This window comes from Pongo pygmaeus, chromosome X (assembly GCF_028885625.2).
Source record: "Pongo pygmaeus isolate AG05252 chromosome X, NHGRI_mPonPyg2-v2.0_pri, whole genome shotgun sequence".
In the NCBI taxonomy this organism is placed as follows: Eukaryota; Metazoa; Chordata; class Mammalia; order Primates; family Hominidae; genus Pongo; species Pongo pygmaeus.
Genome location: NC_072396.2, coordinates 139,916,140 through 139,988,228, shown reverse-complemented (window position 1 = coordinate 139,988,228; position 72,089 = coordinate 139,916,140). Strand labels below are relative to the sequence as shown.

Genomic DNA, 72,089 nt, shown 5'->3' with positions numbered 1-72,089 from the left:
GATAACAATTATTAATGGAAGGACATTTGGACTTTTTACATTTTGGCTTTTTTTTTTTGTGGAGGAGGAATCCTTTTTCAGCCTGATGGTTTTCACAGCCATGATTTTGAGGCTGCTGGATTTTAAGGCTTCTGTGAAGCTGGGGAGAAAGGAATGGGGATAGTTCAAGTTAAAAAGTCATAAGCCTTGCTGCTCTTACTGAGACTCAGCAGCTTTTGTTTAATAAAAGCTTCTCAGATTCTTGCAAACCTTTGTTTAATTTCCAGAGTTCTAAAAAAGTTGATTGTGACAATTTTTGCCAGTATTTGCATTTTTTTTAAGGAGGAACAAGTTTATGGAGAGTTTCACCGTGCCATTCCAGACTTTCCACCACTATCCAAGCTTTGTATTTCTCTCTTTCAAAAAATACATTTGCTTTCATCTTCTGCCAATTTCTGGCCCCTCTGCCATGAAAAGAAAGGGAAAGTTTGTGAAACTGAGATACAAGGAAATTATAGCTTTGGAGTCAGATTGACCCAGATGTGGATCCTATCTCCACCACTCACTCAGATTGTGATCATGGGCGGGTAGATGATATTCCTGAGTCTCCATCTCCCAATTGGTAAATAGTAGTAATAACACTCACCACAACCTGTTTGTCAAAATCAAAGGAAAGCTTTTGGTACAAGTCCTAGCAGATAACAAATGTCTAAAATATGGTTTAAGTATCTTAGTTGCATGTACCGAGCATCTTTTGGGATTGAATTGCAATATATGTATATATTATCCATATATTATCTATATACTATTATATATATTATGTATATATACATTTCACATGTCAGTGTCAGCTTTGAGCACCCAAACTTTTAATACTTCTTTCATAGGAATTTAAAGAATTACATGTGACCTCTGCTTCTTAAACTAAGTACCCTGAAAATAATGTACCCTTTCCTGATGACTGAAGATCATCCTTATATAAATGTTAATTATTATTCATACTAGTACTATTGCTAATTTATACGAATTCAATATGTAATATTAATTGTTATCAATTATTACTTTTATGTCATTAATTTCAACTTATTATGCTTTTAGAGTAATGAATGTGATGGTCACACTTTATTCCTTCACTATATGGTTCCAGCCTATGGTTTTGATAACTTTTCTGCTCCCTTATTTTATCTACAGTCATTCTGGGAAGAATTTCAGTTGTTCATATTCTTTCCTTTCCCCACTGCCAGTGTCTGCCTGACATTAATGACTAGCTCATTTCCTGAGTTTGCTTAGTATGCCCTTCTTCATCTGCCTTTGTGACCATATCTACAATCCAGCCAAGTTGGAGGTGTAGCAAACACTAACATCAGAGGGATAAAGGAGTTTGAACTTCATCCTGAAGACAGCAGGTGAAATAAGGATATGTTCATGGTGGGAAGAAGGACTGAAAGAGGAAGGATAAGGTTAGATTGTGTGGAGAGTACATCACTCTGTCAGCAGTGGAGGATATATCAGGTTGTGAGATCCTCAGGTGGAAGAGAGGGAGAACAAGTGGTGTAAGGGCGGCAATTAGATTTTAATGGGTCTTAGAATTCAAACTTTATCATAAGTTGATATTCTTTGTTGAAGTATATTGGAGAGGGGAGTGGCATGGTCATATTTATGTTTTCTATGGATCACCTTACCTAGGATGAGGAGGATAAATTTAGCATTGGTGGAGATGTGGGTGAAAACCTGGAAACAGGGACAGTAACAAAAAACTTGCAGTGACATAGGGGAACATAAAGTGTATCCAAACCAAGTTAAGGCTGATGAAGATGAAGTGTGGGATGCATTTTTGAAACTATAAGAAGTGAAGTCTGTCTTAACTGTTTTTCCTGGGGAAGTGGGATGCAGCTGACTCAGAGATGTCTTCTGACTTTCTAGGTAGATGATGGTGACACCACTCAAGAGAGGGAACCAAGAAAGAAGAGAGGGATTTTTTTTTTTAAGAAAAGACAAGTTCAACTTGGGACATTTTGAGTTTTTATATTTGAGTGTGCCATAGGCAGTTAGAGATATGATCAGAATCTGCTCGGTTACCATGTCTAAGGGCTGGTCTCCAGCTTTTCAGAGTCATGAACACATTTTGCAAGAGCCAAGAGTTAAGCCAAACTTACCAAGGATTGATTTACAAAGTAGAATGCCAGTCAACTTTCAATGAGAACTATAATGGTCAGGTTAAGTTAGCAATATGGATTAGAAAGCAGGAAGTACTGTTAAAGGAAAGGGATCCCAAGACAGGTCTATTTTAATAGTAGTGGGGACATAAAGGCCTCAGGAGCCCCAGGTGAGGCACAATTGATTTAATGTCTTTGTCTAGTAAGAAGCACATTCAGACTTCCTCAGGGACAGTATCCGTTCTTTTTCTTCCTGTGCTTGAGTCACAGTTTTTAATTTCTTTGCAGGCATCACATATTTTTGATGAAAATCGGACGTCTAAAACATTATAATGCAGTAACTCAGGGAATCAGATTATCTCTTTCTCCAGGGCTCGTTGTTACTGCTTATCGTGGGTTGTAGGTTTGTTTGTTCTTTTGTTTGGTGACTTTTAGAAACATTTTTAAAGACTCTATTCTTTGTTATGTGTGTTCACTAAAGCCTTTGTTTTGTTAGCTTAGTGGTCTACTAATAACAGGACCAAGATTTCCTTGCATGCTAGGAGACAAAAATAAAAATAGTAGATTGACTCTGTGTTACATTTCTGACCTAGCCTACGCTATATGCTTGTGCAGAGCTTAAATGTCAGCCATAGGTGAAAGATCAAGGTCTTCTCAGGTCTTCTTTGAGTATCCATCCATTCCCGGGCAAGTGCATGAGCTTATAGAGTCCTTAATGTACTCAGAAGCTTTACAAAGCCCTCGTTCTCCTTTCTATCTTTTCCCCTAGCCTCTTATTTCCCAGGCTTTTTTGATTTGTCTACTGCTTGCCTCATCTGTTATCCGTTGCACTAGATAGCTAAGAGTAATATATTTGCTTTGAAATTAATTCATCAAACTCTTCTCAGAAGGCTGCTGCAGCCCTGAAAAGTTTCCAAGACAGATAAAACAGAGGCATGTCTCTGCACTGATCCCTTAGGGGGCCATGCTTGGGTTTTCTTACTTACAGTTAAATGATGCGTTTAGTCTATTCTGCAACTGGCCATGGCTTTAAACAAGTCTTTAACGTAGGCTGGTTGCCATTCCAGTATAATTCACTTGAAAAGCAGTAGCAGTCAGGAATTGGAGCATCCTGGATGGGAGACGAGGAATTCAGAGCCTGGATTGGCATGAACTTTTTATGCTCTTCACTGAATCCCCCCAAGACATCTATAGAAGCTTGTTTGACAGTTCACCGAATGAGAGTGGTCAGCTATGCCTAATAGGGCCATCAAGGAAGGGCTCATGGAGGTAGGACCGTTAAGTTCAGCCCTGAAACATGCTGGAGAATTTTCTAGTTGGGTCTGCGAAGGTTGAGGCCAGATGTGGGAATGTCCTCCTACCGTGTAGAAGGAACAGCCAGAAAAGACATGGAAGCCTGAAATACCTTATATACTTCATGAAATGTAAGCAGCTGGCTGAAGCACTTTGCATACATCCTCTCATGAGGCCATTACAACATTCCTAGGAAACAGATTATTGTTATCTCCATTTTACTGAGGAGAAAAGAGGCTGGAGGAGGTAAAGTAACTCCAACAGCTAACAGATGATTGTGGGAGATGGTCAAGGGCTGTTTATAGAAAGTGTTGGACAATTATAGTCACTGCTATCCACCATCCAATACTGCAAAACACAGCCTTCATTCTATCTTGGCTTGCATGTTGCCCACGGCGGTACATGAAGTCAGCCTACCCTTTGTTAAGCCTATCCTTCTCAGGGCCAAGTTTCCTCACTACAGAAGGTTTTGTGGCCTTTTTCTGACGTGCCTCTATTCCCAGTAGCTTTCTACATGCTCGCAGGTGGTTTTCCCAGTGGCCACAGCTGACCTACTTGTCTCCACATTCCCTTCCTTGGGAGCAACACAACGGTATTTCCCTAGGTCCTGGGTGTTTGCCCTAAATGTTTCTGCTCATGATATAAGACTTAGTCACCTTTACTACTGCAAGCCTTTCATGCTGCTTCCTTTCTATCCTCCTCACAAACTAATTCTGATAAAAGTGAGAATCTGTGGAGGCCTTCAGGATTCCAGTGTCATTCATGTTTCCATGGAAGTATTCTATTTCGGACAGTTCCTACTCTCACTTGATCTAAACAAATCTGATTTGCTCATCTCCATTCCTTTGCCAAAGCCTTGTCTCCAACCTCTGCAACATCAGTATATTTGCTGAGGCTTTCTTTTCTCCTGCTTTCCAGCAGTTTAAGAATTCTACAAGTTACTAAATCCCTGCTAGCTTTCATTTTACAAACATATGTTCAACTGCCTTGAAGTGGTCAACTTCAATCAAGGAGATGATGCACCACCTATGGTTTGTATAGACACAATTCCAAACCCTCCTTTGGGGCCCTAGCATCTTACCGGTAGAAACACCCTAGTTCAATTGCCTTTGCAGAGTGTATTAGTAAGAACTCAATTACAGAAGCAGTATTGGTAGGATATCTGTATCTATATCTATATCTTACCTATCTCTCTCTCTCTCTCCATATATCTATCTATCTATCTATTATCTATCTATCATCTATCTATCTGTTTATTGCATGGAATTGGCAATTGTGAGGTCTGGCTAAACAAGTTTGTATGGCAGGCAGTCAGGAAGGAAAAATCTTGGACAACCTGGAATTCATAGGCACAGGCTGAAGCTGAAATCCATAGGTGGAATTTCTTCTCTCTCGGGGAAACCTCAATCCTGCTTTTAAGGCCTTCCAACAGATTGAATCAGCCCAACCCAAATTAACCAGGATAATCTCCCTCACCTAGATTCAGCTGATTATAGCCTTTAATTATATTTAAAAACTCTCTTTACAGCAGCATTTAGTGTTTGATTAAATAACTGGAAACTGTAGCCTACCCAAGGTGACACATCAGAAAAATCATCACAAATAACATGACCCCAATTCTGAGAGAATTGTGCCCGAGTAGCTGGGACCAAGCCAAAATTCTTAATTTACCCACACAGTTTACCATAGACTTACCTTCCAGCTCAAGGGAAGGGCCTCATTTTCTCCCTCAAAATTCAGAGTTTCTGCATTCTACCTTACAGACTAGCTTCTAAGATACTTCCTCTCCTGATGACTCCCAAGAGATAATGCAGTCACACCGTAGGCAAATCACACAAAGTTGGGTAGTTAGTATTCATCAACTATATCTATATCTATACAAAAATCCATATAACTACCTACATATTGTCTCTAAAAAATGTTTAATTTTTTTATTTTTAAATTTTTTGGGTACATAGTGGGTGTATATATTTATAGGTTACATGAGATATTTTGATACATTAGGCATACAATGCATAATAGCCACATCAGGGTAAATGGGGTAACCATCAGCTCAAGCACTCACCATTTCTTTGTGTTACAGACAATCCAATGACACTCTTTTAGTGATTTTGAAATGTACAATAAATTGTGTTGACTGTAGTCACCCTGCTGTGTTATCAAATACTAGATCTTATTCATTCTATCTAACTATATTTTTGTACCCATTAACCATCCCCACTCCCCTGTGACTACCCTTCCCAGACTCAGGAACCATCCTTCTACTCTCCATCTCCATGAGTTCAATTATTTTTAATTTTCAGCTCCCACAAATGAGTGAAAACATGCAAAGTTTGTCTTTTCTGTGCCTGGCTTATTTCACTTAACATAATGATTTCCAGTTCCATCCGTGTTGTTGCAAATGAAAGAATGTCATTCTTTTTATGGCTGAATAGTACTCCATTGTGTATATACACCACATTTTCTTTTTCCATTCATCTGTTGATGGACACATAGGTTGCTTCCAAATCCTGGCTATTGTGAATAGTGCTGCAATAAACACGAGAGTGCAGATATCTCTTCAACATACTGATTTCCTTTCATTTGAGTATACATCTAGGGGTTGGATTGGTGAATCCTATGGTAGTCCTACTTTAGTTTCTTTAAGGAAACTCCAAGCTATTCTCTATAGTGGTTGTACTAATTTACATTTCCACTAACAGTGTACAAGGGGTTTCCTTTTCTCCACATCCTCTCCAGCATTTGTTATTATTGCCTGTCTTTTGGATAAAACCCATTCTAACTGGAGTGAGATGATATCTCATTGTAGTTTTGATCTGCACCTCTCAATGATCAATGATGTTGAGCATCTTTTCATATACCTGTCTGCCATTTGTATATCTTCTTTTGAAAAATATGTATTCATCTTTTGCCCATTTAAAATCAGATTATTAGATTTTTTCCTATTGAGTTGTATGAGCTCCTTATATATTCTGGTTATTAATCCCCTGTCAGATGGGTAGTTTGCAAATATTATCTCTTATTCTGTGGGTTGTCTCTTCACTTTGTTGGTTGTTTCCTTTTCTGTGCAGAAGCTTTTAAACTTGGTGTGATCTCATTTGTCCATATTTGCTTTGGTTGTCTGTGCTTGCAGGGTATTACTCAAGAAATCTTTGCCCAGTCTCATGTCCTGGAGAGTTTCCCTGATGTTTTCTTGTGGTAGTTTCATAATTTGAGGTCTTAGATTTAAGTCTTTAATCCACTCGATTTGATTTTTAATGTGGTCAGAGATGGGGATCTAGTTTCATCCTTCTGCATATGAATATCCGGTTTTTCCAGCACCATTTTTTGAAGAGACTGTCTTTTCCCCAGTGTATGTTCTTGGCACCTTTGTTGAAAACGAGTTCACTGTAGGGGTGTGGATTTGTTTCTGGGTTCTCTATTCTGTTCCATTGGTCTATACGTCTGTTTTTATGGCAGTATTATGCTGTTTTGGTTACTACACTCTGTAATATAATTTGAGGTCAGGTAATGTGATGCCTCCAGTTTTGTTCTTTTTGCCCAGGATACTTTTGGCTATTCTGGATCTTTTGTGATTCCATATAAATGTTAGGATTTTTTTTTCTATTTCTGTGAAGAATGGCATTAGTATTTTGATAGGGATTGCATTGAATCTGTAGATTGCTTTGGTTAATATGGACATTTTAACCATATTGATTCTTCTAATCCATGAACATGGAATATCTTTCTATTATTTTGTGTCCTCTTCAATTTCTTGCATCAATGTTTTACAGTTTTCATTGTAGAGATCTTTCACTTTGGTTAAATTTAACCCTACGTATTTTATTTTATTTCTGGCAATTGTAAATGGGATTATTTTCTTGATTTTTTATTCAGATTGTTTGTTGTTGGCATATAGAAGTGATACTGAATTTTTTATGTTGATTTTGTGTTCTGCAAATTTACTGAATTTGTTTATCAGTTCTAACCGTTTTCTTGTGTAGTCTCTGGGTTTTTCCTGGCCACCTCTGCTGCAAACAATGATGACAACAACCTCTTCATCTATGACTGCAGTGCTGCAGAATAGTCACAAGAAAATAAAGGGGAGGATGGGCTACCCTTGGTCTGGGGGAGTGGCATGATTCTGGCATCCACCTCCAAGTCTGGCAGCTATTTTGCTTTAACAGATGACCACAAGCGTCTGATTCTTTTCCATACAAAACCATGGCAATGTCTGAGTGTCAGGACCATGGCAAGGAGGTGTATGGCCCTGACCTTACAGCCTCTGTGGAGAAGGTCTTGGTGGCCGACAAATCTGGAGATGTGTACTCCTTTTTGGTTTCAGAGCCACACAGATGCGGCAGACTTGACCTGGCACACCTGTCAATGTTGTTAGAGGTGACTGTGAGTGCTGATAACTGCTTCATCCTCATTGCCAACCAGGATGAGAAGATCCAGGTCAGCTAGGCCACAGCACCTCACAGTATCGAGTCCTTCTGCCTCGGGCACAGAGAATTTGTGAGCCGCATCTCTGTGGTGCCCACTCAGCCCGAACTGTTTCTTGTCCTCCTCCAGGGACTGCACTCTTAGGCTCTAGGAGTACAGAAGTGGCCATCAACTGCACTTCTGTCACCTGGCCAGTCTGCAAGGGCTGATGGGCCTCTGGGACACCAGAAGTTTGTCACATCCGGGATCACGTTCTGGTGCTAGGAGAACTGCATGACGCTTCTGTGCAACTGTATTCCCGTAATCTACATCTTCCAGCTTGATGCTCTCAGACTGCTAACTTAGTGTACAGGCAGCATCTGTCAATCTAGCACCATGTGTGGGATGTGGCTTTCGAGGAGACCCAGGGGCTGCGGGTGCTGCCGGACTGCCATGAAATCCCCCTGGTGCTCTGCAGGCCTGTAGGTGGCCAGTGGCATTCTGTTCCTGAATGCACTGTGTTTAAAAAAAAAAAAAAGTCTCCAGTGTTATTCGTGGGAACTGGGCCATGCTGGAAGGCTCTAACGTCACAGATGCCAGCTTCAGCAGTCTCTACAAGGCCGTCTTCGATAACATGACCTTCTATCTGAAGAAGAAAGAGGAGAGACTGCAGTAGCAGCTGGAGAATTCCCCCACCTGGGCCCCAAACCAAGAAGTTGAGGCCGGGTGAGGTGGCTTTGAGTTGCTGACCTTGGTGGTTGGTAGTGCCTCTCACAACCTTGAAACAGCAAAAGCAGTTTTAACTTGTTCCCTCCTCATCCTGGCATCTCCCTTTAAGAAGGAAAAGGTGACATTAGTTACATCTGACCAGCTCAGCTCAGTGGATGGAACCGTCTCCTGGGCTCTAGAACATTCTGTATCACTGAGCATAGGCTCTTGCCTGGTGTCTGTGCCCCCTTCTGGTGGAAGAGAAGCTGTGCAGGGCGTTAGCTCAACTAAGAGACTATGGGGCAGAGTGGAAGTGCTGGAAGCATTTTATCTTCATGTTGAAGGCAATCTATTAACCTGTAGCAGTGGCAGCTGTTGATTTTTCTACCATACTCGTGATGATGTTCGTGCTGGACATGTCTTCCTCTAAGATATATAGGCAGACATTTTTGCAGTGGCATGGAGGATGTTTTCATGTTGTTCCTGCCATCTCAGGTGGTGTGCTGCTTTCCAAGTAGGCACTTGCCTCATAGGGCTATTGAAACTCAAATAGAACTAACTCTTCAGCCATTCCCAGCTCCAGCCACACTTCCTGTGCTCAGGAGCCACATATGGTGAGTGGCTCCTGCGTGGGAAGTGCAGAAACATGATTCCCGTGTCACAGGGAGCTCTCTCTGGCAGCACTGGTGCAGAAGGTGAACTTGTTTCAGCAAGTGTGAAGGCATGAGCCCTGGCTAGAAACCCAGTTTTACAGAGAAATGATCGAGAATATCGTATTTATTACTTTGATTTGACCTTTGCACACACTACAGAGCAGCAGCAGTGTCACTGAATTCCAATCACCTATCAATAAGGATGAACTTTTGCAACTTTCTGGAAATCTTTAGCAGCAATATATGGAATTAGACTCAAAACATATTGAGCAAAACATTTGGGTGCATGCACTGTTTGTGACTGAAGTGTTCAGTCACAAATTGAACACTTCTGGGAAGTGATTTGGGAAGAAAGATTCTGCGATGGTTTGGCTTCTAGATATATCAGGTAATTTGTTCATTTTAGCTTCTACCCACTCTCCAATGATTAAGTTTCAAACACAGGAATGACTGTACATGTTGGTGATAACTTGGGTGTGGGGCTTTTCTGGGGCCTTAGAAACAAAAGCTGTATCAAAAGCTGGAGTGCTTCAAGTTTTTCATAAGTGCCTTGTTTTGCTTAAAAAAAGACACTCTTATTTTAATTTATTTTTTCCATAAGTTATTGCAGTACAGGTGGTATTTGGTTACATGAGTAAGTTCTTTAGTGGTGATTTGTGAGATTTTGGTGCACCCATCACCTGAGCAGTATACACTCTGACATGTCCAGCATGAATAGCATTATGAGTATGGTAGAAAAATCAACAGCTGCCACTGCTATTGGTAGTCTTTTATCCTTCTCCCCCCCCCCCAAGTCCCCAAAGTCCATTGTATCCTTCTTATGCCTTTGTGTCCTCATAGTGTAGCTCCCACATATCAGTGAGAACATACAGTGTTTGGCTTTTCATTCCTGAGTTACTTCACTTAGAGTAATAGTCTCGAATCTCATCCATATTGCTACAAATGCCTTTAATTCATTCTTTTCTATGGCTGAGTAATATTCCATTGTATATATGCGCCACAGTTTCATTATCCACTCATTAATTGATGGGCATTTGGGTTGGTTCCACGAATTTGGGATTGCAAATTGTACTGCTATAAACATACATGTGCAAGTATCTTTTTTATATAACGACTTCTTTTCCTCTGGGTAGATACCCAGTAGTGGGAATTCCGGATCAAATGGTAGTTCTACTTTTAGTTCTTTAAGAAATCTCCACACTGTTTTCCATAGAGGCTGTACTAGTTTACATTCCCACCAGCAGTGTAGAAGTGTTCCCTGATCACCACATCCAAGCCAACATCTACTGTTTTTTGATTTTTTGATTATAGCCATTCTTTCAGGAGTAAGGTGGTATTGCATTGTGGTTTTGATTTGCATTTCCCTGATCATTAGTGATGTTGAGCATTTTTTCATATGTTTGTTGGCCATTTGTATATCTTCTTTTGAGAATTGTCTATTCATGTCCTTAGTCTACTTTTTATGGGATTGTTTGTTTCTTTCTTACTGACTTGTTTGAATTTGATGTAGATTCTTTATATTAGATTCCTTTGTCAGATGTATAGATTGTGAAGGTTTTCTATAAAAATTCTAGAAGATAACATTGGAAAAATCCTTCTAGACGTTGGCTTAGACAAGAATTTCATGACCAAGAACCTCAAAGCAAATGCAATAAAAACAAAGATAAATAGTTGGGACTTAGTTAAACTAAAGAGCTTTTGCATCACAAAAGGAACAGTCAGCAGAGTAAATAGACAACCCACAGAGTGGGAAAAAAGGCATTCGTAATGGTGCCTCAAAGACCTTCACAGCCTGTGAGAGGTAAATCTGTTTCCAAAGGCACCCTTCTGGTACTTTAGCAGCTGAGCAGATATGGAAAGAAACATGACTTCCTTAAAATATTTCAATTCAATCAGGCTCCTAAAATGTAACCTGTGGATATAGTTTGAATATATGTCCCCGTCAAATCTCATGTTGAATTGTAATCCCCAATGTTGGAGGTAGAGCCTGGAAGGAGGTGTTTTGTCATGGGGGTAGATCCCTCATGGCTTGGCGCTGTCCTTGCAATAATGAATGAGTTCCATGAGATCTGGCTGTTTACAAGTGTGTGGCACCTACCCCTCCCCACAAATCTCTCTCTTGCTCCTGCCCTGGCCATGTGATGTGCCTGCTCCCACTTTGCCTTCCACCATGAAAAAGCTCTCTGAGGCCTTCCCAGGATCCAAGTAGATGCCAGAACCATGCTTCGTGTACAGCTTGCAGAACTGTGAGCCAATTAAACTGCTTTCCTTTATAAATTACTCAGTCTCAGATATTTCTTTATAGCAATGCAAGAACCACCTGTTCCTCAGGACACCAGCATAGAGATAAAAATAGGGTCATAGTAACGATGAACTCCAATCAGTACTTTTCTGACTGAACCTGCTTTGATGAAGCCCCAGATCCCCTCCCTAATGCCTCCTAAGTACTTTTTGGTGTATCTCACGGATTTCTCATGTGTGCTCTGAAGAACAGTTCTCTTCAGCTCCAGCTTCCCCTCACTGTGGTCATCCACGTCTCTTGGTGCTGACAACAACTGCTGCTGTACCAAAGACTGTGTCAAGGGCACACTCTCCCATGACTACAGTGGTCATTAGCACCTTGCCCCATAGCCGAAGAAACAAATATCTGTCATTGATCCCATAATTTTGAGTACAAACATAGAAGATGGGTATTTAGGATTGAAAGGTTTTGTTGTCCATCTTTCTAAATGTCTTAGGAATTTGCTGGTCTGGGGCAGAAGGGGAGAAGACAGTGTTGGGCAGGCACAGCCAGCAAAGCTGTGGTGAGAATTTTCAGGCAGTCACAGTATTCACAGATGAATTATAGAGATATACAATCCTCCAGAGCCAATGGAATGACAACAGGAGCAATTCTGAAGGCCAGGGAAGATCAAGAACTTAATGTTTAGGCCTGAGAAAGCATGTGAATGTGGAATGGATTCAAGTTTGTTATTTTAAGAAACTCAGCCATGAAAAGGTTATAACACAGAATTCGGTAGTTTGGAAAGAAGCACTAATGTCTGGGACTCAAAAATTTAGTTCTGACTTTGCTTAAGTTCTTCTGTGCCTGAAATTTTACATAGTGTCTGTTCCAAGACTCCCCAGTACCAGACTTGATAGCAATGCCTCTCCACAAGTTACCCGTGGCAAAGAACCAGGCTTTTAGATTTTCAATCCAGTATAAACAAATAGTTTTGTAAAGTAGTTCAAAAATGAATTACGAGAGTAACAACCATTTAGATGGCCACTTTTTTTTTTTCTTTGGCAGAGCCAGTGCCTCAGCCTCCCAAGAAGCTGGGATTACAGACGTGCGCCACCATGCCCGGCTAATTTTCATAATTTTAGTAGAGACGAGGTTTTGCCATGTTGCCCTGGCTGGTCTCGAACTCCTGGTCTCTAGTGATCTGCCCGTGTCGGCCTCCCAGAGTACTGGGATTACAGGCATGAACCACCATGCTTGGCCTAGATGGCTACTATTTTTTAAAACCCAGAAAATAACAAGTGTTGATAAAGAGAAATTCAAACCCTGTGCTCTGCTGGTGGGATTGAAAAATGGGGAAACTGCTGTGGAAAACAGTATGAAGTTTTCTCAAAAAATTAAAAATAGAATGACCATGCCATCCAGCAATCCCAATTCTGGATATATAGCCAAAAGAATTGAAAGTAGCATGTCTTAGTCTGTTTGCACTGCTGTAACAAAATGCCTGAGACTGGGTAATCTATAAATAACAGAACTTTATTTCTCACAATTCTGGAGGCTAAGTTCAAGATCAAGGTATCAGGATTTGATGTCTGGTACAAAGGGCCTACTCTCCACTTCTACCATGGCACCTTGTTGGTGCATCCTCTGGAAGGACAAATGCTGTGTCCTCACATGGCAGAAGGAATAGTAGGCAGTGAATCAACTCTCCAAACTCTTTTACAAGGGCCCTAATCTCATTCATGAGGGTTCTACACTTATGACTTAATCACCTCTTAAAGGCTCCACTCTTTTTTTTTTTTTTTTTTGAGATACTATCACATTGGTGATTAAGTTTTAACATACGAATTGGGAGGGGGCACATTCAGACAATAGCACAGGGTCTTCAAGAAATATTTACACGCCCATGTTCATAGCAGCACTAGTCACAGGAGCCAAGAGGTGTAAGCAACCCACATTTGCATGGACAGATGAATAGATAAACAAAATGCTGTGTATATATAACAATGGATTATTATGCAGCCTTAAAAAGGAAGAAACTCTTTTTATATGATACATTATGGATAAACCTTAAGGACGTTATGCTAAGTAAAATATGCCAGTCACAAAAAGACAAATACTGTATGATTCTATGTATATGAAGTATCTAAACTAGTTAAATTCGTAGAAACAGAAAGTAGAATGGTGGCTACCAGGGGCTTGAGAGGGGGGGAAAAGGAGAGTTATTGTTTAATGGGTATGAAGTTTCAGATCTTCAAGATGAAAAAGTTCTGGAGATCTGCTTCACAGCAATGTGAATATACTGAACATTACTGAATTATACACTTAAAATGATTAAGATGGTAAATTTTGTTATGTGTTTTTTGGCTACAAAAATATTTAAATATAGCAGCTCTCTATTTAAAGATATGTTTAACCTGCTAGTACAAAATAAAAAATTGAAAGCCTAAAAAGTGAATTATAAGATAATAGAAACAAATTAACTCAAAATAATAAAGGAAATTTATGAAAAACACACAGCTAAAATAATATTCAATTGTGAAAATCTGAAAGCTTTCCCCCTAAGATCAGGAACAAGACAAAAATGCCCACTTTCACCACTTCTATTCACATAGTACTGAAAGTTTTACCCAGAGCAATTAGGCAATAAAAGGAAATAAAAGGCACCCAAGTTGGAAAGGAGAATGGAAAACTCTATGTGCAGAGATAAGAAAATCCTAAGAAATTTTCAAAAAAATTAGAACTAATAAAAAATTCAGCAGTGTTGCAGAATACAAGATCAATATGCAAAAATCAGTTGTATTTTTATACACTAACAATGCACAATCTGAAATGGAAATTTAAAAAAAAATTCTATTTACAATGCCATGAAGATAAATTAAATATATGGGAATAAATTTACACTTGATATGCAGCTTACACTTGTATACTGTGTAAACTTTTACTTATACAGTGAAAACTATAAAACATTGCTGAAAGAAATTAAAGATGACCTAAATAAATAGAAAGACATCCTGTTTGCATGGATTGGGAGAAAATGTTAAGATGGCAATATTGCCCAAAATGATTGACAGAATCAAAATGCCAGTGGCCCTTTTTCTTGTAGAAATTGAAAAGTTGATCCTAAATTTTTAAAGGAATTGCAAGAGACTCTCCAAATAGCCAAAACAATCTTGACAAAGAACAAATTTTGGGTACTCATGCTTCCAGATTTCAGAACTTATTACAAAACCATAATAATCAAAACAGTGTGGCATTCATGTAAGGATAGACATATAGACTAATAGAATAAAATAGAGATTCCATAAGTAAATCCATACACCTATGGTCAGTTGCTTCTCAACAAGAGTGCCAAGATAATTCAATAGGCTAAAGAGTAGTTTTTTCAAAAAATGGTGCTGGGACAGCTGGATGTGCACATGCAAAACTATAAAGTTGGAATTCTGCCTTAAAAACTATACAACAAACAAATCAAAATTCATCAAAGACCTAAGTACTAAAGCTAAAACCATAAAACTCTTAGAAGAAAACATAAAGGTAAATCTTCATGATCTTGGATTGGCAATGGTTTCTTAGATAGGATAAAAAATCACAGGCAACAAAAGAAAAAAATAGATAAATTGGACTTAATCAAAATTTTAAAACTTTTGTGCATCAAAGGATGTTATCAAAAACTAAAAAGACAACCCATGGAATAGGAGAAAATATTTACAAAGTGTATATCTGAGAAGGATCTAGTATCCAGAATATATAAAATACTCTTACCACTCAAAAATACAAAAGACAAACAACCAATTAGAAAATGGGTGAAGGACTTGAATAGACATTTCTCCAAAGAAGATACACAAATGGCAAACAATATATGGAAAGATGTGCAATGTCATTAGTTATTAGGGAAACAAAAATAAAAACTCCAGGGGGATGTCACTTCACATTCACTAGGATTGACAGAAAAGAAGGAAAACAAGTGTTGGAAAAGATGTGGAGAAATAACAACATTCATATATTGCTGGGGAGAGGTAAAATGTTGTAGCTGTTATGGAAAACTAGTGTTTCCTCAATAAGTTAAACATGGAATTACCATATGACCCAGGAATTCCACTCTAAAGTATAGACTCAAAAGAACTGGAAATAGGTGTCAAACAAAAAATTGTACATGAGTGTTCACAGCAGCACTATTCATTCACTACAGCCAAAATGTGGAAACAAGACAAATACTTGTCAACAGATGAATGGATAAATACAATGTAGTATATCCATACAATGGAATATTATTCTGTCATAAAAGGTAATGGAGTACTGATAGATGCTATCACATGGATGATCCTTGAAAACATTATCCTAAGCAAAAGAAGCCAGGCACAAAATATAACATATTGTATGATTCTATTTTTATTAAATATCCAGAATGAGCAAATCCATAGAGATGGAAAGCAGATTAGTGGTTGCCAGGGATGGACGGGAGAATGAGAAGTGACTGCTTAATGGATACAGGGTTTTTCCAGGTTGATGAAAATATTGTGGAATTAGTGATGGTTGCACAACATTGTGAAGGTACTTCATGCCATCACATAGTATACTTTAAAATGGTTAAAATGATAAATTTTATGTTATGTGTATTTCACCACAATAAAAAGAAGATTCCAGGGCTCTCCACTCCTGTAAAGAGCAAAAGTCTTTCTGTACAGTTTCTTCAAAATATCACTGAGGATGCTATGGCAACAGTGTAGAAGTGTGCAGTATCCATAGTTGTTCATGCTTGAATGTTTATGGAAGGACAGGATCCAGGGTTGTTTACTCTAGTTAATGTTAGGGTAGAGAAACTGCTGTGTGCCCTTTATAATTGAGGACCTGCTACCAGGCACCCCAGGATAAGAATTTTCCTCATTTTGAGAGTTGTCCCTCCAGGTCCTTAGAGGTGACCCCTACTAGAAGCATTGGAATTATTATGCAAATGAGAACCTTACCGACAGGTCATGAGCTATTTACATTCCCTAAGGTGGAAGAAACAATCAGTCCTTGTCTAGCTCTTAGAACTTTCCAAATTTGGGTTGTATCAGTGGGGTTGTCAGAATTCTGAAACAATGTCCAAGATTCCTGCCCCTGCTCCTGGTATACATACCTTGCATAATGTCCTCCTTTTGAGTGTGGACAGAAACCTGTGAATGTATGAGATATCACTCCAGTGATTAGGTCACTAATCAGTTGGCTTTGAGTTAATCAAAAGGAGATTATCCTAGGTGGGCTTGACCTAACCAGAGTAGTCTTTAAAAGAAGATGAAGCTCAGAGAGACTTGTTCCTGATGACCTAGAAGGAAGAAGAACTCTAATCTGGGACTTCCAGCCTCCAAAGCTGTGAGAAATGACTGTTTGTTGTTTAAATCCCTCAGTCTATGGTAATTTGTTGTAGCAGCCTCAGCTGACTAAGACAATAAGGAAGTAAGTCATGGATTTACATGCAGGAACATGAGAAAGGGGCCCTGTTGTGGGCACCAGGGATAAACCTGGGGCTTTGTCCTAGAAACAAAGCATGATCCCGACCTCTGGAACTAGAAGAGGATCTGCCACAGGCTGCAATCAACAATACGGCAGAAATCCATGAAGTGAAAGCCAGGCAACTTGGCTATTAGCCTTGGCTCTCCCACCCAAAAGTTGTATGGCTTTATGCACAACATTATGAGTCTTACTTAGTTCACTTGTAAAATAAAGAAATTCACTTATGTCAGTGGGTTTCAGCTTCTGGAGCCCCAACCTACTACAGGGCCATGCCTCTCAAACTTTAATATATACATGAATCACTAGGAGATCTTGTCAAAATCCAGGTCCTGCTTCAGCAGGTCTGCGGTGGGGCCCTCAGAGACTGCATTTCTCACATGCTTCTAGATGACTATGTTCTGCTGGTCTCTGGACAACACTTTTAGTAGCAGGCAAGCATAGAGGATCACAGAAGTGTCTCAGTTGCCTATCTGTTGGTGGGGATGGAAGATTAGAAGTCATCACCCCCTCCCCAGTTTTAGTAGGAGTAGCTTGCCTTTGATTTGTTTTACATTTTAGGGCTTCACCTAAGATTTTATTTGAAAAATAAAAAGAGCTTAAAAGCAATGGATTATAGCCCTTTCTCAGGGAGTGGGGTCAATATTTTAAATTTTGTTATGGAAAATTTCAAATATACACCAAATTCAAAAGTATAACAAATTCCCATATAGGCACTACCCAACTTCAATAAGTACATGTACATTTCCCTTTATATCCACCTGATAAGAACTTAAATAACAAAAAGAGAAGCAAACAGATTATCTTTGGGCTGGGATTCAAAATTCTTCCCACTACAAAGAAAGCCTGGCTCCGGAGCCTCACTGGCAGGGCTGAACTTCCAAGTGGGGAATAAATGGGCCCGGTTTGGGGAGTTATCAGGAAGCAGGGACGGGAAACAGCACAAAGCATTCGAAGGCCTTCTCTCTGGCAGGGGAAAAGGCAAAGTCACAGGAAGGAATGGAGCGGGGGCAGGAATGCGGCCAAGCTCTTCTCCTTAAGTTTTCCTCCTGGAGAAACTTGTGAGGAGAGACAGCAGCAAGATGCTTGCTTCAGTGGCTGCAGGAAACCAAAGGTTCAGGCACACACAGACAGAGCTGGGGACCAGCAGAGGAAGGCTGTGAGCTTCAGAAAGGCTCACTGTTGATTTCAGCTGGAGTACAACCATCAAAGTCAGAGAATGGCTATCTTTTCCAAAACCAGAAACAATGCTGATGGGTAGAATGCCCCCTACTTTCTGTTTTCTTTTTTCTCTTCTTTTTCTTAAGCCTTCTGTGTCTGCTACCCCTTCTCTGCAACTGAGGGCTGGCAGGTAACAAATAGATGAACAAGGTGCAGAAGAGGCTGGATAAATATCGTTGTTTTCATGGGCAAGAGCGCTCGCAGTGGTGCTTCTGTTTTGCATATGACCACAGCCAATTCCATGTATGCAGCCCTCCCTATGTACCAGACACTTGTACAAGCATGGCTGTACTTGGTCTCCATGGCAGCCTGCAGGATGGATGCCTATTTGATGTCCCCAAGACACAATGTGAACAGCTACAAGTAAAGCTAAAAGCTAATAAAGACAAAAAAGACCAGTACTCGTTTACTGACCACTTCCATGTGTCAAGCACTGCTCTGGGCTGATTAGTGTGACCCCAAAGTCAATGTCCACCTGGAACCTCAGAATATGACCTTACTTGAAAATAGGGTCTTTAAAAATGTAATTAGTTACATTTAAATGAAGTCATACTGGATTAGGGTGTGAATCTAATGAGACCGCTGTTCTCCTAAGAACAGAGACACAGAGACACACAGAAGAGAAGGCCATGTGATTATGGAAGCAGCAATTAGAGTGACGCCTATAAGCCAAGGATCACTAAAGACTGCTGGCAGCCACCAGAAGCTGGGAAGAGAGAGTGTGAGTGACCGGCCCAATGTCACCCAGCTCATAACCTGAAGAGCCAGGATTTAAGCCCAGTTGGTTTCTCCCTCCAAAGCCTGCTTGAACCACAGGGTGCCTAGTTTAAAGCATGGGGTTGACTGTCTCTCAGTGTTTACTGGTGTCTTGAGAAGGCCCTTGTAACTTATCTGGGTATCTGGGTCTCCAGTCCTGTTTGCACATCTCTGCTGTAGTGTTTGTAGGAATCAAAAGCACGTAACAACCTCATGGGTGCTTATTTGCTTAAGATCAGGCACCTCGTATAACTTCTGAAAACCCATTTATCTCATTCTTATGGTTTGTTCAACTACAGAAGGGCAATTTTGTCAAAGCTGTTTGGTGAAATGCTCTTTTTCCCAGCTCATCTGGCTTGCACTAACAAGAATAGCGTCATCTCTTGGTCACTCCCCTGAACTACATCCGAAGGCCCTTGGGAGGGTATTGCTAAGGCTTTCAGCAAGAGACACAGCCACCACTGCACCTCAGGCTTTGATAAGGGAAACAGAAGAAAGGCTACGAGGTCATGGGACACAGGAAGGGAGTAAGGGAAGCAGGTGTCAGTGTGAGGCTGCAGAGCCTGAGCTTTAACCATTTTGCTGTGATTCCCAGGATAAAAAGACCTGGCATTTTTACTACATTTGACAATGGACCTGCAGTGATTTCCAGGTGGCATGAATGTGGAGAGTTGCTGTTACCTGGAAGTGTCATAGAAAGTGAGAAACTAGGAAGTGGAAGAGAAATGAGTCTGCCAGTTTCAAATGTTTACAGGCACTGTGAACTTTGCTTCTCCCTTATGTACTGCTGCGCCCATGGGGCAGAGAGGGAGGCAGGTGCAGAGGGGCAAGGTGACATGCTCATGTTCCCAGAGCTGGTGAGCCAGGAGCTGAACCCCCAAGACAGCGTTTGAGCTCTTAGGCTGGCCTTTGCCCTCTGCACTCCATGAGCAAAAGCATATGGAAGAGGGAAGTGGGAAAAGGAGTATGAGAAACACAACAGAGGGTCTGGGGTGAGGCTTTGTATCACATCTGAGCAAAAACTGCTTTAACCAGTGCTCAGATTTGCCATGGTGTTCACATGGAAAGCCCTTTAGAAAAGACATTCCAGGAAAACTGCATTGAGAGCACTTCTAGAGTATAAGTGGAATCACTTTCCAGCCATGATATCTGGTGTGTACATTGGGGTTCTTGCTGCATGTGCCCTGACATTTATTTTTAACGTTCATAATTTGAAAAAAGAAATCTTTGGGTGCCAATCTCTGGGAACTGGGAAGGCCATCTTGTAGCTCCGCGGGTCTGGGTGGTCTGGTTTTTTCTGAGTTAACCTTTTCCCTGGAGGTAATGACAACACCCATATCCCATACTATTTCTTTGGTAGGGGGAGTCGCAATCCTGTTGGCTGAGCCTGCATGCACACCTTGTCTCTTACTCAGCACTCACCTGTTCCTGTAAGCTCCTCCTCTAACTGCCCACAGGGAATCTGTGCCTGGGGCCCACTGCAGTGTCAGATGTAAAAAGGGATCAGGGAATAGGCCAGGAGTCCCTTGTCAGGGTGTCCTGGAAGCCTTCGCTGGAGCACAGAGCTCTTCTGAGTTTCCGAGTGCTGGAGGTATGTGGCATGAATCGGTGTATGTTTGTGTGGGTAGGAGAAGAAGAAAGATTTGGTTAATAAGAGGACCCTTGATATCTGTAGGAGGGGGTGTTGTGAGTGGAAAAGCAGCTGCAGTTGTTACAGATGGACTCTGGTGGCCAGGGAGAGGGAGTGTGCTGTCATGACAGCCACAGAGGGAACCCGCTGAGAAAGGTCCGGTGGCAGGGCTCGGGTCAATCCAGCCTTGGGGAACCTGGGGGATTGCTCTGCAGAACTGGGAGAGGGCTCGAGGTTCAGCCTGATCTCTAGGTGGCTGAGTGGAACAGATGGCAATAGTGACTGTTGTGTGTGCCACCAGCAGCATCGCAATGGGAGAAAAGCTCATGGGGTACAGCCTGCAGCAAGACTGTCTCCCAGTCTCGGGGCCCAGGGAGCAAACCCTTATAAGTTCCAGCCTGTTGGTCCCACTAAATCTTTGCGAGTCTGGTCACCCTGCTTGTAAGACTCAATGTCTGCTCTCCATGAGGTCATATTTGGAATGTTGTGGCAAGTGACCAAGCCTCCTTGGCTGCTGTCTGGGGTGCTGTTTGCCCCTCTGATCCTCTTCCTGGGAGGAACTGACAATGTGAGATGATGTAGGGTTTGGTCCGGGGGCAGGCAGTCACGTGTTTGCGGCATCCAATGTACCCACAAGGTCAGGACATCTGTGTCCAAGGAGAAGGCCTCAGGGTCAGAGCCAAGAGCCCAGCCCAAAGGCAATGCGGGTGAGCCTGCTGGGGTGGAAGATGAATGCCCTGATCATTCTCTAAAGCTTGAGGCCAGGAGGGAGAATGAAGAAGTCTATGATGTTCTCCACTGGGCAGACAGTTGAGGAATGTAGCTAGATCAGTCCTGGATCACCTGATCATTCACTGGAGATCCCTACTCTCTGAACCACCAGATGCAGAAATAATTGAGGGCTAGGATTGCTTGGGAACTAATAGGATGGGGCTACTTTTGTAAGCTTTTAATACCACAGTGGTGGGGCAACGGCTGTAGGGGATTGAAAGAAAGGCCAAGAGAGTCTATGGAAGAGGCCAGATATAGTTTGGACGTTTGTCTTCTCCAAATCTCATGTTGAAATGTGATCCCCAGCGCTGGATGTGGGACCTGGTGAGAGGTGTTTAGGTCATGGGGGAAGATCCTTCATGAATGGCTTGATGCTGTCCTTGCAGTAGTAAGTGAGTTCCCACTTTATTAGTTCATATGAGAGCTGATTGTTTAAAATAACCTGGCATTTCTATTGCTCCCTCTCTTGCCATGTGACATGCCTGCTCCCCCTTCACCTTCTACCATGAGTAAAAGATTCCTGAGACCTCACCAGAAGCTGAGCAGATGCTGATGCCATGCTTGTACAATCTTCAGAACCATGAGCCAAATAAGCCTCTTTTCTTTATAAATTACCCAGCGTCAGGTACTTCATTACAGCAATGCAAAACAGACTAACACAAGGCCCAGTGGTGAAACAATAACACATCAGCAAATATGTTACAGAAAAAAAAAGTCCTGACCCAAAGGCAAAACTCACCACCAGGGTAGACTCAGGATAGTTTTTTGATTTTCAAACTAGCTGCATAAAATAGGTGTATCTGGCAGTGGTGTTGACAAAAATCCAGATACAGAGATTGACAGCTGCTCCCGTTGTTCAGCTTAATATCAGATTGAAGACGAGGAATAATTCTCTGCTTCATACATGTCCTATTATTCTCTGTAACAGCAGTATCTTCAAAGGATAGAAACATACTGGAACCTTCTGTGTCCTGCTGCTGCTCTTATCCCTGAGCTGGAGAGGATTGCTGTCCATTTGCTCTTGGCTTAACAGTATAAAGTACTATCTTCTACTCTTCTCTAGAGTTGATAGTAGAAAACTGCCCTCTATTTTGTTATTAAATATTCTCTTGGCTGTCCTGCTGTCTTTATGGTTTTGGGGTCACATATTGTGTGATGAATGCTCTCTCTTCTTCAAGTTATGGTAAATGCAAGGAAGTGCCCTGCCATGCATGATTAGGTTGGTCAAAGAGGACAAGAAAACACTCCCCCAACCCTGCCCCTGCTTTGACCTCATTGCTGGGTGTTGGGTGCATTGCTGCACCTTCATATGCCACGGGGGCTGGCCTGAAGCTTGGGTCCACAAGAGCTGACCTGGTTCTGGAATAGACCTTGAGTCTGAGTCTGCAGGGGCTGGCCAGGTGCTTGGATGGTCTTGACACCTGGGTGGGTCCGCTGGGATGTACCTGGAGCCTCAGTCCAAAGGGATTGGCCTGGTACTAGAAAAGTCCCAGTGCCTGAAACTACTGGCATGGGCCTATAGCCTGAATTCATGAGGGCTGGGGAGCCTGAGTCTGCAGTGGTGGTCTTGGAGCCTCAGTCCATGAAGTCTGGCCTGGTACTACAATCTTCTGGGGTAGTCCTAGACTCTGGGTCCTCTACAGCCTGGGGATTTGGAGGAATGGCCTGGAAAGTGGGACCAACCTGGTTTAGGGGCCAGCATGGAGTCTGGGTCTGCAGTGGCAGGGTCTGGAGTCTAAGATTGCCAGCACTGGCTTGCTGTCTGGAGCCACTGGGACTGGTCTAGAGGCTGGGGCCATGAGGACCAGCCTAGAGCCTATGTCCAGTGGTGCCTGCCTGGAAGCTGAGTATGCAGGTGCTGGACTAGAGGCTAGGTCTGTGAAGACTGCCCTAGGTCCTGGGATTTTAGGGTCCGGCTTGGGACTTAGATACACAGAAGTAGTCTTGAAACCTGATTTCATGGGGGCTGGTCCAATGCTGGTCTCTACTGGGACAGGTCTGGACACTGGATCTGCTGGAGCAGAACTGGACTTTAGGTCCTCTGGAGTGTAGGGCCATAGGGACCGGTCTGGAGTATGATGCTGCAGGGACTGACTTGTCACTGGATGGGGCTGGAGTCTGTGTTCACAGATGCCCACCAGGTGTGTGAGGATAGGGGTACTGACTTGGCACTGGGGCAGGCCCGAAGCCTAGAGCCATAGGGGCTAGCTTGGCACTGGGTGGGCCTGGATCTTGTATCTTCATGGGCTGGCCTAGAAGCTGAGTCCGTGGGTGCCGGCCTGATGATTAAGACTGGGGGCCACAGCCTGGTACTTAGGAGGTCCTAAAGCCTAGGGCCATGGGGGCTAGCTTGGTGCTGTGCCAGTCCAGAGCCCAGGGCTTCCAGGGCCAGTCTGGAGCCTGGGGCCAGTGGGGTTGGCCTGATTTGGGGGCGGGCCTGGAACCTGGGGCTGCAGGATTCTACCTGGCACTGGGCAGGCTGGGAGGCTCAGTCCACGGTTACTGGCCTGGAACATGGGCCCACAGAGGCTGGCCTGGTGCTGGGCAGGGCTGGAACCCACATCCACAAGGTTCAACCTGATAACTAATGCCGAGGTGAGTCTGGAGTCCTGGGCCATCAGGGTCTTTCCGGCACTACCTTCTACTGAGGGCAGGCCCAGTGTTAAGGTCCAAGGAAAAGTCCAGTGCTCACTTTACTCTCCTTCCTCCAAGCAGAGGGTATCTCTCTCCATGCTGTGCTGTCTGAGGGTTGGGGAGGAGTGATGTGAGTAAGATGAAACTGTGCTTCCTACCCTCTTTTAATGAGGTTTTCTTATTTCTGAGCTAAATTCAGGTGCCGTAATCTCTCACCTAGTTTCCTTAGCTATTGTGAAGGCATTTTTGTGCATGGATAGTTGTTTAAATGGATGTTTCTGCGGGGAGACAAGTGCTGAAGAGCCCTATTCCACCATCTTCCTGAAATCAACATTGATTTTTAAAAACAGCTTTGTTAAGGTATAATTTATGTACAATAAACTGCATGTATTTAAAGTCAGTTTTCACATACATACACACAATGAGTCAAGATAACAGATATTCCTATTACCACCAAAAATTTCCTCTTGCTCCTTTGTAATTCATCCCTTTTCCCATTTCCATCCCCAGGCAATGGTTACATTCTGTCACCACAGAATAGTCTGAGAATTTTTAGAATTTTATGTAATGGAATCATACAGTATGTACTTCTTTTTCACCAGTGTGTTCTTCCACTCCCCCTAAAGATTTTGAGATTCACATGATTTGTTATATTTATCAATAATTATTTCCTATATATATATTACTGAAGAGTATTCCATTGTATGGATACATGACAATTTGTCAATCCATTCATCTGTTGATAGACACTTTTGTGGTTTTCAATTTTTGATGATTACAAAGAAAGCTGCCTTGAACATTCATGCATGTACAAGCCTTCCTGTAGTTTTTTTTCTTTTCTTTTTCAGCAAATATCTAAGAGTATAATGACTGGGTAGCATGGGAAGTGGATGTTTAGCTTTTTGAGTAACTGAAATACTGGTTTCCACGGTGATAGTATAATTTTTGTATTCCCCACAGCAAGGTATGAGAGTTTCAATTGCTCTACATCTTACCCAATATTTGGTATAGTGGGTTTTTAAATTTTTAGGCATTTTTATCTGTGTATAGTGAGTGGTATCTCCTCATGGTTCAAATTTTTATTTCCCTAATGACTAATGGTGGTTGAGCATGTTTTTATATTCTCATTTGTAATCCATGTATTTTCTTCAGTGAAGTGTCTGCTCAAATCTGTTGCACATTTTTATTGGATTGTCTTCTTATTGCATTGTAATATACATATGTGTGTGTATGTATATATATATGTATGTATATTTATGTGTGTATGTATATATGTACCTTTAAAGAGCATACTCTGTTCTAACAATGTCTCCAAAGCTCAGAGCAGTGGAGCTTCACACTTTTATTCTGGGGGGCTGGGATGCAGGTGGGATTTCCTTGTCTTTGAAAATCTGATGAAGGAGTCGACCCTTTCCTCAGAAGACGCCCACATCCACATGTCTGATGCAATCCACAGATCCCCAGAAGTGCAGTCATGAAGCCCTAGTTAGGGATCCCATCACCTCCTTCTGTGAGGAGCTAATGCTTACACCCTGTCTTTGAATGGCCACAGACAGACACCTGACCTCATCCTGATCTGTTAACCACCCCCTCTCTCTGGGGTCTTTACATCTCCCTGAGAGTGTTTCTTGAATGAAGGGAGGAAGAAGGGAGTAGAAGGATGGGTGTCTGCACTCAGCAGTTAACTCCACTCAGGCTGCTGAGTATGACACTGTGCTTATGCGCTCTGGTGACACAGTCAGGCTACTCACACCAAATCCCATTTCTCCCTGACTTGGGGCCCTCGGGCAAGTTGTTCAACTTCCTTTGGCATTGGTTTCCTCATCTACAAAAAGGCAATGATAATTATCCCTGCCTTGCAGAGCTTTAAGGATTAAATCAGTTGTCACACCTAATGGACTTAGAACACTGCCCAGCAGAGAGTACACACTCTATAAGTCTTAGCTATTATGAATGCCACAAGGAAGGACCCTGTCTTCATCCTCCTTCCCTTGTCTCGTGTGTTTCATGTAGACCACACTCTATGCTCTCTTCATGACCTATAGCTTCCCTAATCCATTCCCACACGCCCCTCCCCACAATAACCCCCGAAGTCCAAGGAACGCTTCCAGCCCACTGCTCGGGGCACTCCTGTCCCCCTCCTTGTAAATCTCCTCCTGATGCCCCAGCACTGCTCTGACCTGGTACTTGAGTCCTTCCTTACCCATCTCCTCCATCAGCTGATCATCTTTTGCAGCTCTCTTGCCTGTTTTCTCTGCAGGAGAGGAGGGACAATCAGGTTTCATCCATGGTAACCATGGATTACAGCTGGACCCTCCTAACTGTTCTTCCTGCTTTATGTTTTGGCCCCTTCCAGCCTGTTCATAACCAAGCAGCTGGAGGTATCCCTGGAAGGCTCCAAACCCTTCAGAGACTTCACACATCATAGACAATAAAAGACAAAGAACTTTCACTGCCCTACAAGACCCCACAAGTCTGTTACCTGAACGTCTATTACCTCTCTGATGACATTTCCTATTCTAGCTTTCACTTCCTCTGCTCCAACCACTAAGTTTTCCCTTAAACACATCAGGCATACTCTTGCCACACAATCTTTACACAGGCTGCTCCCTTTGCCTGGATAACTCCTCCTGAAATAGCTGCCTCACTAACTCCAACATCTCCCTCAATATTTGCTTGACTATTGCTCTCCAATGAAGTCTACTAGACCATCCTATTCTAAAATGTGAGCCAGTCCCCCTCCCCAGCACTGTGGATCCCCCTCACCTTGCTAAATTTTTCTGTAGCATTTATTGCCTCCTAACGTATCATGTATTTTATTATTTTTTAGTTTTGTTTTCTCCCTTACTCTCCTTTTGTGAGAAAATTACCTCCACAGGGCCAAGATACTTGCACCTTTTATTCACCGATTAATTCAAGTGCCAAGAACAGTGTCTGGCTCATAGTTAGTGTTGAACAAATATTCATTAAATGAATGAATAAATGTAATATGTATAGCAGAACAATTGGCATCACTAGGTAAGCAATGAATAACTGGTAGCAATGATTTTCAAAAAATTCTATGATAAATTATAATTATGAACCATCATTGTGAACATTTTAGGGATGGCAAGTCCTTCTCTTTTATATCATAATCTAATAATTTGTAATATAATATTTTATATCATAATATAAAAGAGAGGGACTTGCCATCCCTAAAATGTTACATACCCACATGAACACATGAACACACACACACACACATAGGTACACACACGATCCCTGCTGAGGAGTAACTATTGACCACCTACTATGTGATTACATGAATACAAGGGCAAGAGCTGGAATTTTTGGTTGCACAGCCTGTGTTTCAGGCACCCGTCCTCCCAGGGAACCCAAGAGAAGAGCTCCTGTACCCTCTGAGTACACGCAGAACCCAAGCTCCCAAGCCTTTTTCCCCAGGCCATCCTAACGGCACCCTCAGCCTTGATGGGAGGAGCCACGATGTTCCTGCTCATCACCTCTTAGTGGACACAGGAACCTGCCCTCCCACCTACTGCATGCCCATCGGCTGGATAGTGGTTGAGGTGGGCCCTGAGGAGCACACATTGAGAGAGAGGAGCCCTGGCTTTCATGAGGGCTGCTCACTAATAATTGGGTTCCCTCCCACAGAGGCTGAGGAGGTGTGTCCCTGAGGAGACGCTGTGACCTAAGGGTTCTTGACTGAAAAGACCTCATGCTTCATCTATCACAAGTGGTGCCCAGGCCAGTGGTAACAACAGGACCATGCTCAGGCTTCTGAGACAGGCTTTAGCCTTCTTCTAGAGGAGGGAAGACCCTGCAGAGCAGCAGGGCCCACAGCAGCAGGGGCTCTCACAAGGTATTCCTCTGTGTGTCCTCTTGTCCTCCACCCCAGAAACCTCCCAATATGGGCTCTCCTCACCCCTAGAATGGAGCTGTGGAGACTTAAGCAGGCACTGCCCATGGAGGTGGCTCCATCTTGTGTCTGTGTGCATGGGGCGGGGGGATGTGTCTCGAGTCCCCAACAAGCCCCTGAGAGCTAGGCTTGCATCAACCCAAGCCCCAAACTCTTGTCGGTCCAAAGCGGGAAGTTATTGACAGAGAAGGCTATGGGGGCTGTACCTCCCTCTCCACCCTCCCACTCACCTGCATCTCCCTACCCCTGAGTTTTCCCACGCGCTTCCTGCAGCAGATTTCTTTTGATATTTTCGGTAGGCATGAAACCCCCTAATTTGAGGATGAATTTGGCCATGTATCCAAAAAGGGCATGTATTTGAAGCCAAATGGATTAGTCATATATCTGTTCCCCTTAGGACATCATGAGTCACATTTAACTTATTCTCCTATGTATCCTAAAATCCTGGCACTGAGTGGACACTCAAGGGAGAGATGTGAAGGCATTGGATTTGTCAGGTGTGAATCCATAACATGTGAGAAGGTTTGCTGGAGTGGATTGCATCCCTGCTCTGAATTATATTAATTATATTTTGTGTTGAATGCTTGCATGTGCCAGGCCCCAAGCTAACGGCTTTACCATCATTCATTTCATTTAATTCTCACAAAAATTCCAGTGAGGGAAGTCCTATTGTTGTCATGCCCATTTTATAGCAGAGTCAGGGAGACACAGATAGGAAAGACAGACATTCAGGTCCAGCAGCCATTTGTTATCCTCTAAGCTCCCTACCTCTGAAGGCACCTCCTGCCACAAGAGTAGAATCATGATGTCTTCAAGAGGGTGGCATATATCAGCATCCTCTTTGGTAAGGAGTATTCTGTCAGCAGGGACCTGCCTTCCTGGTGCTGGAATTTCCCTGTAGCTTCTTTGCTAGCTGTGTTTGAACCCCTGTTGAGGTGGCTAAGTCTTAGCAAAGTTTGTTCAGAGAAGACTGTTTCTTAGCTTTTGAGTGGAATTTCTCACTGCAGCATTCATTCGCCATTAGCTCTATTTGTGTCAACAGGGACACATGGAAGAGTCTTCAACAAGTCTTCATGTGTCTGAGTGGTGGTTGCTTCCATTGCCCTCCCTCTTTCTTCTGTGATACGATGTAACAAACAAATTTGACCCATTAAAAAAATCATCGGGTTTTCTTGGTTTCTGTTTTTGTAATCTTGTATAATCACAAAATTTCCCAGCCATTCTGTCAATTTACCCAAGTTGTGGGATAGACAGTTATGGCATTATGGTTCAAAGCTCAGATTCTGCAGGTAGATTGCCTGGGGTTAGGTCCCCAAATATTACCTATTAGCTATGCTTGTTCAGAAAAACACACACACACACACACACACTTGTTGGTGATTCAGATGCACTTTGGGGCTAGACCTAAATTGCTGATATCTTTTAGTGCTCTGGGGAGATGTTTAAGAATCTGCAGATGCTGCTGCTCATTGTATTGATGATAATGATGAAGTTATATAATAACAGTGGTCATTTAAGGATTTTCCATATGCAGATATGATGATAGCAACAACATTTACATTCTAACCTATGCAAGGCACTCACAGTTCTAAGCAGTTGATCTATAAGTGTCCATTAACTTTCACTGCAGAAATCATGCAGAAATTGTTAACTGTCTTTGTTTGACAGAGGAAAACAGAGTCAGAGAGGTTAAGAGATGTATGCAGGTTTACGCAGATGGTACATGTAGTGATTGAAACCCAAGCAGTCTGGCTCCAGACTCAGTGTTCTTAACCATGGCCCCCCAATGCCTGTGGTGAGTCCACTGTGCCATACAGAGAAGTGGTGGTGCCAGGCAGGATGTAAACCTGGGTACTCTGCCTCCCGAATCCTGCATAGGTGATCATTATGCTTTTTGTAATCTGTATCTCAAATCCAGGTCATTCTATTTCTAGAAGTAGATGATTGTCTACCATATCTTCCTCTGGGAGGACTTATTTGTAATGGGTGTTTGCTTTTGAGATTAATGTAAACTGTCGTTTTCTAATCCCATAGATGACATCACATTGAAAACTGTGCGGGGAGTTGTGACAAGTTTCTCTGGTGATTACGGCTTGATTAATCAATTGATCTACTTCAGTAGTGATGTTGTCACTGACAATGTGGCTCTGAAAGTTGGACAAAAAGTTACTGCAGTTGCGGAAGAAGATAAAACATATCGTGGATTGAAAGCTATCAAAGTAACATTTGCATGAGTTTGGGGATAGTCTCTTATCCTCGTGGGCTTTCAATTTTGCTTTTCTTGTATTAATCCAGCCTCTCTAATGTGATCTGTAGAGTAGATGTAGAGTGAAAATTGAAGTCCCACTCTCCTGACTGTGCAGGTTCTCTTGTTCTAATATCAATAGTGATTTATGTTGCTAAGAGTAAAAATTGTTGAGGTCAGGAGTTCGAGGCCAGCTTGGCCAACATGGCAAAACCCTGTGTCTACTAAACATACAAAAATTAGCCGGGCGTGGTGGTGGGCACCTGTAATCCCAGCTACTTGGGAGGCTGAGGCAGGAGAATTGCTTGAACCCGGGAGGAAGAGATTGCAGTGAACAGAGATGGCGCCACTGCACTCCAGCCTGGGCGACAAGAGTGAAACTATGTCTCAAAAACAAAACAAAACAAAACAAAAAGAGTAAAAATTGTATATTTGTTCTTCTACTATTTAAACAATATGGTTAACATTGATAATTACTGGACTCTATATAATTCTGTAACTTTATTTTTCAGGTTAAAAAAAAACCCCACCGTTTTCCAGTATTATGCATTCATATAAGTAGAATTGCTATCTCAAATGATGTGCATTTTAAATTTTAAAAAAAAGCTTTATTGAGGTACAATTTACATACCATAAAATTTTCTCATTTTAAGGGTATAATTCATTGACTTTTTGGTAGATTTACAGAGTCATGTAGCCATCATCACAGTCCAGATATCTACCGTTTTGATGGGTATTATCAAATCATTCTTTGGCTGTATTGTACTAATTGATACTCTTAGCAACAGGCTGTGAGACTGCCTGTTTGCCAGTATTAGCAAGGATAGGAATATGATCAATCTGAAATCTTTGCCAATGTTAGAAGTGAAAAGCAGTCTCATAATTTTATTTGGAATTTCTTTAAGTCTTAATGAGATCACTGCAACTTTTATTTTCTTAGAATTATTTATATGTTAGTGGCATTACAGCTACTTTTATGTTAGGAAAATTAAGATTTTGTTAGGAAAATTAGTATATAAATATTTTGCAGTTATTTCCACAGGACAGTCTTTTAGCTTTGTTTCATGCTGTTCAATTTTTTGTATTAAATATGTCCATCTTGCCCATGTGGCTTTTGGGTTCAGTAAGAACTCATTCCAATTCATAATTCACATCAGTATTCACTTAGCTTTTCCTATGAACATTATTATTTATTTATATCTAAACTTCCAGTCTGCCTATAATTGATTGAGGTGCACAAACTGAGAGAGGGATCTATATTTAGTTTCAATAATGGCTACCTACTTGTTCCTTACCATTAATTGTATAATCCACTTTGTTCCCATTGTATCGAAATGCCTTCTATCATACAATACAAGCATTTTAATCTGTCTGCACTGTTGTGTTGGATACTATTTGGGAGGAAAAATAAACAGAATTGGGAGAGTGGGAGTTTGACATGGAATGTGGGGTAAGGTTTAGTCAGTGTGTGGTTGTACACTAGTTTGGAGTCAGGGTAGAGAGAGGTCAGAGGGCACTATGGATCACTACTTGAATACTGACAGAAGTGGTGTTGGATAGACAGATGGGAGCCTGGTGCTTCATTCCTCAATGAAAGTGAATGAGGGGGAAGTAACCATGAGAGTAGTACAGGTATTGACAGTTGGAAGATGCCAATTGAAAAATGAATACCAGTGAAGTAGGTATTTAAAAAACATGAAAGCTGATTTACAGCTCAATGGCTTATTCCCATAAAAAAACTTTGAACAAGAAATTTCACTCCTAGAAGTTTATCCTACAGAGATAAAATCAGGCAAATAGGCAATGTATTTGGATAAAAGCTAAATGCCCAACAAGGTGGAATAAGGTCAATAAATTATGGCACATCCAATCTTTTAGATGATGTATTTCCCTTTCAGTAGTCTTTTGTTCTATAAAAATGTTTGTGATCACCATGTGTTATTTGAATACTATATACAATGTTAAATTTTACTTTTGGAACAAGGCGTATATACTTTTGCAGAGAAAAAAACACCTGGAGCAGGGTAAATATGAAAATGTGGTCAATGGTTGTCTTTAGATTATGCATTGTGCTTATTTTTTTCTACTTTTTCTATAATGAACATGTATTATTTTTGTAATTATAAATTATCAAATAAGGACTATAACACTTCCAATAAGCAAAAAGGTTTGTGTGCCTCCCTATCATAGATAAATTAAAGCCCTAATTTGACTTAATATTTTTAGATGCTTTTCCCAATTGAGGTTATTTTTACAACTTTATTTCATGCTTGTTCCCCAGCCCTGGATATTGAATGTTATGGTTTTGCTTCTTCTTCCCCTCACTTGTGTTGTTTTTCCTTTCTCTCTGCTCTTGCCCAATCCCCACATTTGCCAGGTTAAATCTTTGTCTTCTTTCACAACCCAGCTCAAATCTGACTTCCTCCAAGAAATGTCCTTCTTTTCTCTAAGTCTGAAATTTTCTCCCTTCAGGGAATCCAATTTTTGAACTTGTTTTATATCCTTTATCACAGCTTATTTAAAACTTGTTATTGTTCTCTTTTATTCTCATTACATTGTGAAGTCCTACAGGGCAAGAATAGTTATCATTATTTATTATTATTATTATTATTATTTGAGACAGAGTCTCACTCTGTCGCCCAGGCTGGAGTGCAGTGGCGCGATCTTGGCTCACTGCAACCTACGCTTCCTGTGTTCAAGCGATTCTCATGCCTCAGCCTCCCGTGTAGCTGGGATTACAGGTGCCTGCCACCACACCTGGCTAATTTTATTCTTAATAGAGATGGCGTGTCACCATGTTGGCCAGGCTGGTCTCAGACTCCTAACCTCAGGTAATCCGCCCGCCTTGGCCTCCCAAAGTGCTGGGATTACAGGCGTGAGCCACCGCGCCCAGCCAAGTTATTTTTAAAAATCTTTGAATCTAATGCTATGAGTGCATTAAATTTGGGTGTGCAAATGACATTTTTGAATACATTTCAACAGTATTTGTAGCAAGGCATTATGTTTACCATCACCTTGTGTCTATGATCTATTGGTCATGTGAAATATGTTCACTAATGTTGGTTATAGTGGTTGAAAATATTTATTGAACAATGTTTTAAGCATATAAGTTCCCATTGAAATTGTTTTTGTTATATTTTAAATAACTGTTTTGTTATCTTACAGGTGGATGCTATCCCTGATAATTTTGACAGCAATGCACTACAAAACTCGAAAGACAGAATTTTAATTGGCTGTGTTACCTCTGTAAAGAAAGATGTCTATGTTAATAAAAAAATGTACTTCTCCAAGGATATCATTTCTGAAGGTATGATTTATATTTTTAAAAACATGTAATGATCTTTTTTGAGAGGATTTTGGTACTAGAACTACTTCTAGAATGTACGTGGCTCCAGTCAGTGGCTCTTCAATATTTGAGGTGAACCTTTTGACTTGAAAATAGTGTACAATATAGGCATGAATAGGTCATATGTCTAAAAACTCATACTATCACATATTATGTGTTCATTTTTTGAATGAAGTCAGTACTTTTTCATTTGGGTATTTTTTCATTTATATAAATATTTAATTTTTAATAAACTAAAAATACTACAGTTGTATAGGATTATTACTTTTAAAGTACTTCAAATGCTTCAAAATTAGGTTTGGAGATAGCCTTGTACTCTTCTGTGTGTGTGTGTGTGTGTGTCCATTGTTGAATTCTATTTGTAGTTAGCAGATACGCTGTAAGGTGTAACATATATATAAGCTATATAACCCAGAGATATTCAATTGACCATTGAACAACAACACAGGGGTTAGGGATGCTGACCTGCTGCACAGTTGAAAATCTGCATATAATTTGATGCCCTCAAATCTTAATTACTAATAGTCCTGTTGACCAGAAGCTTTACCAATAACATAAACAGTTGAATAACACATATTTTGTATGTATATGTATTATATACTGTATTCTTACAATAAATTAAGCTAGCAAAAAGACAGTGTTATTAAGAAAATCATCATGAAGAGAAAATACACTTACAGAATTGTACTATATTTATCAAAATACTGTGAAATTATATATTCTGTTTACAAGAGGAATCATCTGTTTGAAATGGTGGGCAACCACAGCTGCAGACCTCAGTCTACTGTACAGGTCAAGCAATTATATTTTCTCTTGTAATGTCATGGTTTTTCTGCTTCTTGAGAACACTTCCAGCATCATTAGTCACACTGCATATGGGTCCCATTGTGTTATTCAAGGTTTATGGTATTGCGCTAAACACAATGAAAAATACACAAGATCATAGTCACACAGATATCTTTTTGACATACTGATTTCATTTCCTTTGGGTATATACCCAGAAGTAGGATTGCTGGATTATATGGTAATTCTATTTTTAATTTATTTGAGGAACCTCCATAGAGTTTTCCATAATGGCTGTACTAGTTTGCATTCCCACCAATGGTGGAAAAGTGTTCTCTTCTCTCCACATCCTTGCCAACACTCATTCTAACAGGTGTATCTTTTGACATTTTTAAAAATAGCCTTTCTAACTGGTGTGGGGTGATATCTCATTGTAGTTTTGATTTGTACTTCCCTGATGATTAGTGATGTTGAGCATCTTTTCATATACCTGTTGGCTATTTGTATGTCTTTTTGTGAGAAATGTCTATTCAAATCTTTTGCCCATTTTTATTGAGTTACTATTTTTTTCCTATTGAGTTATTTGAAATCCTTATGAATTTTGGATATTAACCTCTATCAGATATATGGTTCATAAATACTTTATCACATTCCATAGGTTGCCTTCTAACTTTACTGATTGATTCTTTTGCTGTGCAGAAATTTGTAGTTCGATGTTTATTTTTGCTTTGTTGCTTGTTCTTTTAATGTCAAATCTAAAAAATCATCACCCAGACCCAATGTCAAGGAGCTTTCTCCCTGTTTTAGTCTAGTAGTTTTATGGTTTCAGGTCTTATGTTTAAGTTTTTAATCCATTTTGAGTTGAGTTTTGTGTATGGTGGAAGGGGAGGACCCTCTTTTATTTAGTTATTTAATTATGTTGCATGTGGACATCCAGTTTTCCTAACACCATTTATTTATTCAATAGCCTATCCTATCTCCATTGTGTATTAGTGGTGTCTTTGTTGAAATTAGTTGCCTGTATGTGCATGGGTGTATTTCTGGGCTCATTATGTTGTTCTGCTAGTCTATATGTCTGTTTTTGTGCCAGTACCATATTGTTTGGATTACTATTGCTTTGTAGTATAATTTGAAATCAGAAAGTGTGATGCTTCCAACTTTGTTTTTCTTTGTCAAGAATCTTTTGTCTATTTGGGGTCTTTTGTAGTTCCATATTGATTTTAGAATTTTTTTTCTATTTTTGTGAAAAATGCCATTGGAATTTTGATAGGGATTGCATTGAATCATTATAGCATTTTGGGTAGTATAGACATTTTAAGCATATTAATTCTTCCAACTTACTCTATCATTTTTCTATTTTCTATATATTTCTGCTCTGATCTTTATTATTCCTTCCTTCTGATAATTTTAGCTTTAATTTGTTGTTATTTTTATGTCCTTGGGGTATAAATTAGATTATTTATTTGAGATCTTTCTTCCTTTTTAATATAGGCGTTTATCATGATAAACTGCCTTATTAAAACTGCTTGTGCCTAAGTTTTGGCATGTTGTGTTTTCATTTTTGTTTGTCTCAAGATATTTTTAAAATTTCTTCTTTGACCCATTGGTAATTCAGCAGTGTGCTATTTAATTTTCACATATTTGTGAACTTCTTGAAGTTTATCCTATTATTAATACCTAGTTTCATACCATTGTGGTTGGAAAATATACTTGATAGAATTTAAATCTTCCTAAATTTGTTAAGACTTGTTTTGTTGCCTAACATATAATCTATCCTGAAGAATGGTGCATGGGCACTTGAAAAGAATGTGTATTCTGCTGCTGTTGGAAGGAATGTTCTGTGTATGTATGTTAAGTCCATTTGGTCTAAAGTGTTTTTTAACCTTTATACTACAGGTATAAGTGATTCACACATCGCCGGTAGAGTATTAGAGTAATAAAAATTTCACTATATATTTACCTTTGCTTGTGTATTTTATACTTTCATCTGTTTTCATGTTACTGCTCTTTCAACTTGAAGAACTCCCTTTAGCATTTCTTGTAAGGCAGATCTACTAGTGATGAACACCCTAGTTTTTGTTTTTGTTTGTCTGAGTCAGTCTTTATCTTTCTTTCACTTCTACAGATTTTCTGGGTAAAGTTTCTTAGTTGGCAGTTACTTTTCTCTGTCAACACTTTGAATATATCATCCCACTGTCTCCTGGCCTGCAAGGTTTCTGCTGAGAAATCCACTAATAGCCTTATTGATGTTTCCTTGTATGAGATATGCTTCATTCCTCTTACTGCTTTTAAAATGTTCTCTGTCTTTGATTTTTGATAGTTTGATTGTAATGTGTCTTGGTGAAGTCTTCTTGGGTTGAATGTGATAGGACATCTTTGAGCTTCACACACTTGGATGTTCATATCTTTCCTTAGATTTGGGACATTTTTGGCCATCATTTCTTTTAAATAAGTCTTCTGTCCCTTTATTTCTCCCTTCTTATGAAATTCCTGTTATGTGAAAGTTATCTTTCTTGATGGGCTTTCTTAAATTTTTTTATCCTCTTCATTTTTATTCTCTGACTGGATAATTTCAAATGGTCTGTGTTCCAGTTCACTTATTCTTTCTTCTGCTTGATCAAATCGCCTGTTGAAGCTCTCTATTGCATGTTTTAGTTCTGTCATTGACTTCTTCAGCTCTGTAATTTTTGTTTGGTTCTTTATGTTTTATATCTCTTTGTTGAACTTCATATTTTATTCTTGTATTATTTCCCTGATTTCATTAAATGGTTATCTTTGTTCTCCTGTAGCTTACTTAGCTTCTTTAGAACAATTATTTTGAATTGTTTGTAAGGTAATTCATAGATGTCCAATTCTTTGCAGTAGGTTACTGAAAGTTTATTTTCTTTCTTTGGACATGTCATGTTTCCCTGATTCTTCATGATTCTTGTAGAGCTGCATGGTATGTGCACATTTGAAGAGGTAGTCACCTTTTCCAGACTTTATGGACTGGTTTCAATAAGGACAGATCTTCACCTGTGGGGTGGTAGAAGGTGGGCATGCTGTGGCATTGGGTCTATGGCACAAAGTCACAAGTTTGGGGGTGTTGGGCACTCGAGTTTCAGGGGAGGATGCAGGGTCTCATTGGTTTGGGCAGCTAGGGTCTACAGCTCTGGTAACTGCATGGTCCTTGGTGGTTCTAAAGGCTGTTTGGGTTCTCAGTGGAGCTTCGGGTTCAATGGCAAGAGACTAGGGTAGGCAGTGGTGGGGGCCAGGACTGGTGGTGTACACATGTTCAGCTGCAGGCATATGCACAGCAGCAGGGCCTGACTGCAGGTACTCATGTGGTGGTGGGGGCCAGTGGCTTGCACGTGCACAGGTACAGGAGTTGGGTCTGGCGGCATGCCTGTGCATGGTTGCAGGGACTTGTTGCATGTGTAAGCATGGTAGTGAGGGCAGGCACCAGTTGGTGGGCCCAGCTGCAAGTACACACATAGCTACAGGGCCAGGGCTGTCAGACAGCATGTGTGCAGCTGCAGGAGCCATCTGCAGGTACATGCATGATGGGTGGCCTGTGATGGAGGTTGGGTTGATGTGTGCATGTGCACAGCTGCACGTAACCAGAGCTGGCAGCATGCATGTACACTGCTACAGGGGCTAGCTGTGGATGTGAGCATGGCAGTAAGGGCTGGAGACAGGAGTCAGCAGTCAGGGCTTGTTTCTTGTGCATGCACAGCCATGGAGAATGCAAATGGTGGCCAGTACACACACAGTTCCATGGGTCAGCTACAGGCATGTGCGGGACTATGCAGCCTGGCAACAGGGGTTGGTCAGCTGCAAGGACCACGAGAGCTCTTGGTGTGTACACATGTTGCAAGAATCAGCTGCTGACATAAATGTGATGGTAGGGGCTGGCAACTGGAGTCAGGGCCAGCTGTGCATGAACACATACAACTAACAGGGTCAGTCAGACACACATGTAGTGGTGGGTTGGGGCCTGTAGCACAGGCCCAGGCTGATTGTGCACACATGCAAGGTGGATGTGTGGGGTCACTGGGCTGGGGTGTCCACAGCAGCAGCCACTAGGGATGTTCCAGGAGAAGGAAGGGGTGGAAGAAGGGTGGAGACTCTGGTAGCTGGAGACTGCGAAGGTGAAAAACTTCGCAGCCCTCGAGGCACTGGTTGTCCACCGCAGCAGTGCTGAGTGGACATGAGTTAGTTTCCTCAGCAGTAAAAGGCTTCAAGGGCTGTTAAGGTCTTCAGTAAAGAAGGCTGCTGGAGTCCTGTGCAAAGCAGGCCACTGGGGACCACAGTGGCTTCTCCTACCTGGCAGACACTGATATCCCCTACCCATTTCCTTTGTTCTTAACCATCTCCAAGCATTCAGCTGGCAGTTTTCTCAACATTCTGAGTGAGTGAAACTGGAGCAGATCAGTCCCAGGCAGTGTCCTGAAGACTGAGAGAGCCAGTTGTTCATCCTGCCCTGCAAGAGGAACTCACGAGCTAGGGAATGTTCTCTCCATGCTGAGCAGTGTCAACTGGGGGATGGGATGATTCAGGTAAAATGAAACTGTCCTTCCTACCTTTTTTGTGCAAGTATTCTCAGTTTTTTTCTTCAACTGTGTTGCTATAGCTTCTTAAGTGGACTCTTGTGTTCTTTTGGAGCTATTTTTATTCATGAATGACTGTCAAGTTGTTGTTGTTGTTGTTGTTGTTGTTGTTGTTGTTTTGGAGGAAAAAAGGCTGGAACTCCTACTCCGCTATCTTGCTGATGTCACTTATTCCTGCCACTAACTGCAAAGTTTTTTGTTTGAGAAGTGGTAAGGATGGAATTGCCAATATGAGATGTGGAGAACTGCGAGGAGCCAAATTGGGTGCATAAGAAGAATTGCAAGAACTCAGTTTTAGACATATTAAATTTGCGTAGACATGTGGATAATTGAATCTGAGGTTGGTTAATGCTGGAGGTGTACATATTTTGAAGTTATCATCCTCCAGATATTATATAAAGTCATGCCAAAGAAATGTATGTATATTAAAAGAGAAATGGTCCAAGACATGTGTCTTGTGTCATTTATAATGTTGGATAGTAAGTTAAGGAAATGTTTAACATTGTGGATGTTGCCAGTTTTCCAACATGGTGTGACCATTTCCACTCCCACCTGCGGTGTTTGAAATTTCTAGTTCCTCCAGATCCTTTACATTTATATCATGCAACTCACTTTTAACTTATTGTAAAATTCTACTTGAAACTACTTGTTTATAACTGTAACATGTAATATACATATCTAAGAGTTCAAGCTGGACGCAGTGGCTTACCCCTGTAATCCCAGCACTTTGGGAGGTCGAGGCGGGTGGATCTTCTGGGGTCAGGAGTTTGAGACCAACCTGGCCAACATGGTGAAACCCCGTCTCTACTTAAAAAAATAATAATAATACAAAAAATTAGCCGGGCGTGATGATGGCGGGCGCCTGTAATCCCAGCTACTTGGGAGGCTGAGGCAGGATAATCACTTGAACCCAGGAGGTGGAGGTTGCTGTGAGCTGAGATTGCACCATTGCACTCCAGCCTGGGCAACAGGAGTGAAACTCTGTCTCAAAAACTAACTAACTAAATAAATAAATAAAAGAGTTTATCAACTGAACAAAACACCTAGAGAATTGATTCATTCTTACAGTAGCAATATTTCCTAGTATCAGGTTAGAGCCAGAGTAAGGAGGTGCGGAGCCGGTTACAGTGTACTATGCTTTTACATAATTATTTCTACCACTAATACCAATCAACATTTATTTGGTGGTTACTAGTGCCAGCCATTATTCTCTGAGATTTAAATATACCAATTAATTATCACAACACTTCTATGTCATGAGGACTATTATTGTGCTTCTCATTTTATAGATGAAGAAACCAAGGAGCAAAGAGATTAAGCGCCTTGACTAAGGTTGCAAACTGAGTAAGTGACACTGTCAAGATTGTAACGCAGGTAGCCAAGTTCCAACTTTTGCTCTTACCTGTGTACTTGACTGCCTCTCACTAAGGAGTTGTGAATATGACCAGTTGTTTAATAAATCCTGTGCTTCTCCCTTAGATTGGCTGTGATGAAAAGTTCACACTTTCTTCATTTAACTTTGTTAAATCAGTAAAGGAGAATCAATACCTAAAGGATTATAAACTTCCTTTCTGACAGATTTACAAGGTGTCTGTTTAAACATGTGCAAAATGTACCTTAGATCTACTAAAAGCTATTTTAGGGTATTACAATGTCAAAGTAACGTGAAATTTAACATAACCTCAATTAATAGATAATGACACTCAAATTTCTCCATGGTTGTTTTAGGTCTCTTGCCTTATAAGGGTGACTGGTTAGAAGTTGAGTATTACATGCAGCCAAGCACCTTAAACATCAAGCCATGCTCAGTGAAGCCCATGAGCTGTAAGCATGTGGACGAGGTAATTTGTTTCCATGTTGCACTTGTCATTAGTTTCTTCGAAACCTTCCTTTAGTGATAATTTTTATGCCCAGAAGTCTATTGGGTGTGCTGGGAAATCTAGAAAATATGAGAAAACATATTTTTTTTTATCAAAAGTAGGCTGTTTTCTTATTGAAATGGCAGGACTCCCAAAAGAAAATAATTAGAAAATCATGTAGAACATGTACATAAGTAAGTTCTAAGTTATATAGTATATTTGGTATTTTAATGTTATTAGGACGTTCTGAGAACAACAGGAAGAAAAACTGTGTGACAGAAAATGCTGTATGCCAGAAAATTGTTGGGAGAGAATGAATGGAGTGGGTTGTGGGATTTGAGCTTTCCAGTAAATGCTGGGCATGATTTGGATAGTAGAGCCTGAAAATGAGAAAGAAATTCATTTTTAACAAAGGTACAGATGAAATAGTGAGCTTGGAAAGTGAAAGAGGAAGCAGGAAAAAAATGATAGTCTACTTACTGCAACATTCCTTTCTCATTCAACCCCTTTCACTCTCTCAACCTTAACTACAGAGGTTTATGGACATTCTATGTAATATTCAGCACAGAGCTTCTCAGCAGAGACCTAGGCCCCATCCTCAGAGACTCTGATTTAATTGGCTTAAAATGCAATCTGGGCATAATTATTTTTACAAAGTACCCTGGTGTTGCCTGTGTGCCAATCATGTTGGGAATCACTGAAGAAGATGGAGTGACTTGAAGATTAGAGCCAGAGTGAGGAGGGGCAGAGCCCATTAAAATGTACTATGCTTTTACATAGTCATTTCCACCATTTATAATTACAGGCCTGCATTACTAGTCTACATGGAAGACATGGGGTGATAGATGATAGTATCTTTTTCGCCTTGGATTCTCTGAAACTTCCTGATGGATACATACCTCAAAGATATGATATCGTCAATATGGCCATGGCTGAGAGCATTCAGTCCTGTTATATTTGGAGGGCAGTTTCTATCACACCAGTGCAAAGGTTGTAATAATAAAACACTTATTCTCTGTTCATATTCTCCTCTTTGGGCAGTAAAGAGTCTAGTTTAATTGAAAAGCTTAGCTTAGTAAACCTAAACTTTTTTTACATATTACTTTTCTGGTAAATTCAATTAAGATACTGGCTGGTTCACTTGGACCATGAGCCCACTTTAGCGAAGTGCTTTATCAATTAAAAAGCATGCTAAAGCTGGCAAGTTACTGTAGGTAGGGTGTTCCTGGAGACACAACAATTCACCTTAAATTCCTTGTTTTCTATTACCAAGAGTGAACTATAAGATGGCAGAGGCCTGGGGCAGCCCTGAAGGCACCATCGGAGGAAAAGAATTTAACTGAAGAAGCAGCAGAGTCAGCATGTTAAAAGCATGATTTAAAGTTACAATCTGACTTCAATTTTGAGTCCCCCTTATGCTGTTTTTATTTTTCCATAGCCTTTTTCATCTTATATTTACCTACCTAATTTGTTATGCCAGAACGTATTTTGGTCTGCTTTTCTCCTTAATGCATCACAAAGCACTTAGAAGAGTGCCTGGCATATATTAAAGGCAGATTAAATGTTAAATTCAATGAATGGGTGATCTGGCCAACGATAATGCTTAGGTGTGGGTAATTAATAACTTGTTTGCTAGGAATAAAATTGTTGAGCAATCCATTAAGACTTCACTTGATATTTTACTAAAAATGTCTCCAGATCTGGTGCACATAAGCCTCAAAGTGGCTGGAGATCTACTTTTGGGAGAAGTGCAGGCCAACTCCATACATGAATTAGGGGGCAAATCAGAGCCCTTTGAAGGAAGGAGAAGCTACCTACCCATGGGCTATGATGGTACTAAAATCCCACAAATACAGCTGATGAAAAGTTTTCCTTTCTTCCTCAAATAGAGCCTTAACCAGATAACTGTGGCCTAGGGGAAGGGACATATTCAGATCTTTGGGCATCACTGGAAAGTGGCTGTGAGCTCCCTTTCAGTCCTGGGATTCATAATTACCCCATAATCTCCTGGTCAGTGGATAAACAAAGTTTGATTCTGAAATTGCTTTACAGGTCTACTGAGACCTTTCAAGCATCCAGTGGTTAGTTTCCCATTTTACAGGAACATAGCAGGCATGAATATCCCGTAGATTTTAGGCTTTTACTGTGACAGCTCCAGGTCCCTGTGGAAGTCGTCATTCAAAAGCAGCCCCATAAGCTGTGGGAATTACAGAGAAGGCCACCATTGGACTTGAGAGATGCATGGGTCATGGATTCTACCATCTCCCCAATTAATTTTCGGCGTTAGTTGGTGTAGAAGAATGCTCTTTGAGAGTAACAGTGGATTATGGTAAGCCTAGTCAGGTGGTGATTCAATTATAGCCAGTGTTACACAGACATCATCACTGAAATGAGTGAATTACTTCAGTACCTGGGGTGCAGTGGTTGCATGAATAATTTTCCTTCATCCTTTTAAATAGCAAAGTCCAGAATCCATTTGCTTTTCTAGGGCTGGTCCAGCAGTAGTACACTTTGAACATTTGCTTCATGGATATGTCAACTTCGAGGCTTGTTGCCATAATTTCAAATGCAGGGTTCTTGATCACCTCACCCTCAGTGAAGCAACATACTGGTCTTCCTAAATGGTGCAAGAACCCCGGGAGTAGGAAAGTAGCAGGATAGGTTAAAAGCGTATTTTCTACAGGTGAAAAAGAAATGCCATGAAAATACAGAAACCAGCCTGGAGCAGTGGCTCACGCCTGTAATCCCAGCACTTTGGGAGGCCAAGGCAGTTGGATCACCCGAGGTTGGGAGTTCAAGATCAGCCTGACCAACATGGAGAAACCCCATCTCTACTAAAAATACAAAATTAGCCGGGCATGGTGGCACACGCCTGCAATCCCAGCTACTCAGGAGGCTGAGGCAAGAGAATCGCTTGAACCCAAGAGGCGGAGGTTGTGGTGAGCCGTGATCGTGCCACTGTACTCCAGCCTGGGCAACAAGAGCGAAAATCTGTCTCAAAAAGTAAATAAATAAGTAAAAGAAAAGAAAATACAGGAACCTGTCACCACAAGTTTCTGGGGCTCCAGTGTTCTATGGTAGAACTTCCAGCTGGTATGCTGTGAATGGGTTGCAGATGTGCTGATGTTAGATGTCCCTCAGCTCATTTAGGGATTGATATGATTTGGATATTTGTCCCCTCCAAATCTCATGTTGAAATATGATTCCCAATTTGGAGGTGGGGTCTGGTGGGAGGTGTTGGGTCTTGAGGGCGGATCCCTCATGAATGGCTTGGTGCTGTCCTTGCGATAATGAATGAGTTCTCACTTGGAGTTTACCTGAGATTTGGTTGGCTAAAAACAGCATGGCAGCTCCTCACTCTTTCTTCCTCTCCCTCACCATGTGACACGCTGGCTGCCCTTCACCTTCTGCCATGATTGTAAGCTTTCTGAGGCCTTCACCAAAAGCAGATGTCAGCACCATGCTTCCTGTACAGCTGCAGAACTATGAGCCAAATAAAACCTCTTTTCTTTATAAATTACCCAGCTTCAATTATTTCTTCATAAATTATTATTAAATTATAAATTATTACTTTATTATTCATAAATTATTTCTTCATAAATTATTTATTTACCCAGCTTCAATTATTTCTTTATAACAATGTGAGAATGGACTGACACAGGATTACATGCAATGAAGAAAAGGAAATAAGACAATGTTCTTGAGCAGGGGTTGGAAAGCTAAGGCTGTTGTGTCAAATCTGTCCTGATGCCTGAAATGATTCTTAAAAATTGAAGTTCTATTAAAGTACCTGGAATTTAATTAGGACCTAGTATATTGTACTTACTATTGTCATCATGATTATGGATGCTATTAATTGACATGCTTTGAAGTCTTCATCATAATTGTGGTTTCATCCGTTACTACTTATATAGTAGTAATACACTACTTGGTCTGTTATTTCACTGCTGTTATGAGATGCATAAAAGTTTGACTATATATCTGCCTTATGGATATGTTTTGTGAGAATAAACAACCCCTCTCTCATGTTAAATGGGTGGTTTTAAAAATTTATTTTGTCAGAATTTAAAAATGCCACTTTATCAGTGATTTCTCCAAGAATCCCTGGTCCTTTTTCTTTTTAATTGTTTTTACTGTGGTAAAACACACATAACATAAAATTTATCACTTTAACCATTTTAAGTGTATAGTTCATTGGAATTGAATACAGTCATAAATACATTCATCAATGGAGACTTGAATTGCTTCCACTGTTTAGATTTTGTGAATAAAGCTATGACATAGGTGTACAAATATCTCTTTGAGACCATGTTTTTAATTCTTTTGGGTGCATATACTAGAAATGGAAATGCTGGATCATATGGTCATTTTGCTTTTAATTTTTTGATGAACTGCTACACTGTTTTCCACAGTAGCTATACCATTTTACATTCCCACCAACAGTGCACAAAAGCTTTAATTTCTCTACATCCTTGCCAACATTTGTGGTTTTCTGTTTGTTTGATAGTAGCCATCTTATTGGGTCTCATTGTAGTTTTAATTTGCATTTTCCTAATGATTTTGGGCATCTTTTCATGTGCTTATTGGCCATTTGTATATCTTCTTTAGAGAATTGTCTATTTTAGTCCTTCGTCCATTTTGGAATCAGGTTTTTGTTGTTGTTGAGTTGTATGTATTCTCTATATATTCTTCATATTACTCTCTTATCAGACATGTGATTTGCAAATATTTTCTCCCATTCTGTAGGCTGCATTTTTACTCTGCTCGTTGTGTATTTTGATGCACACATTTTCTAATTTTTATAGGTACCTAGTAGGTGTATATATTTATGGAGTATATGAGATATTTTGATAGAGGTATACAATGTGTAATAATCATGTGAGGATAAATGGGGTATCCATCACCTCGAGCATTTATTATTAATTAGTGTTATAAACATTCCAAGTGTACTATTTTAGTTATTTTAAAATGTACAATAAATTATTGTTGACTGTAGTCGCCCTGTTATGGTACCAAATACTAGAACTTATGCACTCTATCTAACAATATTTTTGTACCCATTAATCATCCCCAGTTTTCCTCCCTGCTCCCCATTACCCTTCCCAGCCTCTGGTAACCATCCTTTTATTCTTGATCTTCGTGAGTTCAGTTGTTTTTGTTTTTAGCTCCCACAAATGAGTGAGAACACATGAAGTTTGTCCATCTGTGCTTGGCTTATTTCACTTAACACAATTTCCTCCAGTTCCATCCATGTTGTTGCAAATGACAGGATCTCTGAAGTCCAATTTGTCTATTTTTTCTTTTGCTGTCTGTGCCTTTGGTTTCATGTCCATCAAATAATTGGCAAATCCAATATTGTGATGCTTTTACCCTGTTTTCTTCTAAATGTCTCATGGTTTTAGGTCTTATATTTAAGTCTTTGATCCACTTTGAATTAATTTGTGTGTAAGATGTTAGGTAAGGTTCCATCTTCATTCTTTCACATAAGATATCCAGTTTTCCCAGCACCATTTGTTGAAAAGAATATCTTTTCCCCAAAGAATAGTCTTTTGTTTCATCTCTGAGTATTTTTAAATTTTCCTTGTGATTTTTTCTTTGATCCATCGATTGTTTAAGAATGTGTCAATTTTCACAAATTTGTCAATTTTCCAGTTTTACTACTGTTATTAATTTCTAACTTCATCATGTTGTAATTGGAGAATACTTTGAATAATATCTATCCTTTAAAATCTATTAGGACTAAGTTTGTGGCTTAACATACAATCTATCCTGGAATATGTCCTATGCACACTTTAGCAGAATGTGTGTGTTGTTGTTGTGTAGAGTGGCCTGTGTATGTCTGTTAGAATTAGTTGGTTTATTGTGTTAAGTCCTCTATTTCCTTATTTCTCTTCTGTCTGGTTCTTCTATCCATTATTGAGTGTGGGATATTGAAGTCTCCAACTATTATTGCAGAACTGTCTATTTCTCCCTTCAATTCTGTCAATATCTGCTTCATATATTTTGATGGTCTGTTATTATAATTGTGTATATAATTGTTATATCTTCTTGCTGTATTGAACCATTTATTTATATATAATGGCTTTGTCTCTTGAATCTTTTTTTGATTTAAAGTCTATTTTATATGATATTAGTATAATCACTTCTGCTCTCTTTTGTTTACTATTTGCATACCATATAGTTTTCAATCCTTTCACTTTCAACCCATTTGCGTCTTTGGATCTAAAATGAGTCTCCTTTAGAAAGTAGACATGTATACACACACACACACACACACACACACACATATACATACACACATATTTTATGCATATGTATATATACATACATATAGTTTTCAACTTTTATTTTAGGTTCAAGGGGTATGTGTTCAGGTATTTTGCATGGGTAAATTGTGTGTCACAGGGGTTTGGTGCACATATAGTTTTGTCACCGAGGTAATCAGCATAACTCGTGATAGGTAGATTTTCGATCATCACCCGGCTCCCACTACCTATCCTCAAATAAGCCCCAGTATCTATTGTTCCCTTCTTTGTGTCCATGTGTACTCAGTGTTCAGCACCCATTTATAAATGACAACATGCAGTATTTGGTTTTCTGTTCCTGTGTTAATTCGCTTAGGATAATGGCCTCCAGATCCATCCATGTTGCTGCAAAGGCCATGATCTCATTCTTTTTATAGCTGTGTAGTATTCCACAGTGTAAATGTACCACATTTTCTTTATCCAGTCTACCATTGATGGGCATTTAGGTTGAGTCCATGTCTTTGCTATGGTGGATAGTACTGGAATGAACATACCCATACATGTGTCTTTGTGGCAGAATGATTTATATTCCTTTGGGTACATACCTAGTAATGGGATTGCTGGATCAAATGGCAGTTCTATTTTAAGTTCTTTGAGAAATCTTCAGACTGCTTTCCACAGTGGCTGAACTAATTTACATTCCTACCAGCAGTATATAAACGTTCCCTTTACTCTGCATCCTCACCAACATCTGGTATTTTTTGACTTTTTGGTAATAGTCATTCTGACTGGTACGAGATGGTATCTCATTATGGTTTTAATTTGCATTTCCCTAATGATTAGTAATATTGAACATTTTTTCGTGTGCTTGTTGGCTGCTCATATGTCTTATTTTGAGAAATGTCTGTTTGTGTCCTTTACCCATTTTTAACAAGGTTGTTTAGTTTTTGCTTGTTGATTTGTTTAAGTTCCTTATAGATTCTGGATATTGGATCTTTGTCAGATACATAGTTTGCAAATATTTTCTCCCATTATGTACATTGTCTGTTTACTCTGTTGATAGTAGAAAGAATATATTTGGATCATGTGTTTTTATACATTCTGCTAATCTCTGCCTTTTGATTGGAGAGTATAATCAATTTACATTTCAAGTAATTAAGGATAAGGAAGGACTTCTGATATTTTGGCACTCATTTTTAATATTCTTTATAGTTTTGGGGGACCTCATTGCTTGCATTACTGTCTTCTTTTGTGTTGATTCTTTTGCAGTAAGCAGTTTATTCTTTTCTCATTTCCTTTTGTACATATTGTAGTTATTTTCTTTGTGCTTACCATGGGGATTACATTTAACATCCTAAAGTTATAACACTCTAATTTGAATTTATACCAGTTTAACCTCAATAACATATAAAAACTGTTTATTTACAACTTGGTTTTCACTCCTTTCAGTTGTTGACATCACAGGCTTACATCCTTACACACTGTATTCCCAAGAACATAAACTAATAATTCTTTTAAATTCATTCATCTCTTAAAGTCATGTGGGAAACAAAGTGTGGAGTTACAAACCAAAGTTACAATAATACAAGCTTTTAGACTAATAATTTTAAAAAATGTGTTATTCTCTTAAGTCATGCACAAGTCAAAAAGTAGAGTTACAAATGGTTGTTACAATAATGCTATCTTTTATAATTGCCCATGTATTTATTGAGACTTTTTTTTTTTTTTTTTTTTTTTTTTTAGAAAAGGAGGTCTTCTTGTCACAGAAAACAGTTCTGAACTGTTAACATTGTAAAAAGGTATAAAAATACAGGGTAGGTTCTCTGAACTGTCTGTATTTCCTGACACACACTCTGAACTAAGGCGAAGAGATCTCTGGAAGCCTGGGACTCTGACCCTTGCCCTGGCCCCGGTCCCCTTCCTCTTTCCCACTAGCCCATGCTCCAGGGCTGACCAGAGACAAGGGCTCTCCCCAACCCTGGCTCAACCTCTCAAGGAAGACCATGTATGATCTACAATGGCTCATCCTGGAAGAAGGGGGGCTGGACTGAGGTGGGGTCCGCAGGCGATGCCGGGAAGCCTCTCCAGGCCTGGAGCTGGAGTACCTCTCCTCAGCACTGCCAGTGGGGCTCCTCCTCATTCCACCTCAGCTCGAGGCCCCCAAGGGACCATGCTCTGGGTGGGGTGTCCAAGAGGAGGGCCCTTCCCTGTCCCGGGCACAGGGCCGTTCTCCAGATGCCAGCAGGGGCTTATTTCTCTGGGGAGGGCCTGAGGATGGGGAGAAGGGTGCTGAGCTCCTTGAAGCTCCTGCTGCAATTTTTGGTCCCTTCAGTGTGGACACCTGCTCCTCCAGCTAGCGCACCCTCTGGCGGTGGGCCTGCTCCCATGCCTCCAGGGTACGTTCAGCCTGTGCCTGGGCACTGCACAGGCGCTCCACCTCCTACCGCAGCTCCAGCTGCTGCTGCTGCTGCGCGTCCACCTCCAGCTGGGCTGGGCTGTGGCTCTGCTCCAGCGCCACCACCTGCGCCTCTAGCTGCTAGATCTGCCTCTGGGCCTCGGCCAGCTCAAGCTCAGCCCCCATGAGGGTCCAGTTCAGGCGGCCCTTCTCTGGGCTCAGCGGCACTGTGTCCTTATGACTGCGAAGCTTCTCTCGCTCCACCTTGTCCAGTGCCCTCCTGAGGGCCACGAGGTCCTTCTCCAGCTGCAGGGCTGAGCGCTCCACCTCCCGCTTCTCGGCTTCCAGCTGAGCCAGGGCGCGCTTCAGGCTGCCCAGGCGTTCCTGCAGCAGCCTCTGCTCGTCCTGCAGCTTCTGGACCGTGTGCAGGGCTGCAGCCTCGCCCTCCTGCCACTGCTGCAGCACCTCCTGAAGCTGTTGTAGCTGGCCCTCGGCCTCCGCCTGCTGCAGCTCCAGGTCAGCCACCTCGCCTGGCAACGTCTGCACCTACTCCCCAAGGGAGCTGCTCTGCTTCCCTGCCTCAGACAACGTCTGCCTGGCAGCGTCCAGCCGTTCCAGGAGCCCTTGGCGGTCATATTCACAGGCGGTCAGAGCCTTCTGTAGATGCAGTTTCTTGTCCTGGGTGCTGCTGAGGCTGGCGCTGCTCTAGGCCAGGGCCTCTGTCAGGCCCCGCACCTTGACGCGCAGGAGCCCCTCCCTTTCCTCCACCTTGGCCAGGGCCCCATTCAGCCACTCCACTGTCAGCTGCAGGATCCCTCCCTTCACCTCGCTGTCTGCCACCTGTCTCTGCAGGGAGTACATCTGATTCTGGAGGGCCTGGGCCTGGGCCTTGCGGTCGCTCAGGCCCAGGTGGCTGCGCTACGGCTCCCCCTCAAGCGAGGGCCGCTGCAGTTCCAGCTTGACGGTGAGGCCCTCGGAGGCGTCCAGCATCTCCTTCAGGCACCACTTGTCGCCCTCCAGCTTCCTCTCGTTGGCCTTCATCTTGCTGATCTTCTCCCGACGGGCCCGGAGCTCGCTCTCAGTGGCCTGCAGGCTTCTCTCCAGTGTGGCCACCCAGTCCAGCGTGGCCCTGGAGCTCCCGCTCACTGAGCCGCACACTCTCCTCCTGCAGCGCCAGCTCCTCCTGGACCCGGCTCAGCCGCCCATCCACACTGCGCAGGGCTTTCTCACTCTCAGCCACTGTAGCCACTCTCGCCTTCTGCAGCTGCCTGGCCTTCGAGGTCGTGGTGTCCCTCTCAGCCTCCATCTTGGCCAGTTGGCTATTCAGGGCACTCTGGGTCCGAAGTTCGTCCTGTTCTCTCAGGGCGCTCGGCCGCTCCTGCAGAAATTCCCGGAGGGCCCGGCGCACTGCCTCTGGGTCCAGGTCTAGAGGAGCCGGGGAGGTGGCAGGTCCTGGAAATGGTGGCTGGGACCCAGGGCTGCATTCTAAGGTGCTGGGGCGGCCTAGCCTTTCCCCGCTTCCTCCAGCGGGCGCGTCCCGGGCAGGGGAACCGGGCACTGGTGGCGGGGCTGGACTGGGCTGGGCGCGCGACCCAGGGCGAGGTCCCGGCACAGAACCGAGCGCAGGCCGCCCAGCTGGGCCCCCACCGTGCACCGCTGCACCTCCACGCGGGCCAGCTCCGCCTCCAGGTCTTGTGCCCGGCTCTCGGCCGCGCTCAGCCGCAGGCCCAGCTCCGCAGCCTCGGCCCGCGCCGCCTCCAGCTTGAGCTCCAGGCCGCGGGCGTGGTCCAGCTGCTGCTTTTCCGTGCCGCGCGCCGCCTCCACCTTGAGCTCCAGGCCGCGGGCGTGGTCCAGCTGCTGCTTTTCGGTGCCGCGCACCTCCTCCAGGGAGCCCAGCAGGCCTCGCTCGCGGGTCCGGAACTCGCCTTCTTGTTCCTGCAGCTTCCGCTGGGCTACCTGGAGCTCCTGCCGCGTCGCCTCCAGGCTGGCCTCGCCCTTCAGCAGCCTCTGCCGGAGGCGCAGGATCTCCCGCCGGCTCTCCTTCTCTGCCCGCTAGCCCAGCACCAGGCGGCCCTGCAGCTCCGCCAACTCGCGGCCAACCCTGGTATTCTCACTGTCCAGCATCTTCATCTGACGCCGGAGCTCCTGCAGCTCCCTCCAAGCCTCCAGCTGTGAGCGCTCCACCTCCTGCAGCCCAGTCCAAAGCTCCCCAGCCTCCTTGCCCTCTAGGAGTGCCAGCTTCTGCTCCTTGTCCTCATCGGTAAACTTCAGGCTGATGCGCTCGCTCTCTGCCTTCTTCACGACGGCCTGCAGTGCCTCACGCTCCTTGGCACCCTCGCCCAGGCTGTGCCACAGCTTGCCCGCCTCCTGGCGCTGCACCTCGAGGCCCTCCTTGTTCTCACGCAGCTTGCGCTGGGCCTCCAGCAGCTCCCGCCGAACCCGGTCGCGGGCATCCTCCAGCAAGTGCAGCTGGGTCCGAAGTTCTTCTGCCTCTGGAAGACAGGAGTCCTGCTGCTTGCCCAGGTCTCAGGCCTGCTCTTGCAGCCTCCTCACTTCCTGGGTGCGGCCCGCAGCAGCCTCCTCCAGCTGGGCCCATAGGTCCCTCAGCTCGGACATCAGAGCGTTCACGGTGCTCCGGTCCTGCTCCTGCCAGCTCTGGGCATCTAGTTTCTGCGGCTGCATCTCCAGGGAGATGGTGGCCAGGCTGTGCCGCGTACCCATCAACTTCTCTGACAACTTCTCTGACAGAGTCTTTTCAGACCCCTTCAGAGACAAGGCCTGCTGCTTCTTGCTCTCGGCCAGGAGGAGGCTCTTGTCGCGCTCCTGCTGCAAGGCAGCGATCTCCTCGCTCAGCTCCTCCTTCTCGATCTCCAGTCGGGCCAGCAGCTCCTCCTGCTCGCACTGCAGCTGACTCTGCAGCTGGGCCCGCTCGGCTTCCAGCTCCCACCATGCTGCCCCCTTTTCGCTCTGGACTCACTGCCAGTCATCCTCATGGGCTGCCCGCTGCTCCCGCAGAGAGGCCTGGGCCTCCTGCTCAGCCTGCACCAGCTTCTGGGCCATCAGCTCCTTGTCTAGGCTGGCTTTCTCCTTTGTAGCTATTATTTGCTGCCGCAGGCCCGCCAGCTCCCCAGTCAGGGTCTCCTTGGCCAACAGCAGGGCCTGCCCATCGGCTTCCAGCTGATCCCAGCGGGCCTCGAGCTGAGCCAGGTGCCCTTGCACCTCAAACAGGCTGCTCTCCAGGGCTTCCTTCTCCAAGCGCAGGCGTGTGGCCTCCTCTGACAGGGTCCTGCCTTCACGCTGCGTGGCCGCCAGCTGCATGACCAGGCCAGTGCGCCCCTTGGCTAGCGCCTCCTTCTCCTGGACCACTGACTCCGGCGCCTCTGCCTGCCACTGTGCCTCCCGCCGAGCCTGCTCCGGCTCCTGCTCCCGCCCGCTCAGCTGCTGGGAGAGCTGGGCTAGCTGCTCCTGCAGCCGGCTGCGCTCATGGCGCAGCGTGGGGAGCTGCTGCTCCAGCGCCTCCTGGACCTCCTCTGCCACTCGCAGGGAGCCCTCCAGGCCCTGCCGCGCCACCTCCTGCTCCAACCGCAGCTCCTCCAGCCGCTCCTGCTCTTCCTGCGCCACGGTGGCTTCCTGCTCCGCCTGCCGCAGGCGGCCCTGCAGGGCTGCCTTTTCTTCCTCCAGCTGGGCGACAAGGCGGTTCAGATCCAACTTATCCTGAGCGAGGCTCTCGTTGAGGGCGCTCAGCTTGGACAGGGAGTCCTGCAGGGAGGCCCCCTCTGCCCTCAGCTTGGTCACGGAGAGCTCGAGTTTCACCTGGCCAGCCTCAACCTTGGTCAGCGCCTCGGCCACCTCGACCTTCTCGGCCTGCAGCATGTCCCGCTGCAGTGTGGGGCAGCTCAGCGCCTCCCTCACCTCCACCAGCTCCTTGGCCAGGCCTGAGCGCTTCCCTTCCAGCTGCTCTAGCTGTTTATGGCTGCGCTCAAGCTCCTGGCGCACCCGTGCACCATCCTGCACAGCGTCCTCCTGCTTTTCCTCCTATCGGTCCCGCTGGCGCCGCAGCTCCTCCTGGGCAGCCTGCAGCTTCTCACGCTCCTTCAGAAGGTCCTTGGCCTGTTGCTGGGCCACCTGCAGACTGTGGGCCAGGTTGCTCTTCTCCCTGCTCAGGAGCTCATTGGCGTTCCGCAGCCTCTGTACCTCGCGCTGGGCGTCCTCGTGGGCCTGCATGGCGCCATCGGTCTTGTCCCGCTGGTGCTGGAACTGTTCCTCTAGGGCCCGCCGCTCAACCTCGCTGTCGCTAAGCTGCTTCCACAGGGTGCCCAGCAGGTCCTGGTTTGCCTCATAGTGCCCATGCATGTCCTGGACTTGCAGCTGTCGCTTGCGCAGGGCAGAGTGGATCAGGGCTAACCTGGAGGAGTCTGAGCTAGCCGGGCACCGGCTTCGGCGGGGCGAACGGCCGCTGCCCAGTGAGGAGCACTGCGGTGGGGATGGGATCCGCTGGCCTGAGAGCCCCGCAGGCTGCCTTCGGACGCGTCCGTGGTGTGCTCGGAGCCGCTCAGCTGGACGCCGTCTCAGTGTCCAACAGGACGGCCTGTGCGAGGTCCCTCAGGGTCTGCTGCAGCCCCTCTCCATCCTCTGTCTACAGGGCCACCTGCTCCTGTAGCCGCAGGGATTCCAGGGCCTCAGGCTTGCCGAGGGGCTTGTTGACCTAATCCTACTACAGATTCTGCTTCTGAAGACGCTCCACTGCCAGGGCCAGCTCTGTCACTCTGGCACTGAGGTCGGCCTTGTCCAGGTCGCTTTGCATCTGCTGCTGGGCCAGGTCCTTCTCATGGAGCACCTTGTCCCGCAGCTGCTCCTCCAGCTGGGCCTGCAGCAGGGCCTGCTTCTCCAGGGCCGCTTCAGCCCCGCTCTCTGCCAGCGGCAGGCCCGTGCTCAGTACCAGGCCCGCCTCCTGGACAGCGCATGATGTCCAGGCCAGCTCCCCTCCCAGCTGCAGCAGGTCCCTCTCGGTGGACATCTTCACCTCGCTGACCAGTCACCTGACCCCCACCTGCCTCCAGGGGAGTAACAGGCGACTGTGCTCGTTGCTGAAGTAGGCGTTAAAGGACTCCTCCTCGAGCCTCCATGCCGCCTCCCGCTGCTCCAGCTCCTTGCGGCTGCGTGTCCAGTCGCTGGTCACCTTTCGTATGTCCTCACTCAGAGTCTGGCTGGCCGAGCCTGCGTGGTCCAGCTGCTCTCGGAGCATGGCATTCACCTGGACCAGGCTGGCACTCCTCTGCTCCTCCTCCTCCAGCCGAATGAGGGCGCTCTCCAGGTCTTGGCTGTGCTCTGTGTCCCTCAGTCGCTGCTGCTCAAGCTCTCCGGATCTCTCCAGCAGCTGCTGCTCCAGCTCCGAGCACCTCTTCTTGTACTGGAGAATCTTGGCCTGCAGCTGCTGCACAAGCTGGGCCTGCCGCTGTTGGCCCTCCTGGTAGGCCAGCAGCTTGCGGCCAGTAGGACGCCTGCTCCTCCTGCAGCTGCCTCCGCAACTCCACGCTCTGCTGTACCAGCCCCCGGGCTCCTGCATCTCCAGCTCCTCAGACTCCAGACGCACAGCCGGCTCCAGCGCATTGTGCTTAATGGTGAGCTCATCACGCTTGGCGTGGCTCTGGGCCAGTAAGTCCTCTGCGCGCGACAGCTCCTGCTTCAGCAGCTGGTTCTTTTTCTGCAGCGACAGCAGCAGTGCTATCTTTGTGGCCCGCAGTGGGACTGGGCTCTCAGGCCGGGAGAGGTTGCGGGTGACAATCTCCCTGATGCGGGCAGGTAGGATAACGGTCTGAGTGTCCTGGGCCAGGTCCTGCGCGCCCAAGCCCTTCTCATGGCCCAGGACGCTTCTCTCCAGTGTCCGGATAACCGTCTCCAGTGTCAGCTGGACCTCCAGTGCCCCCTACAGCCCCAAGCTCACGGCGGGGTGGCTGTGGGCATCCCTCCAGCCCCCTTCTGCAGGACCCCAAGACTAGCTCAGTCAGCACGCCCCACAGCCAGGCTGCTGTGCTGAGCACCAGGCAGATTAAGCTTAAATCCCGCGGCGCCCCCACGTGACCACAGCCGTGGGAGGAGCGAGATGGGGGTTGAGAGGGGAGAGGATGGGAAAGGACAGGAGAAGAGGGAAGTAGAGGCAGGGGGGATCCGAGGGAAGAAGGAAGAGGAAGGATGAAGGAGAAGGGCGGAGAAGGGAGAGAAAGGGAGGGAAAAGAGAGAAGAGGGAATAGGGGAGGAAAGGAGGGGGGAATCTTTATTTCTTCATACAGCTTTGAATTCCTATCTAGTATCCTTTCATTTCACTTTGCAGTACTCTCTTGAGCAGTTCTTGCAGGACAGGTGTAGTGGTAACGTTAGCTTTTGTTTATCTGGGAATATCTTAATTTCTCCCTCATATTTGAGGAACAATTTTGCCAGATATAGCATTCTTAGTCAACATATTTTTAGCACTTTGAATATATCAGCTCACAGCCTTCTGGCATCTAAATTTTCTGAAGAGAAAATTGCTAACAGTTTCATTGAGGATCACTTGTATGTGATGAGTCATTTTTCTCTTGCTGCTTTCAAGATTTTTCTCTCTGTGTTTGTCTATTGAAAGTTTCATTATAAGGTGCCTTGGTTTTGGGGTATCTCTCAGTTCATCTTGGCATTCATTGAGATTCTTGGAGGTTTATATTCATGCCTTTCATAAAATTTGTTAAGTTTTCAGCCATTATTTCTTCAAAGGTTTCCTTTGCCCCTTTCTCTCTCTCCTTTCCTTTTGGAACTTACCCAATGCATATGTTGATGGGCTTGGTGTTGTCCAAAAGTCTCTTAGGCTGTGTTCATCTTTTCTTCAATCTTTTATCTACCTGTTCCTCAGACTTGATAATTTCCATTGTCCTATCTTCAAGATTGCTGATTCTTTCTTTTGCCATGCTCAAGTCTGCCTTTAAACCCCTCTTCTGATTTTTTTATTTCAGTTTTTGTACTTTTTGGCTCTACAGTTTATTTTTGGTTTCTTTCTTTGGCATCTCTTTCTTGATATTTCCATTTTGTTATGCATCACTTTCTTGATTTTCTCCACATCTTCCTTTAGTTCTTGAGCATTTTTAAGAGAGTTGTTTTACAGTCTTTGTCTAATAGATCTGCTGTCATATCTACTAGATCAGGGACTGTTTCTGTCGATTTATTTTTTCCTTTGAATGTGCCATACTTTCCTGTTTCTTTGTATGCCTTGTGATTTTTTGTTGAAAATTAGACATTTGAATCTAATAATGTGAGAACTTTGGAAATCAGATTCTTCCCCTTCCTTGGTGTTTGCTGTTTTTTGTTATTGTTTTTATTTATTGTGGTTCTTTTTATTGCTGTAGGTTTTTTCTTTGACAAAGATTAGCCTGGGGTGTAAACTTAAGATCTTCTCAGGTTTTTTCTGAGCCTGCAGCTTTCCCTGTGCATGTACAGTCACTTTCTAATTTCCTCCATATGTGCAGTTGTTTTTGAATGTCCTAGTCTTTAATCTCTGGCTTCCAAAAGGAGAAAAGGGAAAAATGAAGGAAGGAAAAGGAAAAGTGGTGCTAACCCTTTAAATCTTGGGAAGTTGCTTCAGCCAGAGGGGTAGGGACGTGCAACGATGGAGAGAGGTGCAACAATAATGGTCACCCACCTCTTTGTCTGCAAGTCTGTGATCAGGAGCAGCAATCAGCTATCTGAGTACAGATCTGCAATATTGGGAGGGCAAGTTCCTTTTTGCCCACCCTTGCTCGTGTAAGCTGTGTGGAAACTGTTCCACAGTGCTAGGGACACAGTGCTGTGCTTGCCACAGGGCTGGGGCTGCTGGATAGATAGTTGCTAGTGGACTAAGAACACACTTTACCTCCAAACTTTCCCATGGAAATTGCAAGTCTCCAATATACTCAAGAGTTCAAAAATAGCTATATCAGGGTCTGTCAGTGCAATTTTTGTCTCAGTGGGGAGACTGATTCCTACTCCACCACCTTCCCAGAATCTTCCTAACCTTAAATTTTAAACATGCACACTAAAAATTATATTTTTTCAAATTATTCAGCAGCTCAATTCTCTTCCTGACAAAACAAAAGCCTTACCCATGTTATCTTCCCTCAGCACTCTATCTCCACAATTCTCATGTTATTGTTTTGAATTTTAGTATAAGCTTGTTATGAGTGCACAGAAAACTTTTCTCCTTCCCTTCTCCATACATTTCCTTCTACCCATCCTTCTTTTTATAAGTGTGAGTACAGACTGAGAGTACAGACTCAGGAGAAAAACTATCTGGGCACAAATCTTTGCTCCACCAGGTGTGTGACCTTGGGCAAGTTTCTTTACCGCTCTGAGCCCAAGTTTCTTCATGTTTATAAACAGCGATAATGTAAGTTTTTGTTTTAGGGTCATGGTATTACATTATTTAGTATATGTAATGTGCTTAGAGCAGTACCTGACACAAAGTAAGTTCTCAATAAATGTTATTTTTTTCTCCTTCCTTGTTTGCTTAACCATCAATGTATGTTGAGATTTTTAAACCCCTTTTAATTACCATTTACTTGCTGTTATTTCTTGACTTCCATTCCTTCCTTGTGGGTTTCTCGTTCTTATTGCTAACATAGATTTTTTCAGTAATTGTTTCAGCGAGAGTTGATGGATGGTAAAATGTCCAAGTTCTGTTATGTGTCCGAAGGTGCTCATTTCACATTTTTTCATAAGTTCTAGGCTTACAGATTTCTTGTCATGCTTTGAAGACATTAATTGTGACACATATGGAAAATCGAGACTAAGTATCCATCCTAGTCCCCCAATGTACCTTCCTGGACTTCACAGTCAGAAAAGTCCAAATCTATATTTCTCAGATTACCCTGTAGTAGGAGGTTCTGAATATGAATGATATCCCACCAGTTTGGTACTCTTGGGTGAGATTGAAATGATTCACGGGAAGCAGCAGCCACCTTCCTGCTTCTTTGGGTCTTTCTGCTTGTGAATACAGTCATGCAGACTTTATGTTTTCCTGTTTCAGTGTTCCTTTGTGTAGTAACTAGTTTCATGGTGTCAAAAGGTGGTTGTGATATGACAGCAGATTTCTGATCTCTGAATCACAGCTACAGGGATGTGTTCTTGAAGTTAACAGCTTCAGTGTTGGGCTCCCAATTTCCTTCCATCTGAATTGAGTACAAGTGTTACCTACCTTAATGAGCCAGTTCTGTTGTGGTACCCTAGGAGTGTTTTTTAGAGGCCCAACCTATGTTTCTTTCAGCCTCGAAATAATTTTGTAAGCATCTGGTCCATGGTTCAATCAAACTTCTGTTTAAAATAGCTACAGTGAGTTCTGTTTTCTGCAACTGAACCCTTACTGATGCATCGTCTTCTGGCACCCACTGTTGTGGATGATGTTTGTTTTTCTTTTTATGGATAATGTGTCATTCCTCTCTAGTGACTTTTAGGATATTTCCTTTGTCTTCAGTGTTGTTTAGTTTAACTGAAGGGGCCCAGTGGTATATTTTGTGTATGTACATGTCCTACTCACCACTTGAGGTTTTTTTGTTTTTTTCCATATTGGTACAAATCCAGACCCTGCACTGAGCACAGCGCAGAATTAGGGATTGAGAGTCTAGATGTTTCACTTCATTTCAAACCATGGTTTAAGCAGGGGACTCACTTTCAGGAGAGACCCAAGGTGGATAGGTCAAGATATTCTGGTTTTCATTCATGATGAAAACATTTTCCTACCTCCTAGATCCATACAGAACACCTAGTTCTAGCTCCCTATCACATGCAGTACCTGCCTACAGTTTAGCTTTCTTTCCTAGCTTCTCAGACCTGTTTCCCTTGCTAGCCTCCAAGAGCTGTGAAGCTTCAGGTCCCATTTACTGCTCTGCATTCTTTCTGCTTCTGGGTCTTAGAGGTTTCCTGTTGTACTTTTGAGAATGGCTACTATTTTAAAAATATTTTTTAAATATGCTGTCCATCGTTATGGTGTGTTTGGAAAAGAAGGTGGGGAAGCAATGGATTAGGGTGGTGTTCTTTCAGGTTAGTTCAAAGTGACATCCTCACCTGAAGTTGCTACCCATCACTAAATGATAAAAGGCATATCTCATTTCCTTTTTTAAAAAAAATTACTCCCTATAGTTAAAAACAGAAGTACAACTAAGCAATAGGCCTATGAAAATATTTAATCCTGATTATGTATTCAAAGGAATACAAAACAAAATATCAAAATAAACTATTTTAACCTATCAAATTGAGAGACTGACAAACCCGTTGTGAGACTCAGGGATAGGCAAAGTGGAGTAGAAGGAAAGGATCAAGTTCTCTCTCCTAGGAAACAGTTAGCTCTAGCCTTAAAATAGAGATGGTCAAGAAAGAAACATGCATCCATAGCCACACCACCCTGAATGTGCCCAATCTCGTCTGATCTTGGAAGCTAAGCAGGGTTGGGCTTGGTTAGTACTTGGAGGGGAGACTGCCAGGAATACCAGGTGCTGTAGGCTTTTTTTTTTAAAGGAAACATTTTAGAGAAGTGATGGGTTAAATATTATATTGATCTTGAAGGAAGGGAAATAACCCCACTTGAGGCAATGAAAGGTAGTAATAATTTTTTTAATCTATTGAATCAGAATTGCCACCAAAAAACTCTCATCCTGACTCCAGTGAGTAGCGTAACTTGGTATCCCAACTCTGGAGAGTATCAAAAGCCCTAAGCCATGCATACCCTTTGGTGCACTTTCTAGGAATATATATCAAGGAATTGATGACTGTGACACAGCATTTATCCACAACAGCATCTGTCACTGTATCACTTATAAAAACAAGGAAAAACAACAACAAAAAGCAAACCAACCCCCACCAAAATAAATGACAACAAAGAAAAACAACCAAAGGGCACTGGGGGATACATGAAGAAACCTTCATACAAAAGAGATACTAGGTAGCTTTGGATGTAGGAAAATACATAATAACATGGTAAGACAAACATGAAATAGTGGAATCAGATTTCAAAGTAGTATGTTTGTAGTTTTACATACATAAAAAGTGCACACAAAGTGAAAATTCGTCCAAAACCCAGTAATTTCCCTTGGGAGTGGGGTGGGTAGGAATAGGATGTGATTTTGCATGCTCTTTATATTTCCCATTTCTCAATGTATTTGCTCTGGTGCCCCTGAAACTTCCCGCTTAGCTGCTTTCTTGCCCTCTCCTGACTCAGTCTCTTAGGTCCCAATCAATCTCTGGAGGTAGAATGGAAGGAAGACAGGTGGACCCATCTCCGGGTGGCCACAGCTGCTCCCACTGGGGAGCTCCATTTGGAGAAGGCTCTCAGGTCTACCCCTCATCCAAGCCCTGGATTTCTTCTGGACCTCACCCAGAAAGGACAGGGTCATCTTCCATCTTTGCTATTCCATTCCACCATTCTTCCAGCCCAATTCCCTGCCTCTCCAAGGGGCACTGACAACTCAGGAAAAGAGCTTCTTCTTGGGGTTCTATTTCAGACTTGGTTCCTGTCTTTGGTTTCTCTGTAAAATGGGGATAATGGTTAGGTAGTTGTGGGATTATGATGAGATTAGGAATGCAAAGCACCTAGAACGGTGCCTGGCACATGGCAGGCTCTCATCAGAGGTCGGTTCCCTTCACTTAGTTCCTTTTCCCCACAGTAACAAGGCTGCTCCAGGTGAGACCTGATGACAAACAATGAACAGACATCATCGTATTCACTGCTTACAAGCATCCCAACGGAGCCTTACTAAAAACTCCAGGTTGTGCAGTTTGCCTGGCACCACACAGTAGTAAGTGGAAGAGCTGGGCTCACGGCTCAGGGTTTTGGTCTCCTGGGGTCCCATCGGAGCAGAACCGGCCTTCCTGCCTTCTTTTCCTCTGTAGCAGGGATGGGAGGGGTGGTCGTCCCTCAAGAGGCCTTGGAGCCAGGCTCTGGGATGATCATTTCCCATCTTGGTTTTGCCAAGTCACGTGATTCCTGGAGTGTGGCTAAAGAGGACCATCTAGACAAAGGGGAGGGAAGCTCAAGGACTGGGGTCCATTTCTCCTGTGGTGGCAGATGCCATAGGGCATTAGCACCAGCGCTTTTGGACGGGCCCTCCTTGTCAGGATGCTCTGACCCCTGGGTAGCCCTTGGCAACAGGAGTGCCCCCAGGGCCCCTAAACCCAGTCTTCACTCCTGAGTCTGAGCATAGCCCTGTGTCCTCAGGATGCCTCCCCACCACCCCCCCGGGGGCCCTATGGGGCTTCCTCTAACACTACCCTCTGCCCTCCCTCCCCCGCCTTTTGCCTGCTTGCCAACCCTTACAGCAGCCACTAGGGAGCTCTCTGGTGGGAGCCACTAGGGAGGGAGGCTCTGATGGGACAGAATTTGCTTCCAAGGTTGGGAAAGGGAAGCAGGCTTCCAGGGCCAGGTCCTTTATCTTCTCCAAGATTCTGCAGTAACCTTGCTGGTAGGGAGGCAGTGGGAGGTGGCCTCAGGAAGGGAGAGGAGTCTCAGTGCTATACAAAATGACCTGGGTCGAGTCTGTTTCAGTTCACTTCACCCTAGTCTACCCTCAGGATTCTACTGACTTAAGACACTTTTGATCACCAGACTCTAAAAAGGAAAGGGACTTATGTTTTGGGTCGTTGAACAAAGGTTGTCAACAGGACAAGCAGCTACCTCTCGGGGCCAGGCTAGGATGCTGCCTGCTTCTCATGGGGCAGTGGTCCGGTTCAAGTCGGTTCTCAGCACAGCCTCTGAACAGGAAACACGGTCTCTGCCACAGCCTCCCCCAGCCCTATCCCTCAGAGGCTTCTCCCTGCCAACTCCTGGCCATGGGAGCCGGTGACCTCACCATGGGGCCTCTCTCCACCCGGGGCCACTGCATCACCCCCACCAGACACGGGAGGCCTCCAGTTGGGGTTTTAGTGTATTAAACCAAGGACTTTTTTTTAACTTAGAGAAAACAAGAAGACGTGACAACACCAGAAACAAGAACATCTCTCTGGCCAGCCTGTGCTGACCAGTACACAGTGAATCACACACAGAAAAGTATGTCATTCCGGTCGGTGTCTAGAAGCTCCACCGCCTAGAAAACAGACTGCAAATAAATAAAGTGCATGGAGACCCCGTCACGCAGCAAGGGCCCCATCTGGGAGAGAAGAGGTGGGGAGGGGAGGTAGAGAAGCAACAGGCGGGGCTACCACTTCAGGCAGCAGGGGTGAAAAAGCAGGGACAGCAGCGGATGCTGAGGGCTTGGCCCTGACCCTCCCCAGCCAGCCCCTCTAGGCCAATACAGCCACACCAGCAGCCGCTGAGGGTGGGCGGACATGGACTTCCGTGACCCTCTTATGGAGTGGGGCTCCCTGCAGTGGGGGGTCTTTGAGGGCAGAGACCCCTGCGGCTCTGACGCACCTTTATCCCAGTAGGGAAACAGCTTTCAGGGTCCCAGGCCAAGCCCCTTGCATGGGGAGGGCTCAGTCATCCCCCACACTCCCACGCATGCACTCAGCAAAGAGCTTTCCTGCAGCCTTCCTGGCTGGCCCAGGAAGAGGCTGGAGCTGGGGATCCAGTCACCCAGAGGGTGACGCCAGGGTTTGAAAGGGCCACATCTGTGCATCAGACACAAGGAGGCTCCTCACTTCTCTTCTCCAGCCCTGTGTCACTCTTGTCCCATAGACGCTGCCCCCAAAGATCTGTTGGGGGGACCAGCAGGCTGACAGGCCCCCAGAGGTGGTCCAGGGTGGACAGGGTTGGGGTGGATGAGAGGGGCCAACAGGGTCAGGGGTCCCCAAGAAACTTGGGACAAGGAGGCACCCCATCGGGCCCTGGCTGTGGGAGACTGCAGGGGGCACAAGGCAGCCACTGTCCAGCCTCTTCTGGGGTGAGGCAGACGGACAGCTTCATTCAGGACCTGAGTCCAGTGGGCAGCTGAGGAGGGTACATGGTAGGTGGCTGGGCCACTCTGTCCCTGGAGCTGGCCAGACTGCTGCAGTTTTCAGTCCCAGGAACTGAGAACGTGGCCCTCGGGGTACCAGTGCAAGAGATGCGGAAATGGGGATAGAAGGTAAGGGCGAGGGTCCCTTCCTGCCTCCCCTCTGGGCTGCTCCTGACCATTGTACACCAGTTAGCAGCACACCCAGGGGCCCCCAGGACCAATCTAAGCCGTGAGGATGAGATTCTCCTGTGTGATCCTGGGGATGGGGGGTCGAGCTTGAGGAGAGAGAATTGGGGTCATGCCATGGGTCTCAGCCCCCACCCATCCCAGGTTTATCCCTTCACCCTCCTGGTTATGTCGTGTCTCCAGGAGCCACAACACCAAGATCACCCCTACTTGCCCACCAAACTGGGAGGCTTGTGCCACTTCACTGCTGAGGAGCCCTTGGTGAAGCTCCAGGGGGGGTGAGAGGCTAGGATGTGGGGGAGAGCTTGGCTCCCCAGGGGTCCTGGGGCTCATCTCTCCTGTCTCCCATCTCAGCTGTCTGTCCTCCTGATCTTCCCTGTGACTTTCCATACTGCTCCAAGGAAAGCGACATTCCTAGACTCCCTACCCCTGGGCCCCTCTCTCCCTTGGTGCCTCAGGAGCCCTGTGCTTCCCTCTCCACTTCCCCCTCCCTCCTCCCACCATGCCAGGTCTTGGAGAAGACTGGGGAGGGGTGTGGGGGCCTGCAGGCCCAGGGGCACACGCAGTTCCTCCTCCTCCTATCTGCATGTCAAGGGCAAATCCCCCCCTCCCCCAAGCCTCAGTTTCCTCTCTCATTAGGAGGGGGAAATACACCTCTCTCACAGTGCTGCTAGCAGATTTCAGTTCCCAGGGAACTCAGAACTTCCTTCCCAAGCCAGGACTCGATCACTGGGCACCCCCACCCCTGTGAGCCTTTGTCCATGCTGTGCCTCTACTAGGAAGGCCCTTCTTCTCCTCTTGTTCAGGCCCTTCACGCTGCCTCTGCCCAAGCAGGTCCAGGGCCAGAGGTGCCCCTGGGCAGGGATGTGACTCTTGGCAAGGCCAGAGAAGGGGCGGGTCACTGCCTACAAACGCCAATGCCTGAAAGAGAAAGAAAGAGATGGGGACCTCAGTTGCCTGGCCACCAGACAGGTCCTTCCTTCCACCAGGAATGGCCTCCTCTGCAAGCCCCTCCTCCATCTGCTCTGCCCACCCCAGGCTGAAAGCTGCTGTGTGCTCAGGGAGGTCTTCTTTTCCCAGATCACTTCAGTACACAGTAGGCTTCTAGAGGCCGTCTGGGGCTGGAGGATGGGACCCTGGCCCTGGGAGGGCGTTGCTAGCTAGGGGCCTTAGGGAGCATGGGCTGACATGGCGGAAGAGCAAGACTGGGGGAGGGGACGGTAGGAATGCGTCTCTCCCACTCTTCCCTGTCTCCAAATGCAGAGCTTGGGGGGTGCCCTCATGTAGGGGCAGGGGAACATAAGGGACAGCAGGAGCAGGCAGAGACCAGTCCTCTGGCACCAAAGACAGGGCAGGAGGCAGTTTTGCCAAGGGCTGTGCAGGAGCTGCAGAGAGCCCCAGGGCTGAGGGCTGAGAACAGATACGGGGCTCAGCCTAGAAAAGAACCGTCCTCCCTATGCCCACCGACTGGTGGGGAAGAGAAGGGTGGGGGCATCGTTGCTCCTCTAGGGCCTTCCCGGGGCCGCCCCCAGCCCACTACCCTCCATTCCTCAGGGTTCAGGGGACACCCTGGGGGCCTCTGAGGAAAGGGAGGCAGGCACTGGGGCGTGGGCGGGAGGGGGCCGCCCCTCACCCTATCCTGCAATCATGACTGGGGAGGAGGGGAGAGCCTGTGGCTGCCTTTCCTTTCCCCACCTGGGCTCCACAGCTCTTCCGGCTGGTTTGCCCCAGTGCCTTCCATATTTCCCCCCGGCCGCCAACGCGCCCTGACATCTGAAGGGCAGAGCCACCGCCCCTCCCCCATTCCAACCTGTCGCCTCCTACCTTTCTGCTCGGGGCCTGGAAAGTCAAGTCGCCGCAGCAGAATTCCCTCCTTCTGGTTTCCCCCTCTTTGGCCAATATGAGGCAACAGGTCGGCCGAGCCCAGGTAGTTTCTGGAGCCCGATGGCAGGGGCCCATTCAGTGCGTTTCTGCGTGATCCAGGGTCCCCGGGCTGAGACCGCAGCCGGGGCCAGGGCTGGGCCGTCGTGCCCTGGCGGCGTAGGTCTAGAGTCCAGGGGCCCGAGCTTCCCCGCCTCCGCCCCCCGCCGCGGCCCAGCTTCCCTTCATGCCGGCGACCCGGCCGGCGGCGGGCGGGGACACGGGCGCCCCTTCAGCCGGGCCTTCGCTGCCGCCGCTCACTCGATGCGCACCTGCAGGCGGACGTTAAGCATCACCGAGGCCACGATGTAGAAGTAGGGGAAGTTCATGCGCAGCCGCCAGGCCAGGTCGAAGAAGGTGAGCAGCGTGCGCGTGAGCCCCTTGCAGAAGGCGCCGTAGGAGCCTCGGGCCGCAGCTGAGCGCGACAGCCGCACCGCCAGGCCAGACAGGGCCGCCGCAGCCGCCGCCGCAGACAGAGCCGCCGACGCCGCCATGGGCCCGGGCCCCGCGCAGGCCCTGCCGACCGACTGACCCGCACGAGCGCGAGCCTCAGGGCGGCGGGACCCGAGCACTAGCGCACCCAGCGGGTCGCCCGGAGCCGCGTCCGCCCCGCCCCCGTGTTCCGCGGGCCGAGCGGGGCTCAGGAGGCCGCTGCCTCGGCCCCTCCTCCAAGTTCCCGCACAGCTCCGCCCCCTCCACACCTCCTCACTGCGGGCCCCCGCCCTCCGCCAGCATAGCTCCGCCGCTGGCTTAGCCACGCCCCCAACCGGGAGCCGCAGAGAGGCCGTCAGCGCCGCGACCCCGCCTACTAGACGTGCCCCGCAGGCTCAGCTCCGCCCACTGCCCCGTCCCGCCCACACAGCCCCGCCTCTTTCCGGGCGCCTCCGGAGGCTGGAGTGGATTGAAGGGCGGAGCTGCCAGAGATCGCTTTGATACCATTTCCCAGGGTGGAGCGGGAATGGAGGAGGACAATCTGGACCTCTACGCTGATTCTGTACAGAAAGCACGTGCAGAAGCCTCTGCCTGTTCATATCACCTCCCTTCTCCCACGGTCTCCCCTGAAAACTGGCCAGCCAAGCCATTATACCTTTCTTTAATCGGCATGGTGCAGTAACTGCGCTACAGAGTGCCATCAAGCCCACATGCGTGCATTTTTCCCTTTCTGATATATTTGCTGGTCACGTATATCTCTTTATTGGCGAATTTCCCCATTGTCCTTCCCTTTCTGAGCACTCTTCTTAATCCATTGTTTGCCCTGGTGGTTGCACAAGGTCGTCTCGGGTTTTCATTTGCTCGTTTATGGCCTTTTTGTTTGTTTGTTGCCAGTGTGCTTAAAAGTCCTTTCGTGGTTTCATTCAATCTTTATTAAACGTAAACCAATCAAAACCCAGTAGTGTTTTTTCAGACTGTTTTAATGATGTGGGGAAATGCTCTCACTTCGTTATGGTCATGACTTTTGAAAAACTGTCGGCAAGAAGTAGGTTCACCCGACCCCATCCCAGTTTTCACAACGAAGGTTGACGTGGGTATTTAAGAACTCTCAAAATACCTGTTCACCGTCACACCTGATCATCTCTATGGTATCCCACGTAACTGTTTAAGGAACGCAGCGGATCTTTTTACACTGATTGGGCAATTGTCCTACCTACATGGTCGAGAAAAAAAAAAAAAGCCAGTTCCAGAATCACTAGGTTATTGTGTGGACATCACGATTTTATCAACAACGCAACACATCCATGCATGGGTATACATGCATCAAAAAAAATGCCAGGGCAGGAGGCTGGGCGCGGTTTTTCTTTTCTTTCTTTTTCTCTTTTCTATTCTATTCTTTTTTTTTTTTTTTTTTTTTTGAGACTAAGTCTCACTCTGTCTTCCAGGCTGATGATCTCAGCTCACTGCTGTCTCTGCCTCCCAGGTTCAAGCGATTCTCTTGCCTCAGCCTCCTAAGTAGCTGGGACTACAGGTGCGCGACACCACGCCTGGCTAATTTTTGTATTTTTAGTATTTTTAGTAGAGATAGGGTTTCACCACGTTGGCCAAGCTGGTCTGGAACTCCTGATCTCAGGTGATCCGCTTACCTTGGCCTCCCAAATTGCTGGGATTATAGGCGTGCAATCTCAGCATTTTGGGAGGCCGAGATGGGAGGATCACTTAAGGCTGGGCCTGTTTAGCAAGGTCCTCATCTCTACAAAAAAAATAAAATGTATTAGTGGGGTGTGGTAGCATATGCCTGTAGTCCCAGCTACACAGGAGGCTGAGGTGGGAGGATCGCTTGAGCCCAGGAGTTCAATGTTACTGTAAGCTATGATCCTGCCACTGTACGATGGAGTGAGATGGGGTGAGGCTACCTCTACTACAAAAAAGAAAAAGCCAGGGCAGATATATCAAATTGCTCTATATTGTTCTGGTTAAGACAATAGGGAGACTTAAACTTTTTACTTCGCTCTATATGTCTGTATATCCAAATGTATGTCTATACATATTCCTTGTATAATACAATGAAAAAAATTAGTAATATTTGAAAAAGAAGGGGCCATAGAAATATAGACTTAAGGCACATAGAAACCCATTGTTCCAGACTGGATAGAACCCCATTCATTTGCAGACCCTGTTGCTTCCAGCCATTTCTGAAACCTCTCCTTGGCCTCATCTCATTTATTTTTTGACATTTTGTTTGTAAATAGTTATAGACTCACAGGAAATTTCAAAAATAGTACCAAAAAAGACCTTGTGCCTTTTATCCAGCTTCCCTCAACAGTAACATTTTTTTGTTGATTTAATATAATATCAAAATCAAGAATTGAAATTGATACATTACTGTTTACCAGACTACAGGCCTAATTTCACTTGGAATATTTTTTTAAACCTGCATTAATGTGTGGGTGTGCACAGATATAGTCCTAACAGTTTTACACCATCTAAAGATTTGTGTAACCACAACTACAATGAAGATACAGAAATATTTCATTACCCAAAAAAAACCTCCTTTGGGTTACCTCTTTGCACTCACATTCAGCCACTCTGCACATACTATGTTAGATTTATTTCATCCCTTTGGAGTGACTGCTAGTGGTATTGTGAGTTTGATTACATGTCAAACATTTGGTTTCCATGTGTTCATTGTTAATATATAGAACTGCAACTAATATTTTCATTACATTATTAATCGAGATAATTGTAGATTTACATGCAATTTTAGGAAAAAATACAGAGAGATCCCATGTTCCCTTTAACCAGTTCCACTGGTTAATATCTTTCAAAACTATAGTACGATATCATAACCAGGATGTTGATATTGACACAATCCATCTATCCTACTCAGAATTCCCTCAAGCTGCCCTTTTTTGACCAAATCTGCTTCCATCCCGCTCTCCCTCCTTAATGACTGGCAACCACTAACGTGTCGTCTATTTCTATAATTTTATCATTTCAAGAATGTTAAACAAATGGAATGATACAGTGTTGTAACCTTTGGGAATTGACATTTTTCACTCAATATCATTCTCTAGAGAATCATCCAAGTTGTTAGGGGTGTGAAGTGTCAATAGTTCTTTATTTCTTTTTGCTGCTGAGTAGTACTCCTTGGTATGGTTGTACCACAGTTTGTTTAACCATTCACCCAGAGTATTCCCAGTTTTGGCTATTAGAAATAAAGCTGCTATGAATATTAATTTACAGCTTATTGTGTGAAGATAAATGCCCATTTCTCTGGGATAAATGTCTAAGTGTGATTGCTAGGTCATAAGGTGCATGTTAGGTTTTGTAAGACTCTACCAAACTGTTTCCTGAGTGGCTCTAGCATTTTATATTCCCACCAGTAATTTATGAGTGTGTTGATTCTCTGCATCCTTGCCAGCATTTGGTGTTATCACTATTTTTTATTTTAAACATTTTGATTGGCGTATAGTGATATATGATTAGGCAAATACCAATAATTAAGGTGAAAAATCATTTTATGTGCTTATTTTCTATCTGTTTATCCTTTTTGGTAAAATGTTTTTTGCCATTTTCTAGTTGGACTGTTTTCTACACTTAAATCTCGAGACTTCTTTATGTTTTCTAGATACGAGTCCTTTAACAGATATGTGGTCTGCAAATATTTTCCTCGCATTCTGTAGTTTGTCTTTTCATTCTGTTATTAAGGGCATTATCTGAGCAAAAGACTTAAATTTTGATGAAGTAGCATTTATTGGTCCTTTTTATTTATGGATCATGGTTTTGATGTCATGTGTAAGAACTCTTTACCAAGCTCTAGGTCCAAAAGATTTTCTTCTGTGTTTTCTTTTTGCAGTTTTGTAGTTTTATATTTCACATTTAAATTTGTGCCCCACTTTGAGTTAACTTTGGTATAATATTTGAGGTTTAGGTCCAGGTTCAATTTTCATTTATGGATGTCTAATTGTTAGAGCACAATTTGTTGGAAAGGGTATCCTTTCTCCACTGAACTTCTTTTTCATCTTTGTCAAAAATCAGACTTGGGTCTCTTTCTATGTCCTCTATTCTGTTGTATTGGCCTGTGTGTCTATTCTTTCTACAGTACCACACTGTCTTTATTACTGTTTGGGTATAGTACATGTTAATATGGGAATATTAGTCCATTCACATACTGCTATAAAGAAATACCTGAGACTGGGTAATTTATAAAGAAAAGAGGTTTAAGTGGCTCACGGTTCTGTAGGCTGTGCAAGAAGCATAGCAGCTTCTGTTTTTGGGGAGGCCTCAGGAAGCTTACAATCATGGCAGAAGGCAAAGGGGGAGCAGGCACATCACGTGGGTGGAGCAGGAGAAAGAGAGAGAGCGGGTTGGGGGGTGCCACACACTTTTAAACAAGCAGATCTCGTGAGAACTCACTCACTATGATGACAACAGCACCAAGGGGATGGTGCTAAACCATTCATGAGAAACCACCCCCATGATCCAATCACCTCCCACCAGGCCCCACATCCAAGATTGGGGATTACAATTTTACATGAGTTTTGGGTGAGGACACACATCCAGACCACATCAATGGGGTAGCATGACTTTTCTCTATTTTTTGAACATTTCTTTAGCTACTCTAGGGCTCGTGCCTGTCCATATACAATTTAGAGTAAGCTGATCTATGGGTACAAAAAGCCTTGCTGAAAATTGTGTTAAATTTAAAAACCAATTTAGGGGAAAATTGACATAGTTTCTGTGTGGATTCTTCAAACCCAAGAACACAGTATGTTTCTTCATTTATTTAGATATTCTTTATTTCATCAAAACTGTAGAATATTCAGCATTCAGATCCTATATATGTTTGTTAAATGTACTCCTAAGTACTCACTTTCTTTGAAGCAATTATACATGATTTTATGTTTCTAATTTCAGTTTCCACATGCTTGTTCATTGTTAGTATGTAGAAATATGATAATTTTTTTGTGTTCATCTTGTATCCTGCAACCTAGCTGAACTTTTTTTCTTACTTCTTGTGAGACAGGAATAATGCAGTGTGGTCACAGAAGAATAGAAAATTCCAGACAGCAGTTTCAGATGACTAGCAAAAGGAAACTGCTGAAATAGCAGCAGAAGCTAGGGGCTGATAAGACCCTAAAAAACCAGGGTATGGACCAGCTGGCTAAGACCAATTGGACCCAACACGGTGCTGGATTTGACCTAGGTGTTACCTAGGACGTCATTATACCCTCATTAACATAGTAAATCACACATCCACTAGCACCAGGACAGTTCCAGGAACACCCATATTTGGTGTAAAAATGGGTGGTGCCACAGTGTCAAGAAATCTCTAACCTTTTCTAGGAATCTCTGTGAATATTCCACCCCTTGATTAAAGAAACCCGCAAAGGTAGAAGCCCCAAATTCCATTGCATGACTCACTCTGAGTATGCCTGCACTCCCCTTTCTTGAGTGTGTACTTTTTCTTTGCAATAAATCACTGTTCTTTCACTCTTTTCTGACTTATCCTTGCATTCCTCCTTGCAATGGTGTCAAGAGTGTGGACACCAGCTGGGGTCGAAGTCTAACCAGTGTTTGGGGACCTCCCGCAGCCCACCGGTATCACTTGGAGTCTTTTTGTCAATTCCTCGGAATTTTCTAACTAGATAATCATGTCATTTGTAAATTGGGACAGTTTTATTTCTTCCTTCCTAATCCTTATTTCCTTTCCTTGTGTTATTGCAGTGGATACAATTTCCAGTACTAGGTTGAAAAAGAGTGGTGAAAAACTAACATCACTGACTTGTTTGGGATCTTAGGGGGAAGCATTCAGTCTTTCAGCACTAGATATGATGTTAACTGTAGGGAGTTTTGTTTGTTTTTTTGAAAAAAGTTTCTCAATTTTCTCATTTTTTGTTTCCTTTATTTAAAAAATTTAGAATTGTGGTAAGATACACATAGCATAAAATTGATCACGTTAACTGTTTTTAAGTGTTCAGTAATGTTAAGAACATTCACATTGTTCTGCAACCAATCACCATAGCTCTTTTTATCTTGCAAAAGATAAAAAAAATTACAACTCCCCGTTTCCTCCTGCCCTTAGGCTCTGAAAACCACTATTCAACTACGTGTCTCAATGAATTTGACTACTCTAGGCACCTCATATAAGTGGAATTATACAATATTTGTCTTTTTGTAATTGGCTTATTCATACAAAATAAAATTAAGTGTAGTCCTCGGAAAACACGTATTTTTTTTTTGAGACGGAGTTTTGTTCTTTGTACCCAGGCTGGAGTGCAATGGAGCGATCTCGGCTCACTGCAACCTCCGCCTCCCAGGTTCAAGCG

General features: G+C 44.1%; 1 protein-coding gene and 3 pseudogenes across 1 annotated transcript; 2 read left to right on the top strand and 2 right to left on the bottom strand.

Moving 5' to 3' along the window:
- Window positions 1-3,432: 3,432 nt before the first annotated feature.
- LOC129024210 (tRNA (guanine-N(7)-)-methyltransferase non-catalytic subunit WDR4-like) lies at window positions 3,433-8,581 on the top strand (annotated as a pseudogene).
- A 40,467-nt stretch (window positions 8,582-49,048) lies between these two features.
- Window positions 49,049-58,353, bottom strand: LOC129024209 (rootletin-like; annotated as a pseudogene).
- Window positions 58,354-59,678: 1,325 nt separating this feature from the next.
- LOC129025621 (5S ribosomal RNA) lies at window positions 59,679-59,796 on the top strand (annotated as a pseudogene).
- Window positions 59,797-59,886: 90 nt separating this feature from the next.
- Window positions 59,887-65,985, bottom strand: SMIM10L2A (small integral membrane protein 10 like 2A). The gene is made up of 2 exons (XM_054472536.2): window positions 65,230-65,985; window positions 59,887-64,326 (listed from the first exon to the last, which is right to left on the bottom strand). The coding sequence occupies exon 1, from the start codon at window positions 65,817-65,819 to the stop codon at window positions 65,583-65,585; it is 237 nt and encodes a 78-aa protein (XP_054328511.1). The 5' UTR covers window positions 65,820-65,985; the 3' UTR covers window positions 59,887-64,326; window positions 65,230-65,582.
- Between the last annotated feature and the right edge of the window lie 6,104 nt (window positions 65,986-72,089).

Coding starts and splice junctions, on each gene's coding strand:
- SMIM10L2A (XM_054472536.2), bottom strand. CDS start 65,819: ATGGCGGCGTCGGCGGCTCTGTCTGCGGCGGCGGCTGCGGCGGCCCTG.